Source organism: Euleptes europaea, chromosome 4 (assembly GCF_029931775.1).
Source record: "Euleptes europaea isolate rEulEur1 chromosome 4, rEulEur1.hap1, whole genome shotgun sequence".
NCBI classification, from domain to species: domain Eukaryota; kingdom Metazoa; phylum Chordata; class Lepidosauria; order Squamata; family Sphaerodactylidae; genus Euleptes; species Euleptes europaea.
In genome coordinates this window covers 84,049,706-84,121,794 of record NC_079315.1, presented here as the reverse complement: position 1 = coordinate 84,121,794, position 72,089 = coordinate 84,049,706, and the positions used below count along the sequence as shown (strand labels likewise).

The window sequence follows — 72,089 nt, the reverse complement described above, 5'->3', positions numbered from 1 at the left end:
TTTCATATATATATGAATATATATATATTTAATATATATATATTAAAAAGGTTATTCATTCAACAAACTTCATTGAACAATTTATAGACACAACTGCCAAATACAGAGCTCAGGGATTATCTATATATCTAATAATGAAGTGTGGCCCTCATCAGCGGATATCTAAATCCATGGATTGACACTAAACAGGTTTTTCTATAAACTTGCCCCTCCCAGGTTGTAAAAATCTGAAATCTTAAAAAAAAAAAATGAAACCCCCCTGCCAAATAAAAGAGCATTTACCTTGGTTCTGCACAGCTGACGGGGGCAGACTCTAGAAATCCCTCCAGACCCAGCTGCGGTGGACTTTGGGAGCCACTCTGAGCTTGGACTGCCTCCCAGACACTGCTGCAGCTGCAGCTGGACTCAGAGGTGGGTGGTGAGGCCTGGAGCCACACCAGACATGGGGATGGACATAAGACACCCCCCCATGAGTCTTGCAGGCCCCCCACTTGTACCTATCATAATTTTGACTGCCCAACTGCATAGTTTATTGATTTTAAAATTTGGTGGCTTCCATTTTGAATTGCTAGACAGAAATACTGTACTCATATCTCATATTGGATAACATGACGGTGCTTCAGAGGCCTCCATGCATGAGCAGCTAGAGAATAAAGCAGACTGAACTGGACTATGTAAGCCACCCTCAAGGTTTTGGTGGAAATTAGAAAAAAATGGATATGCTCCATAATTTCTGGAACTGTGTGATTCCACCATCCATTGCAGCAAAACAAAGGGAAGCTGACAAATTTCTGGTGTGTGTATAAAGTTCCATCAAGTCTGAACTGAGTTATGATGATCCCAGCAACAGGGTTTCAATGCATGTGAGAAGCAGAGGTGGATTGCCATTGCCTTCCTTTGCAGAGTCTTCCATTGTGGTTTCCCATCCAAGTACCGATCCTGCTTGGCTTCTGAGATCTGACGAGATTGGGCTGTACAATGCTGCCTTCCCTCCCTCAAATTCCTGGTGTACTTTTTAAAACCAGTAGAAGTAACCCAAAAGCCCTAGAGTTGCATTCTTTTATCTACTGCCCATCAGGTATTCTGAGTAGGGAGGCCCCATGAATTTCAATTAAAGAAGCATTAGCAAACGAAAGAATCTGCTGAGTTAAGTCATTTGAATTTTTGTTATCATACAAATGATTGTATAAATGTCTGGATTAGTCTTAATATGAGATTAGCAGAATCACAGATTTGCCCTTTGTGTTTCTTACTGTGTTTTATGTAAGTTTTTAGCATATGTATGATGGAGAGAAATTAAACAGCTAACATGAAGATGCAGTGATGGGGCTAGATGTGCCTACTGAATAGATTCATCTGGGCCCAGGGTATGTGCACCAATGATCCAGCAGCTTGGCTCCAGCTATACAGGTTAGTGCCTGGCTGGAAGACCTCTTGGGAACATTGTGTGTGTCCCGTTGAATTCTATCATGAACAAAAGGTAGGGTTTTAAAAATGCTCTCTATTATGTAATTGGCAGTCCTAGGTTAAGAGCAACTTAATTAATGCTATTAAATATGAACAAGTGACAATGGTAATGGAAACAGCCAAATTCTGAAACATAAAAGTAAGAAAAGGGGCCTTTGAAGAGTTATTCCAATTCACCTAAACTCAGCTTTGCAGTTAATTTAAAAAATACTGTGATGCATCAGTGGACAAAGCCCAGATCTTTCCTAGAAACTAATGTACAGGAATACCATTTTCTAAAGTGTAATTGCATAAAGCATTTCAAAACAGAAGAGGAAGACTTTGAGATTATCTATCAAAGGAGATTTAGTGAGAAATAAACATTATCTCATCGCAAAAAAAAAAAAACCTACGAGGCTGTATCCCATTAGACACCACTGCCCTCTTCAGGATGTTTTCTACCATGCTGAATTTTCATTGGTAATATTTTATCAGCAAATTCCATCTAATGTTTTAGCAGCATATATAGGTTTCATTCACAGATTTAGGATTAAATAATGAATCTTCCTGAACACGTGGTTTGTGATGAGCAGTAATTACATTAAAACATTTTATTCATTTTATTACAGTGAACTGATCGGGGGGGGGGGGGAGAGAGAGAAGAATATTCTGCTAAGAATTAGGATTAAAGCCAAGGATAAGTGCTACTGGATCACAGGTAACCTTACAATCAAGGACACTTGGAGACAGCTATTAAAAGTAGTTAGACTAGATTGTCTGACTAGATCATCCAGCCAGAAGAAGAGCCAACACGATTGCCTTTGAATTAGCAGTGGTAAAAAGAAAAGAAGAAGAAGATCTGTCTGCAGGGTTAGGAACAGCTACTGAAACAAGGAGTTGAGGCAGTTTGTAACCATGTACATCATTGAGGTCACGTGGAACAAGTTAAAGAAAGAAAGCAAGAAAACACTGCTTGGTTTGCCTATGTGACATGGAAGTTATACCCCTTTTCCTTAAAAAAAGAAAAGAAAAAAGATTAAGGACTTTTGATTACTTAAGAGAAAGAAAAAGGCATTATATCTGAAGTAGGGGCCCAGCCTATGGTGGGGAGAGGGGAAGGAGAAGGATGACACAGAAACACTATTCTGGAAAGAATCCAGTTGCAACTTTATTGATTACAGGTTCTCAGGTCTTGGCACAGCATAGGCTGGAGGCAATGGGTGAGGTTGATAGTCCAACTGCTGTCAGCATCTTCCCCAACCTGCCTGTTGGAGTAACAGATGGAAGAGGGCTGATATTAGGGCTGGAAGTGGCAGAAACTGATATGCCTACCCATCACTGTCCTCCGGGGGGATGGTCAATCTGTCAGCCCTGAGGTTGGCTGTCTTGCATTCTGCCACCCCAGAGCCTCTTAAAAGGACCCTCCTTTTTGGTTGTGTAGGACGCCCACCCTGCACAACCTGCAGTATGTTCCGTGGCCATTGCCTAAACCAGGGGTTGGCAAACTGCGGCTCGCGAGCCGCATGCGGCTCTTTGGCCCATTGAGTGCGGCTCTCCGAACTTGGTTCGAAGCCCCTGCTCTTGCACCCGCTCGCGCCGGCAGCTGGGCTGCAGAGCCGGCGCACCTGAGAGAGAGAGAGAAAGAGAGAGTGAACGCGAGAGAGCAGGCAAGCGGGCGCGCTTTCTCTTCGTCTCTCCCCCCCTCCCCACCGTGGGGCTGGGGGAAATGTGCATCTAGAGAGCGGCCCATCCAAAGCAAAACCTCCCTGGCATAAAGGGCCCCAACGGCGAAGGGAAACTTTCAACAGGCGCCTGGGAGAGCGGGAGGGCGGCTGCCACCCCTTTCCCTCTGCCAGGCCTTCCCTGCACCATGATCCTCCCTCTGGCCGCTGCCCCTTCCCGGCCTCTCGCCGCCCCACCCTCCCTTCCCCCGCCCCGAGCCCACTCTCTCCTGGGCAGCCTCCCTTCCGATGGCGGCGGCACTCCCCTCCGCGCTCCTCCGCCGGTGCGCCCTGGACGGGGAGCGCCGAGAGGGACGGCTGGCACACAGTGCTCCAGAGCTGCACCCTGCCTGCCGCCCGGGGGCTGGCCAGGTCCCCAGAGCCCTGGAGGGGGCCACGATTGGCTCACGTGGGGCAGCTAGAGGGCACCGCCAGCAAGGCGAGGTGAGGCACGGTTGTTTTCCCTCCCTGCAGCCGGCCTCGCGTCTCTCGCGGAGAGGAAGCCACCGCTGCCATCCCAACTGCACTTTCTCTCCAGCGAAGGAGTGGCTGGAGGGACAAGAAAGGGACCCGCACCGGGGCAGAAGCTTCGGGTGGGGCAGTGTTGGAAAAGTCCACCTGCGGGCCAGGGGGGCAAGTAAGTGCTTTTCTCTGGCTCTTGTGGGGGGGGGGGAAATAGTTTGCAGCGAGATGCTTGCTTGTGCCTCTGGAGAAGACACTTTAAACTCAACCGCCTGCTCAGTGGTAGAGCATCTACTTGGCATGCAGAAGGTCCCAGGTTCAATCTCCGGCGTCTCCAGTTCAAGGGACTGGGCAAGGAGGTGATGGGAAAGTCCTCTGTCTGAGACCCTGGAGAGCCACTGCCAATCTGAGCAGACAATACTGACTTGGATGGACCAAAGGTCTGATTCAGTATGAGGCCACTTGATGTGTTCATGGGAAGCATTTGGGGAGGGGCTGGGGCTCAGTGGTAGAGCACCTGCTTGGCACGCAGAAGGTCCCAGTTCAACCCCCGGCGTCTCCAGTTCAAGGGACTGAATGGCCGGGTCCCCCTTTCCTTTGCCCTCAATGGTTGGGAGGCTAAAGCCTCCCCTCCCCTCTAGCCGCGCGATTGCTGGGTGGGCGGCTCTGCGGTTCCTGGCCCACCCCATCCGCCTATCAGCTGTTGGGCGGGGCGGGCTTTCTTTGGCAGCGTGTCCCCGGCAGCGGCGCTGGGCCGCAGTGCCCCGTCTTCTGCGGTGCCAACTCCATTCCCCCGTCGTCTTCTGGGCCTGCAGGTCCCTGTAGGAAAGAGGCACACATTGGAGCCAGCAGGGGCTTGTCTGGTAAGTGGAGGGTGGCAGGAAAGCCCTAGGGCGCGGGGATACCTTACTTACTTTTTTCCCTCCTCAGAGGCCATGTCTACCCACTGGCTTTCTTGGCAGTAGACCTGGACTCCGAGGAGGGGAAAAAGTCCCCCTTCAGAGGCCAGGTCTACCAATCGGCTTCTATGGGCCTCCGAAGGCCAGGTCTACTGCCAAGAAAGCCAATGGGTAGACCTGGCCTCCCAATGGGACTCAGCCGGAGGCCAGGTCTACCAATAGGCTTTTATGGTGGTAGACCAGGCCTCCAGACGAGGACTCCGGATGGGGAGGGGGAAATGGCAGGGACTTACAATTGAATTTTTATCGATAAATAAGTATGGTATCTATTAAGTATGGTATCAAGTTTTATTCAGTGTACCTATAGTTTAATTAAGACTTAAAACTTTAATTAAAGTTTATTAAGTTAATAAACTGTACCTACCTATATAGTTTAAGTTTCAGAAATTTGGCTCTCAAAAGAAATCTCAGTCGTTGTACTGTTGATATTTGGCTCTTTTGACTAATGAGTTTGCCGACCCCTGGCCTAAACACCCCAGGAGACAGTCTGTATATGCTTATAAAACCTTTGATTATCACTAATTCACATTTCTACAGCTCGGAGTCTTGACATGAAAAACAAGCGCTGGAGCTAACCTCTGGCTCAAATTAAATCCAGTTCTCAAGGAGGAAGTGTGGGAAAACTAAGATCACAGAGCCTTGAATCTTACAGAGAACTCATGTAACGATGTACAGAGAAGCAGTGCTTTGCCAGCCTCCCCCCAACTCTAGAGCTCACTGAGAATTCTTAAACACTGGTGCTGGAGTGTTCAGGGAAGAGGCGTAGGAACCAAGCTGCCAACACTCCTGCAGCAATGGAATTGCCGGTGATGAAGAGGAAGATGATTTCACCTGCTTCCTCCTCCATGCAACAGCCCATAGGGCTGTTTGGCTTTGTACCCCATGAGTTTTACAACTTCCAACATCCGTATTTTGGAGGTCTCCAGGAGCAGCTGAGGGAAGAGGAGGAAGACAGAAAAGAGCCGCATCATTATCTAAAGTCCTCATAGCAGCCAAGCTAGGGTTTCCCAAAGAACTGTCTGTGACCCAAGCATGTACTTATCCTTAGGTCCATGGGATATGTCGTGTCATTTTGTTTCATGCGTACAAATATACTGATATTTTCTATAATTTTTTAACCTGTTGTGTAACTGGCTGTTTACATAAGAAAACACAACACACCCCGTGGGAGGGTTGTGGGTGGGGATGTGGGGGGCGTGATACAGGCTGCAGCGCTGTTTCACTTCCAGTGAAAAACCATTAAGTGGTGTTGGGTAGCTTCAGTAATTTCCAATAATATCTAGAGCTACCTTATATCATGTCCAGGTCTTTCCCAGAAGTGACATACTGTAACACATGATGCTGCTGGTTTTTACATTTTTCTTCTCCCGCCACTCAGATCAGTGGCAAGCAACAGTAGGGGATCACCTGTCCCCAATAGGGGGATGGGAACTCTACCAACCCAACCAGGAGTGCAACTAGTCACCTGAGAAACTCCGGGCCAAAAATCTTCTATCACCCGCATATCAATCTCATTACTTTTCTTCCTCACCATCTGACTAGATCCCAGGAATGAGGAAAGCAGAGGGTCAAATCTACATGTCTGGCCGCTCAAGGACTCTTGTATTCCAGTCTTGCTCAGGAGAAGAGCACAACACTCTCAAGTTTGGCAGGATCAGGCTCCCGATTCTCCCTACATTTGGGATCTAACCTTTGCAGGTTTAACAGCTTCTAAAAATCAGCTTCCTTTGACAGATAATTCCAGATTGGCTCATTCATGGTCTGTGATCATTGTGCCTTCCTATCTGGGTAGCCAGGTCAGAGCCAGATCTACATTTCTGAAAGGGGCAAAAGTACAAAATGATGCCCTTCATATATTATTTAGATATTTTTCTTTATATATACATATATAATCAATAACTCTTTTAAATGATAGAATAAATTATGTTGAATAGTCCCTCCCCTGCACACATAAAAACCCAACCCAAGGAGAACATTTTTTCAGCCTAGTCTTTTCCCTGACATTAAAAAAAAAATACAGCACACATAATTTTGACATGGGAAATACCAAACACACCTCACGCTTCTTCGCAGCCTGATAAAGTACAGCCCCAAAAAAGCTTTACCTGGTAATTATAATGCTAGAAGCTAAAACAACTAAACTGAAGCTACTGTAGTTTTGTCACTGATAAAGACTCACTAGAAAAGACAATAATGCTAGGAAACGTTGAAGACAGTAGGAAAAGAGGAAGACCTACCATGAGATAGATTGACTCAATATAGGGAGCCATGACCTGACCAAGGCTGTTAATGAGAGGATGTTTGGGAGATAATTGATTCATAAGTCAGAAGTGACTTGATGACAAGTAACATACGTGAATAGGCTCTCCGTTCTTGTCCCCCCTCCTTTCCCAAGGCCGAGGGAAGTAGGGAGATTAACAAGGCCAAGGAAGGTTACCTGGGGGGTCTATGTCTCCCACCGCATAGAAGTTGACATATTTGAACAGCTCCTCCGGAAACTTTAGCTCCGCCTCCTCTTCGCTCATCATAGTCTCGCCCAACTAACATCTGCAGCTTCTGCCTTACCAAGGGCTGAGACTCCCCTCTGAGGACCAAAGTCTCCCTCTCCCTTCCCCCCACCTCCTAGCAGCACCCTAATTGGGGGAATGGGGCGCACATGCTGCAGATCAAGCCATCTCTTTGGGGCAATTGAGCCTCCCCCATCTCCTGCAGCCGCCCCTTCTTTGCCTGCTGCCTGGGGCACCTGCCCCCCTCGCCCCCTAGATCTGGCCCTGAGCAGCGTACAGAATGGCACACTATTACAGTAATATGCAGGCCTAGTCTGAGGGGTTCTAGTACATTTATCCAACTTTACTCTGCTAGTACACGGGACTGTCCTACCAACTAGTACACAGGACTGTCCTAGCAACTAAGACACACCCTCAAACACCTTACTGCCAAAAACCTGTCAAATGGAGTTGTAATAGCGCACCTGAAAAACCATCAGTGGGAACTGAACACTTTTGCCCACTGTTTTTCTTGCTGCAACTCCTTCTCTGCAGCCTTTCCTTTTCTTCTAGTCAGGTCCTAAGGCTGAATATAAACCCAGAGAGAAGAAAATCAGCTGGGAGGAGGGTCATGAGAGGGGAAGTAGGGGAAGAGTCCAGCACCCCTTCCCTCCTGTCATTTCTTCCCGCTTGAAATGGCTCCATATTCATCGTCTGGTCTGTTACATCCAATTCTGCCCTGAGTCTGATGACCAAAGTAACTTAAGTGTCTCTGCTTGGCTCCAAGAAGCAAACTAAAGGAAAAACAAAACAAGAAAACGGAGAAGTCAGGAGCTTGGACAAGCCTGTCAAGCTTCAGCCTTTTCATTCTTTCTTGGAAGTCTCTAGCACCGCTCCTTGTCAAATCCCCAAAAAGAACTCTGGCTATTAGCAAGAAGAACGCTGAAAAAGAAAAGAAAATAACAGTCTATATAGCTTAACATCTCAAGGTTAAATTGCCTGCTGTCTGTGTAAAATGGTATGATCAGTGAAAATGCTGCACAACATATAAAAAAGTTCCGCATCTTTCTCAACTGATTGCTTGATGTCCCAGCAGGACTGCAGTAACATTGCCACATGTTTATAGAGGGGAAAAAAGGCTGCCAGGAAAACCTTCTATGTCTAGTATCAAATGCCCTGAAGTTAGTTTAAAAAAAAAAAACACCAAAAATTAGGTAGCTATTAGGGGTGTGCACTTGGATATTAGTTGATCAAAATCTGAAGTATAGTTCTGTTCTTTAACATACCAAATGTTAGACGCATATCAGTCCAAATGGTCCAAGGAGGTGCAATCAAACCTAAGAAAACTAGGGCTTTCACCCCAGGATCTACTGACACTGTGCGAAGATCAGTTCAAAGAAGTAGTAAGGCAGAGAGTGGAAGACACTGAGAGTCAGTATGATTTCGCAAGGTCGTCTGGTTTCATAGCCTCAAAGAAGTTCAGATACCTGATGACGGCAGCCCCATATCTGATGACCCTGGAGGTGAACAAATTGAGAAGGCCCTTTACGTTAGCCAGATGTGGAGCTTTGCCATCGGCCATCCTAGAAGGCAGATATATATATATTTTTAAATCTCTCTGTTTACAACCCAACAGGAGAAATTCATCCCTGTTCATATGTTTACATCTGTTAATGGCCTTCAACCCAGAGGATTACTTCATTCTTATCCACTCGTTAGGATATGGAGTATGTGTTAGAGGAGGAGCTTTATCAGAGTCTTTTCTGTCTGAGTGGAGACAGATATTTTCTACCAGAGGGAAAGAGTCAGCTGTTAGGGGCCTGACACATGATGTAACCACAAGGGTCAATTTTGTCTTCAACGCTCTTTAACATTTATGGCTAGCTTCTGAATGATCCTTTGGAGCTTTGGGGTTTGGGTATCATCAACAGGCTGATCACATGTAGCTCTATTTTTTTGTATCAAATGTCATGCCTAAATGAGGGGAGTAAAATGCTTAGGTGGTAGAATGAATTCTGCCCCTTCAGGCTGCAGGGGTAGGGGATCATATTCCTCAAGGGTCCTTCATGTAAAAATGTTTGTGTATGTTAAGTTCTGTCAAGTTGCCTCTGACTCATGGTGACCCTGTGAATTAGTGTCCTCCAAAATGTCCTATCATTAGCAGCCTTGCTCAGGACTTGCAAACTGAGGGCCATGACTTCCTTTATAGAGCCAATCCGTCTCATGTTGGGTCTTCCTCTTTTCCTACTACCTTCAACTTTTCCTAGCATTACTGTCTTTTCCTGTGACTCTCACCTTCTCATAATGTGACCTAAGTATGACAGCCTCAGTTTAGTCATCTTAGCTTCTAGTGACAGTTTGGGCTTGATTTGATCTAGAACCCACATATTTGTCTTTTTGGTTGTTTGGGTATCTGTAGAACTCTTCTCCACCACCACATTTCAAAGTATGGGGCATTGGTAATAGTGAAGTTCAGGTGTATCCATGTGTACTGAGAATAGATCTAATTATTGCTCAGTGTGTGGATATAATAGTTATGTGTTATTACAGAATATGGCTATAAATTCGGAACCAGTCTGAGAGAAGCAGATATGTGCTATGAGTCTGCTGTTGATGGCCTGCTCACAGTATTTTGTTGCATGAAGCAGGTATACCATATGCTGCCTCCTTCCACGGGAGCAAGTGAAAACCAGTACTGCTATAGCAGTACTGTTGGGCTTCAGCTTGACCTGGCTGGTGGCAACATGGATCTGGAAGGCTATTATCTTCCTTACCACTGGTGGATTCAAGAAAGCTGAGTGCTAGTAGCACTACCAGCACTAGAGTGATTCTGCTCAGACCTGGGCAATGGTATGGGGCTGGAAGGTAATGATGGACATCTATATATCTATCATCTCCTCCTACACAGCGTGGTGTAGTGGTTAAGACCGGTGGTTAGGAGCAGTGGACTCTACTCTGGAGAACTGGGTTTGATTCCCCACTCCTCCACATGAGCGGCGGACTCTAATCTGGTGAACCAGGTTGGTTTCCCCACTCCTACACACGAAGCCATCTGGGTGACCGTGGGCTAGTCACAGTTCTCTTCGAGGTCTCTCAGCCCCACCTACCTCACAAGGTGTCTGTTGGGGGGGAGGAGAAGGGAAGGCAGTTGTAAGCCAGTTTGTGACTTCATAAAGGTAGAGAAAGTTGGCGTATAAAAACCAGCTCTTCTCCTTCTCCTTCTTCACCACTAGTAGTCAGGAACGATGAGAGCCACATCAATATGTCTGTGCCTTCTTCATAGTATTTCCGCAAGCAGAAAACTAGTTTGTAACTAGTTTTAATTTTTTTTGTTCTATTTTTGTTACCTTTAAAATACATGAATGCTCTCTCAGTTGTTTATTTCTTGTATGGAATTTCTTCAACAGGTGGTATATGTAGACCAGAACAGCATTTTGCATAATATCACGTTGACTCAAGGAAGTGAGGCATGTCATTGCACAAATTAAAATGATTTGGGTATGAAACCTCCACAGCTGTGTGATTTTCCCAGCCAGCTTCAGCACAATGACAATAGCAGTTTATGACATTCTGTGTCTGAAGTGAAATTCTGGCTAGCCAGTTCTCTAATGCTATCCATTTATAAGCATGTTACAAGGGATAATATGATTACAATAAGAAGGATGTTAGTTGTGTACCTGTGAATACTGAAAAAAAGACAACTTCAAAGCCAATACTACTGTTGTAAATCTTGACACAGTTTCTTGTTTCATGAACTTTGAGAAGTAACTACCTATTTTACCAGATTCATAGAGTGAATCAAGAAGGAATGTGTGTGCATATAACCGCGAAGAAGAGATGTTTTTTATATGCTGACTTTCTCTACCACTTAAAAATCAGACCAGCTTACAATCACCTTCCCTTCCCCTCCCCACAAACACCCTGTGAGATAGGTAGGAATGAGAGAGCTCTAAGAGAGCTGTGACAAGCCCAAAGTCGCCCAGCTGGCTTCATGTGTAGGAGTGGGGAAACTAACCTGGTTCACCAGATTAGAGTCCGCCGCTCATCTGGAGGAGTGGGGAATAAACCGGTTCTCCAGATCAGAATCCATCACTCTCAACCACTGCTCTTAATCACTGCCCCATGCTGCGTTTTGGGTGACAATTTGGGTGTCTCATATTTTTGATGTAAACAAAGTGAAAAGTGTATGAATTAATAAACCTGAAATGTTTTCTTAGAGCAGCAGCCATTTAGGATTGCACTGCCTGAGAGCACTGCAAAGCAGGTCTGCTCAGAAGTGAGTCCCATGTTATTCAGTGGGTCTCGCTCCCAGCTAAATGTGCTTAGGACTGCAACCTTCAAATATGTCTGTGAAGTAATTCAAGGAATCTTTCAACAGTTAGCCAAGTTTAAGTTTATGCTGTAGACATATCTCTCACACACTGTAAAAGGAAAGAAACAAAATCAAGAATGATTGTCTTTCTCTGCTTTCCTTTTGAAGAATTTTTCTTGAGAATTTCCAATGGAGGAAAATTCTGTAAACATTCAAAGCCCTTGTTAAGAAAATGTCCCTGGCAGATTTTATTAACTTAATTTTAAGTGCACTGTGTTTTGCATTTTTATAAATCTAATGGGTATTGTTTGCTAATTCATTGGAATGAAACTGCATTCTAGCCTTACACATTTTAAAGCTTTTATTTATTGTCCACTTTTCCAACACTGGGGCCATTTGTTCTTTTATGTCTCTGTATTTATGGGTTGCTGTGCTTACTCTGGTGTCTGTTAACATAACATCAATAATGTGCAGTCCAGTTGACTTTCTGTTTCTGGAAGTGATTCAAATAAAAACAACCCAAGGAGTGGAACTTGAGAATAGGTGGGGGGGGGGGCGGGGGAGAGAAAGAAAGATAACTTGCTAAAAGAAGTCCACATAAGCAAATAAAAAGCCAGATTCATTAGGCAAATTTTGCAAGTTCAAGCCGGTTTGTATAAAAACTTAATCGGCCTCATAAAAGTTTTTCATGTATTTAATCACTTAAAACTAAACCGTGCATTGTGTTGCACAATAATCCCACTGGCCTTTTTCTTTGTAGTTAATTGGACACAATTTACCAGAAACATTACTGCATGATACAATTTCCTCTGAAACCAAAGGGACGTTGTGTAAGACCAGGCTGTGGCTTGGATCCTAAGCAGCGTGAATTGAGTCACGCTGGAAGAAGGCAACTTCCCCACCTCTCACTGTGGTCTCCATTTTCTCCCAGAATTGAAAACTGGCATGGAGGGGAAAGGTTAAACCAGGGGTGTCAAACATAAGGCCCATGGTCTGGCTCCGGCTCCTTGAGAGCTCTTATCTGGCCCGTGAGCCAGCTCAGGTAGCCACCCCCCCACACACACACACTTTCAATATAGGCCGTCGAGGCTAGGTTGGCCCGACAAAGTGACATTTATGTCATATCCATCCATCATAACAATTGAGTTTGACACCCCTGAGTTATACTCTTCCACCATGACTGCAACCCCCTCTCCCATCCCATGACTGTAGTTTATTCTTTAAAAAAACCATCGGAGACCCATTAGTTGATCTATGGATATCAGATCAAGTTTCACTAACAAATGACGGCGCCACAAAATGCAGCGTGAATCTGTTTCTCTGCAGTTTACAACTGCCCACTCATAAATAATCCATGTAAGCCTATACCTCATTTTGTGGGCAACGTGAAAATATGGGAAGAGTTATGCAGTAAGGCCCCGTGGGCCCAATTGGTGCCACTTTTCTTGTGAAAGCCTATACCATAGGAAGAAAAATATTCCAGAATTATTACCTTCGGTGGCAAGTAATGCATGTCCGTAAACAGTGATCTTCTTGTATTACTGGTGGTAAAGGAAAACGTAATGCTCTGTGGTGAATATTTCACCAGTGGTAGTAATGTGATAAATTGGTAGTTCAATCCTATGCAGTTACACTAGTGAAATCAATGGACTTAGACCGGAAGAATACGGCATAGTGCTGCACTGCTGGTTTAGTTACTGCTAGAAGAAAGTTCAGTGTCAAACATTTCATGGAATTTTGCTCTAAATGTACAGTGTAAGTTATTCCAGCATTTCAGTTTTTAGCTACTGCCATCTTGAAGAGGTGGAATTGCTAGAGTGTCTTACGAAATACACTGGGAAGAAGAATGGGAAAGCCCCTTGCAGCATAACAAATATGAATGGGGAAGTATTACAAATGGGAAAGAATTTTCTTGGGAGTAATTACTGGGACTGTTCCAAATATTCTCCTATTTCAATTGTTATAAACTAGCACTTTTGGCAGGGTTGACATCCTTCCCAAACCCACTTTCCCCATTTATCTGAAAGGTAAGACTTAGGTTTTGTTGTTTTTTGATGACTAGTTTTTCCCCCCACATGCACTGTTAACAAAAAGAGGAAGCCTTTTAAATTAACACACAAGTTACAGTTATGTTTAATATTTAAAAATATTTTTGTCTGTAGTCCTTTAGGGGGGTCCTCTTGCATTCAGGGTTGTCTTCCTTTCAAGCAAGTGTGGGAGTATTCACTGTTTAATAAATGCCCAGTGTTATTCCTTTCCAATCCTCTGGTTACTCAGTCGTCCTCACTTCTGGATTTATACCACCTAATTTGGATGTCACAATGAACATGATGGCATCACTGTATTATATTTACACAGTATAGACAATGCAAATGAATAAGCAAATGTTTTTACAAGGATTGCTGAAAAATCATTAGATTGAGAAGAAGTTTTTCTGGAATGCCAGAAGTGTTTGTAAAAACCTGAGTCATTTTGGCTGAGCTCTAGTTACCTTGGACACTAAAACATAACTAGATTCAAATATAATTAATGAGGGTGGTGTATAAATGCACCATGCAAATTATTTTTTGCTGCAGACTAGATATTAGTTTAATCATAATCCTACTTGCAACTGGGAAATCCATTATTCAACTCCAATTAAAGTGCCCTTTCCCCTCTGAAACTCATTTTCAGTGATCAAACTGAATATGAAACCCCTCTTTGTGAGACAATGGAAAATTCTTTGAAAGGAGTCTTACGAGTCTTATAATGACAACACAAATTGAAATATAAGTGACACACCACATCTCTGACAATATGAGAATGACCTGGCCGCCAATCAGCTCCTGTATAGCTCTATATATAATTTAGAAGTATGAGGTGATTTTTTTCATTCTGTCCTTTTAATATTAGTTCACCAGTTTCTCTTTCTTTCCCTTTTGGTTCTGCTCTGTGACAATCCCAATGAAATACCTGCAAGTTACAAATTGGTTTAGTTATCCACAGTCACTCTGGACCTGAAGTGCCAGTTTAGAGTAATTGACACATTCTGTTGAAGGACTGAGGGCCAAATGGGTAGACAAAAACCCACCATCACCTAATTTTGAGAAGGAGCAGTAATTCCATAATTTCTGGAATGTTTTGATCATTCCCTTTTGAGAGGAAATGACATTGTACTTCTGGGGAAACAAACTAGGTTCTATTAAGTTAACAGAGATGGATAAGTAGAGTGAGGGGAGGTTAAAAGGTAAAGGTCTCCTGTGCAAGCACCAGGTCATTCCTGACCCATGGGGTGATGTCACATCCTGATGTTTACTAGGTAGACTTTGTTTGCGGGGTGGTTTGCCAGTGCCTTCCCCAGTCATCTTCTCTTTACCCCCAGCAAGCTGGGTACTCATTTTACCGACCTCGGAAGGATGGAAGGCTAAGTCAACCTTGAGCCGGCTACCTGAAACCAACTTGCATTGGGATCGAACTCAGGTCGTGAGCAGAGCTTGGACTGCAGTACTGCAGCTTACCACTCTGCGCCATGGGGCTCCTGAGGTGAGGTTAGGAGGAATAAATTTCTGTTGACATGACAGTGGTGATATAGATGCAGCAGTAGCTTGTTCTCACACTGTTGAAATAATGTTTCTCAAACATCATTATCTATGATCGACTTCATTTGGATTCAGGGCTAGATTTGGCATTTAAATGGCTTTGGTCACCAGTGGGATTGTGTCCCTGTTGATTCTCCTGGACCTCTCGGTGGTCTTTAATACGATCAACCATGGTATCATTTTGGATGGGTGAGTTGGGTTATGAGTGGTGCCTACCATGCTTTGGTGGTTCTGCTCTTACTTGACTGGCTCTTTCTCAAAGGTGTTGCTCGGGGACTGTAGCATTTATGCTATTGCACCCACTGGGTTCAACCTTGCCCTTTCCCCAAGCTGTTTGACATTTTTATGAAACCACTAGGAGAGGTCACTTGGTGATTTGGATTGAGGAGTCAACAATATGTGGATAGCATCCAGTTCTATTTTGCCTTAACAGATGGGTCTGTAGAAATCCTGCCTGGAGAAGGTTATGGGAGGATGTGGGCTCAGTCTAGACAAGACTAAGTCAGCTCATCCTGGAAGGGGTTATATTCCCTTTGAAGGAGCCAGCTCATAGCTTGGGGTGGTACTGGGACCTGGCCTACAGTTGGAGGCTCAGGTTTCCTACAAGGGACATAACATATTTTGTCAGCTTCAACTGATATGTCAGTTATGGTCATTCCTCAAAAAGTGTTATCTCACCATGGTGACCCATGCTCTGATCACATTCAAGTTAAATTAATCTAGTGTGCTCTCCATGGTGATGCTTTTGAAAATGGTCCAGAAACTTCAATGGATCCAAAAATGTGGTGGCCCAGATTTTGTTAGGGGTTGGTTACAGGGATCGTACACCCCTGTGGGTTTTATCTTTCCAGCTGTTTCATGGTCTGCTTCTGCTCTGAGGTCTCTTTTATGGATGGTTTTATGCTGTTTTTATGTACCTAGGCCAAACTAAGGTAGAAGGCTTACTTGGAGTAACAATACTTGCTCTCTCTTCAAGTACTTGAAAAGCTGTCATATAGAGGATGGTGCTGAGTTGTTTTCTGTTGCCCCAGAATGTCGGACCAATGGGTTGAAATTAAATCAAAAGAGTTTCCGTCTAGGCATTAGGAAGAATTTTCTAACAGTCAGAGCGGTTCCTCAGTGGAACAGGCTTCCTCAGGAGGTGGTGAGCTCTCCTTCCCTGGAGGTTTTTAAGCAGAAACTAGATGGCCATCTGCCAGCAATGCTGATTCTATGACTTTAGGCAGATCATGAGAGGGAGGGCACCTTGGCCATCTTCTGGGCATAGAGTAGGGGTCACTGGGGGTGTGAGGGGGAGGTAGTTTGGAATTTCCTGCATTGCGCAGGGGGTTGGACTAGATGACCCTGGTGGTCCCTTCCAACTCTATGATTCTATGATTCCAGACTACAGAGTTCCCCTGGAGGAAATGACAGCTTCAGAGGGAAGACTCCCAACCCTGTTGCGCTTCTTCCCCTCCCCAAACTCTGCCCTCCCCAGTCTTTGCCCCCAAATGTCCAGAACTTTCCAAACCCACCGTTGGCAATCCCATCGATCATCTAAAAGAGTGTCACTACCTCTCTATTTGTTAAGTGCATGAAGCAATTATTGCCCCTTAGACATAACTACCGGAGGAGCATAGGATCCCATCTGCCTCTCGGAGTTGGCCTGCATATGGTCACAGCCGCATACTTGAAGGGAGCTCTTCCTCAATAAATTATTTTCATTGGAACCAAATTGCACGGCAAAGGTGAATCGCGAGAAGCTCTGATTGTTCGCTGAGGCCCGGCTGTTTATTTCAGGTATGTTCTCAGAGCCCTTTGTCTGCAGCCTTTAGCCAATCACCCTTGCTGCAAGAATTGGCCCTGAGACAGCTATACCTTCATTGTCTTGGCTGGAGCAGCCTATGATTTTCTCTTCCCCCTGGGCTAAAAGTTGACTTCACCATTGTCCCTGGTGTTCTAATACTGTGAAGCTTTCAGCCCTTGACAGCTGCCTTCTTTACAGACCTTCTACTAGCAAATTGGCCTATTCTTCTTACCTCTGCTTTTTAAACCACTTCCCCACTTACAAGGCCCTGACCTGGATGGCCCAGGCTAGCCTGATCTCGTCAGATCTCAAAAGCTAAGCAGGGTCAGCCCTGGTTAGTATTTGGATGGGAGACCACCAAGGAATACCAGGGTTGCTGTGCAGAGGAAGGCACTGGCAAACCACCTCTGTTAGTCTCTTGCCTTGAAAACCCCATAAAGGGGTCGCCATAAGTCGGCTGCGACTTGAAGGCACTTTACACACACACACCACTTACAAGTTTCCACACTCAAGCAGGCTGTTATTCCTATGTAGAGTAATAGAGTTGTCAGCCTCCAGGTGGGGGGCTGGAGATCTCCCAGAATTTCAACTGACTTCCGGACTACAGAGATCAGTTCCACTGGAGAAAGTGGCGTTTGGAGGATGGACTCCATGACATTATACCCTGCTGAGGTCCCTCCCCTCCCCAAACCCTGCCATTTACCAGATTCATTCCAGGTCTCCAGGAACTCCCCCAACCAGAGTTGGCAACCTTACCTCTCAGCTTCCTGGTGACTACTGTGGGCCTATTTTGACTCTTTTCCCTGTTTATTGCTGAGTTAGGGTTGCCAACCTCTAGATAGTGGCTGGAGATCTCCCGCTATTACAACTGTTGCTTTTTCTAATGTTGCTCCTTTGCTCCCCTTCATCTCTCCTGGACCTATCTCTGAAACATACAAACTCAAAGCAGTTTACACAGACATCAAACTACAAAATCACCTCACTAAAACATACAATAAACCACCACCACTTAATAACAGCTCACCAGTCAAACGTAATTTCCCTCATGGTAGCCTGAATCCAGCATCCAAGTATCCCATGAGAACTGTCTTTCTAGGGCTTCTCAAAACATAATAATCAACTTGAAGACTCTATGCACTGATAGGGATGAACAGCCCAACTTCCTATGGCAGCCCATTCCAAAGCATCAGGGCCACAGCCAAGCAAGTCCTTTGAACCCTTCTAAGGGAGAGGAGTGAGAGGAAGAACTGGCCTGATGGGGGAAAAAAGCTATTGCACAGATTCATATAGGCAACAGCCAGGGATTAATCAGTGTTTGGAAAGCAGTTGTTCAAAAACAGAACTTCCCCCTCTCACAATATCTGTTTTCTCTTGAGTTGAGTTCCCTACTGATTCACAGTGATGATCTGTTTGCCATTTAAAATGTTGGATTGTGAGGATCAGCACCATTGGTGCCAGTCAGCATGGTAGATGGCAAGGGTGCTGCTGCTGCCTGTCACTCACAGTGTATTGACTTGCTTGGATCACTGTATGCTTCAGGGCCATCCTGAGCAGGTCATGCATCACTTCAAATCATCATTGGACCCCATTCACTGGTTTCGAACCTGTGCAGTTTGGTATTGGCATGAAGCAGTTGGTGGCATTCAGGTGCGCAAATAATTTATGCTCTAATTTAAACCACACAGTGAATACGAACATGCTTGGCTTTGGGAGTAAATGGAGTAAAACTCTATATGAGCATTCCAAACAGCTTCCAGTTGCCTCCGTAATACTGAAATAAACAGGGAAAACTCTTTTGTCAGGTATTTTTTTTTCTATCCAGGTGCATTGGCTGTCAGAGAGGGAAGGGGACATCCATTACAAAACAATGCCAGACTATGAATGAACTACGTGATCCAGTCAGAAATTGTCTCATAAATCTTCACTGTCTCAGCCACACAAAATGGGCATGGCTTGAATGGAAAGACAAGCCATACAGTTTTCTCCTCTTCCTTGCCAGAAACGAGACCCTTTTTTTTTAAGTCATTAACAACAATGTATATTTGGTGCCTGAGGTACAGGGACACATACACACAAAACATCTTGAAATATAATATAGAATAGCTTCAAGTGTTTAATATAAGGGGAGGGACTGTAGATATTGCAATAAAATATAGCTGCACTTATCCAAACAGAATTCAGGTGAGACGACCAACAAGCAGAAGTTGGGTATCAGTACATGAAATCGTTTTGGCGCAAACCTTACAAAATGAAAACAGGAGGGTTCTATATGTAGAACAAGGTATTGAGGTCTATTGAGGTCTATTGAGTTTAGCCCTGAAGTAGAACTCTTTTCCCATGTGTACTGCTTAAAAGCTTTTAAAATGATGGCACCAAGGCTTGAATCAGGAGCTATGGATTTTCCCAGGAAACTGAGAATTCATTTGGCTAACAGAGGTTAAGATACTAAGGCAGTGCTCCAGAACTTCTTATGCAGCTTTTTGTGCTTTGAAGCCATTTAAACTGGTAGCACAAGACTTCAATCACTATATGTCTCAACTAGAATGAAAGTAACTTGAGCCTGAAAAGAGTCTTTAGATTTTCATCCCTTCCACCATTGCAGACATTAATTTATATTAAAGCTCTTTTGCACCAGTTTTGGAGAAGTATAAGAATATGCATTTGTATATACAATTATTTTATTTATTAAAATATGCATATCCCACCTTTGCCATGAAGGCTCAAGGTGACATGTTAGAAAGCACAATTAAATCACTAAAAACCCACAAAATTTTACAAAAAGAGAGCCAGCGTGGTATAGTGGTTAAGAGCAGTGGACTTTGATCTGGAGAACCGGGTTTGATTCCCCACTCCTCCACATGAGCGGTGGACTCTAATCTGGTGAACTGGGTTGGTTTCCCCACCCCTACACACGAAGCCAGCTGGGTGGCCTTGGGCTAGTCACAGTTCTCTCTAAACTCTCTCAGCCTCACCTACCTCACAAGGTGTCTGTTATAGGGAGAGGAAGGGAAGGAGACTGGACACTGGTTTGATTCTCCTTAAAAGGTAGAGAAATTTGGCATATAAAAACCAGCTCTTCTTCTTCTCTCTGAAATCCTCACATTTCCTTAAGTGCCCTGGTGAAAAATAACATGATACTATATCCAGTGAAGGGTCTTTCTGTTTCTGTCCAAGGAGCCTGTTCTATAAACTAGAGATGCCAGCTTCCAGGTGGTACATGAGGATCCCCTGGAATTACAGATCATCTCCAGACTACAGAGATCAGTTCCCTTGGATAAAATGGATTCTTTGGAGGGCGGGCTCTATGGCATTTTTCCCCCCCACACAAAGCTACTTCATCTCTGGATTTAAATAAAGTCTAATACTCTTGCTCATGCAACATTCATAATGAATGCAAGTGTTCCTCATAAACACAACATCTTAAACTGTCTTATACCGAGGCTGGCCATTGGTCTATCAAGCTCAGTACTGCCTACTCTGATTGGCAGCAGCTCCTCATGCTTCCTGTTGGAGATTTTTTGCATCAGGTAATACTTAATACGCTGTGGATTGTACCTGGGTATGTGCTCTACCACTGAGCCATGACCCCTTCCCAGAAGTTACACCGAAGACTAGTGAAATTTCAAGAGGGATGCATGTTCCTATACTACACTCTGTTTATTACAAGAACTCTTGAAACAGAGTCATTCCTTGTAAGTGGAGAAGGGGATGCTTGCATGGAGAAAAGGTTATTTTTTTAAGCCAGTTCTCAATGTTAGTCAAAAGACAAGTTTACTGGTACAAGCATTCAAATGAAACAGAATGCACAAATAAGTAATAGCCAGTGTTTCTGTCCTGTGAAAGGTGGTATCCCAAAGATCACACATGCCTTCATTATTCCCTTTAGTGCTAGTCCATTATGCCCCAGGATGGGGTGGGCAAATGTTTCTTAGGCTTGTGCTTTGCCTAAAGGACAACTGAAAAGGCTGGCTACGATTCTTACACCACTGCAAGGCTAAGATCCTCAATTCAATCATCTCCATTCAGTCCCTTCCTTTTCAATAAAGAGCCTGCATCATCGGTCTTGGATGCCTGCCTCCTAACTGCTCCTCATTAAGAGTCTCTCTTCACGTGTTTGTGCCATCTGGTTTTCTGTGCTAGAATTGTTCCTTGGATTGTGCTTAGGTGCCTGTGTTGCAATACATACAAATCTTGATGATGTGAGTTGATCTGCCAAGAGTAAATGTACTAGTTGGGCGCACAAGGTAATCAAGAGTTTCCTTGAAAGACTTTGCCTCCGTTGCCTGTCTTTATACCGTTGTTCTTTAGCCAGTGTAATCTGGAAGGTAAGCGCAGCAGACAGGAATAGGACAACCCGAATTTACAATAGATGCCCCCCACATCTGATGTTTCAGCACCAGTCTGGCCAATTATGTTTTGTGTTGCCTGTTTTATATCCTTTCAGCATGTAGAAAGATCACATTCAATATCAGAGATCTGCAGTCAGAACTTTACTAATCAAGATCCAACATAAACCATGATGCCAATTTGTAAATTAGGTGTTCTTCCCAATTCAAACAGAATTTATGACATTTGAGAGCAGATGGAAACCTTTTTTTCTGGTGCTGCGCTGTTTGGTTTTTATTTTCATTGGCATCGGAAGGCAGTGGAAACAGAAAAGGGAGAAGTCACACATCACAAATATAGGGACATCATCCAATCAAAAGAGTTAGCTGCTCTTCCCATCAGATAGAATGTCTTGATTAGTGTTTCTGGACACAACAATTCTACTTTCTACCAATCTGCACCATCCCAGGCTTTGGTTAAGCCTTTTCATTCCCTATAAGCAATGGCCCTTCTGTGTTTGAATGAGTTATTGCATTCTCAAGAGCTACACAGACATTTAAGAGACTACCTTGCTCAAGCAAGGATTGTTATTTCCTACCAATTGCAAATAGCAGTGTAAATACTACGAAACAGTAATTTACTAACAGTGACAGAACTTGCTGGGGCAATGGCAACTGAGTAAATTAGAGACAGATGTGCTGTCAACATGTTCAGGAAAACCCCTACTGTACCCAACTGGGAGTATGGGAACTACCATATCAATATGTGCACATTCTCAGCTTTAAGATCACCTGTGAATATTTGACTGTGGGGCCAAAACACCATGTATCTCTCTTTTGCCTAGAGCACATTTGGATCCTCTGACATGCAATATCCTTACTGGGGGGAAGGGAACGACTCATATTACTTTATTGAGAGTAGAAGGAAACTGAGCACAACTTCAGTTTAAACAAACTACTTTTCATATATACCACCCACTAGGAGCCAGCGTGGTATAGTGGTTAAGAGCGGTGGTTTGGAGCAGTGGAGTCTGATCTAGAGAACTGGGTTTGATTCCCCACTCCTCCACATGAGCAGCGGAGGCTAATCTGGTGAACTGGATTCGTTTCCCCACTCCTACACACGAAGCCAGCTGGGTGACCTTGGGCTAGTCACAGCTCTATTAGAGCTCTCCTAGCCCAACCTACCTCACAGGGTGTCTGTTATGGGGAGGGGAAGGGAAGGTGATTGTAAGTTGGTTTGAGTCTCCCTTAAGTGGTGGAGAAAGTCGGCATGTAAAAACCTACTCTTTTTCTTCTTCTAGGAGGATATTTTGCAGTGTGTCTCATGGTTATCCATCAAATAAAATGTATACTTGTTTTCTGAACCATTGATTTGGATGTGGGTTTATTTTCTTGGTCTAGAAAAATCAGCTTACATACTCCTAGAAACCACAGTCAAACTGGCATCTCATTCTTTTTTTCAAAAGGGGGTCAGCATTCAAAAATAATAAGAGAGGCAAACAATGCAGAGTAATTTATTTTTATGAATGTCCAGGATGACAGGGAACTTGAATTTTACATCTTGTACAAGTGATATTTCAATCAGATACTTCATTTTGAGAGACCTGTTAAATCTTTTCGAAGCCTTCTCTATGTGACCACAAAATGGTATATTGTTTTCTGGCTTCCCCAAGTACTGTAATAATTATAAATCTTGTAAATTAGGATGGGGAATGCCAAGAAGACACTCTATTAAAATCCTATATTGTTATTGGAATATTTATTAACCAGTAAAATATTTATAAAGGCATCTGCAATTCCTTTAAACCCGCCTTACTAGTTTCCCTCAAGACCTGCAAGAAACAACTCAAATAGTCACATACTGCAAGAACGAAATGCATGTTTTAATGCTTCTTCCACATACACAATTACTATATCAGAGAAGACAACTGGCCCATATTAAAGAAAGGTTTCTTTAAAGTGGAGCAGCGTGCAGAGTCAGACCCATTCCGCTATCTGAAATGGTACAGCTCAGGAAAAAAAAAATGTTTACACTATGTGAGTTTTGATTGTGTTTTTCAGCTGCACATTTTCAAACTGAAATAAAGCTGGATTGCCCCTTAAATTGGTCTGCGGTTCCTCATCCCTGGAAGCAGATCCAGTTAAAATGTTCAAAGAGCATATCTCGGATTGCCGCATTTGTTTAGACAGCAAAACAAAAACAATTGTACTCCTTCTCTCTGATGCAGCTCACAAAAGTTACCATTTCCATTATTTGGCAGCGGAGTGTGCAAAATAAAGAAAACAAATTTTCAATCTGGCATGTAGTAAAAAGGTTTAGTACCATTTAATTGGTTCTCTCAGTTTTTTCATGATTTCCAGAATTGAGCTAGCATATTGCAACAAAGTAATAGCTTTGTTGGCTGCTCATCAATCTGAAATTAAAGGGATCTCATAATCTCCACAGTAAAAGGTTGCAGAGGGAGCATTTAAAAGGCTGGAATACAGCATGTAAAAAAAAATGGTGATTTCCAGTTCGGTGCAACAATAAGCCACTGGATGAGTTCTGAAATTATCCAGAGTCAATATTATCTATCAGGTCCTGCAGAATGGCCAAGCTAGCTCAGGTACAGCTCCTTAAGTGCAAAGAGGCTATGTGTGTTGAAGACCTGGTAGGGCTATACTGTTCAGGCCAGATGTGCTTTGACTATGCATGAAAAATCATCCCCACCTAGGGTTGCCAACCTTCAGTGGGGGCTGGAGATCTCCTGGAATTACAACAGCTCTCCAGACTACAGAGATCACTTATTTATTATTTCTTTACATTGAACATTTACTCCCCTTCTCTTGAAGAAAATGGCTGCTTCAGAAGGTGGACTGCATAGCATTATACCCTACCAAGGCCCTTCCCCTCCCTTAACTCCACCCTCAAATCTCCAGGTATTTCCAGGCCTGGAGTGGGCAACCCTATCCCTACTCCCACCCACAAAAGTATTGATGCAGCTGCAGCCGAGAATCAGGATGCCAGATTTCCTCTCCCCATAGTTCTTCATATACCTCCACCCAACCGAATCCCACAAACTATATGACAGTCTTAAAGGTGGTCTGATATCATTTTCTTAAGATAACTCTGCCTTTGAGCTGGATTTGTGCCTGAAAGAGGGGGGAGGGCCAGAATCCTCACAGTGCAATCCTAAACAGAGTTATGCAATTCAATGCCCATTCATTGCAATGGATGGATTAATTACACAAGGTGAAATTTTGCTTAGGACCCTGCTTAGCTTCTGCTCTGGGCCTATTTAAAGGAAGCAATCCATTTTACCAACCGAATGCCTCTTGTCTTCATAGAGGAGAATGAACTTCACCAAAGGAATGGAACAGATTATCATCTGTCAAGCCATATAAAAATAACAGTTTGTACAACCAGCATTTCCTGGGCATGCAAATGATCTGGTCCGAGCTCTATGGCTCATGAGGTGTGGGGTTAAGTGTCTGCTGAAATTTGGTTGGTAAAGCTCTTCCTTGCTTGTGTGTGTGTGTAAAGTGCCTTCAAGTCGCAGCCGACTTATGGCCTAAATAGATACAGCTGCACAGTAAATTTGTGTACTAAACTTGGGAGTAGGTCCCATTTACCTCTAAAGTGCAGACGCAGAACTGTTTAATGATGCAAAGTGAATGCACATTTGAGGACACCATTTTACACTAATTTTATAGGACACCTAGTCCAGGACAGGGAAAATCTAGAAACTTAAATATATAAAACATTCTATTTGATTCCTGAGATCTAACAGTTAGGGTTGCCAGGTCCCTGTTCACCACCAGCGGGAGGTTTTTGGGGCAGAACCTGAGGAGGGCATGGTTTGGGGAGGGGAGGGACTTCAATGCTATAGAGTCTAATGGCCAAAGTGGCCATTTTCTCCAGGTGAACTGATCTCTATCGGTTGGAGATCAGTTGTAATAGCAGATCTCCAGCTACTACCTGGAGGTTGGCAACCCTACTAACAGTGCAATCCTATGCCGTTATTCCATTCTGAACCCATTGATGAGCTTAGAGTGGAGTAAACCTGCATGGGACTGTGTAACTGGTTACCCAGAAAAGCCGCCTTTTTTATTTTTGATCTCTGATTTGGGAGTAGGTGTTTTCTGGATTCTTACTCCCCCCCGCCCCTAACAACACAGCAATTTTTCTGGCAAACCAGGATCCAAGTTTACTTAACATAACTTATTTTATACCCCACCTTTCTCGCCTGTGGAGACCCAAAGTGGCTTACACTGTTCTCCTCTCCTCCACTTTATCCTCACAACAATCTTGTGATGAGAGTGATAGTCTGAGAGTGTATGACTGGCCCAAAGTCGCCCAGCAGTCTTCCATGACAGAGTGGGGAATCAAATGTGGGACTTCCAGCTCCTTCCTGGTTCTCCTCCAGTTTAAGTGTCCACCTGAACAAGATCATAGAAGCTGATTTACCATTTAGCTCCAGCATGCAATTGCATTTGCTTTTTATTGCATATCTTTTCCCCCACTTACCTTATTTACAGCTTATCTTTATCTGTATGTTTTTAGACTTGTATAAGGCCCACTAACCACAACATTTAATACATATTAGTGTAATAGAAGTGGAATTAAATCCAAAGATGATACAGCAATTAAAGTTTCTTCTTTGGTTGTTAAGCTAACTCACCCAGATTTTTTTTCCCTGCTTGATGCCTATCCATAACAAACACTGTCTTACAAGAACAGGTCTCTTTCAGCCTTTGAGGCTTATATATAATGGTCTACCCTGTCCAGTTCTCTAAGAAATTTTTCCTGACTCGCTGTAAACTTTGGATCATTAATCCTTATCATTTAGGAATAGTGTATCTTTACTATTTCCCACTATAAAATCACCATAAAACCAAATGTTCCAGCCTACATCCTCCATGATGCCTTTACATACAGTCTGGCTCTACTTAAGTTAACATAGCTACAGTTGGAAGCCTCTCTTTTCTTCAGGCTGACAAAGTTCTATTGGAAGAATAAGGTCATCCCTAAAAATGGCTTTGATTAAAAGTACAAGATATTGTGGACATCATACCACACTTACGGACCCTAAAGCCCAAAGCATTCCTTCAAAGCCATTTGTCCATGTTAAAACCAGTAGAATTTACTGAATTGCACCAGTTTTATAGGCAACATTTTTTCATACAGTTATTTATAAAATTATAATATTTGAAACAAATAGAATTACTTTGTCCACCCCTGTCCAAAGGCAGGGTCCTGAACCCGTGGTGCCTGCACCCTACCACTACAAAAAGGTACCTGCAGAGCAAATAGCTCAATATGACTGTTCAACATAGAGCATAAATACGGTAGTATGGAAATTGGTGTCCACCCACGATGGATGGGGAGATTTGAGCTATAGACCAATCTGATATCCTGATCTCCATTTTCAATGAAAAAAAGGACAGGAAGAAATCAGAAATTGATTGTTAGTATAAATATGCACTCCAGTATGCAAAATTTATGGCTATACATTAATAGGATGAAATTTTTATAACAAAATAGCAAATATTGCATTACCTGTAAGGAGGCAGAGCTAGACCATATACAATGACATTTCTAATTCTGCTATCCTTATTTCAACTCATGAAATTAAAAACAGAAGCACTGAATATGATTCCCCCATCATTTTTTCCAATGACACAAGCAACCATGCTATTTTCAGTAATCGGAGTATTCAAATCAGCGATCCTTTGAACAAGAGTACAGGCAAATTATATATGATGTGCCCAATACAACTGCAGACTCAATGAGTGAAACATTCAGCTTTGTAGGGGGTGGATTTACTTCAAATACTACCAAAATTGTATTTTGATAAAAACAAAATTATCATAATCACATACATCACTGAGGCAACTATCTCACCATGCATCACGGAGAACACTGGGATTATTAATGAGATGCTCTTCTAAAATCAGTGTGACAGAGATGACAAAAAATATTTTCACTGTCCACAAACCCATCACGTTCAATGGAAGGCAACAGAATAAACATACAAAGCCCCAGGCTAACCTGATCTCGTCAGATCTCAGAAGCTAAGCAGGGTTGGCCCTGGCAAGTATTTGGATAGGAGACCTCCGAGGAATACCAGGGCCGTGACATGGACGTAGTCAATGGCAAACCACCTCCAAACATCTCTTGAAAATTGGTTCTTGTAGGTTATCCGGGCTGTGTGACCATGGTCTTGGTATTTTCTTTCCTGACGTTTCGCCCGCAGCTGTGGCAGGCATCTTCAGAGGAGTAACACTGAAGGACAGTGTCAAGTGTGTAGGAAGAGTAATACATAGTCAGAAGGGGGTTGGGTTTGAGCTGAGTCATTGTCCTGCAAAAAGTATCAAAGGTAATGTGCTAAGCATTGTCCTGTAAGTATCAAGATAATGTGCTAATGAGGGTGTGGTATGTTAATATGGAACCATTGTATCCTGAAGTGATCTGTTAACTTGTGAAATCCAAAGCTAATCCGCATGGCTATTGTGGACTGTAGTCTTTGTTAGTCTGCAGGTTTTCAGGCCAGGAAGCCAAGGCTTATTCATTCTTAAACTCTCTTCTTTTCTGTTAACGTTGTGCTGATGTTTATGAATTTCAATGGCTTCTCTGTGCAATCTGACAAAATAGTTGGTAGAATTGTCCAGTCTTTCAGTGTCTTGGAATAAGACCTTGTGTCCTGTTTGGGTCAGTCCATGTTCAGCCACTGCTGATTTCTCAGGTTGGCCACATCTGCAGTATCTTTCATGTTCTTTTATCCTTGTTTGTTCGACAATATCTCTTGAAAACCCTACGGGGTTGCCATAAGTCAGCTGCAATTTGACAGCAAAAAAAAGAAGCAACTGCTGTCTCCTCTTGTCAATACAGCTCTTCTTTTCCTGTTCTTGGATCAGGCTTGGACCAGGGATACCCAGGGGTATAACTTCATAAAACTCACCTAGAAAAACATACTATTTACACAGGCATTTGGCTGATTTTACTAGATTCACAGCATCAGTCCATTTAATATACTCTCGTTTTTGCTTGCTTGTTTTGCCTTTTACAGCAGTAAAAGTTGTCTCATTAAAAGAGATAGAAGCTAATGGAAACTGAGGTGTTCTGCTTGAGACAGATTTCAAACTTGTCAGATCTGGCTAATTCAGCAGGCAAAAACTCTGTTTCCTCCCTATGTGATATACTCAGGCTGGATCGCACATGTGGTTAACGCACGCTTGCAAAACTACCCATTTTTGCATTCAGATGCTCAGAGCAAAAAATTGGCAGTTTCACACAGCTCTGGAGGGTGTCCAACTGTGAAATGAAATTCTGTGTAGCACTTCAGCTTGTGCAGGAAGAAAAATCTTTTGCAACCCCAGTGGTTACCACATACGACTACCAGCATACAAAATGCAATGAGCTATCGTTTACAATGTTGCTCATTTTTATGGAGCAGAAAACTGACCTGGATGATTAGCTGCTGAAATTGTCAGCCCTTCAGGTCTTCTTAACAAATATTTTGTTTTTTTGAAAGACTAAAGGGATTATTTCTAGAATCATAAGAGTTGGAAGGGACCACCAGGGTCATCTAGTCAACCCCCCTGTACAATGCAGGAAATTCACAACTGCCTCCCCCCAACACCCCCAGTGACCCCTACTCCACAGCCAGAAGATGGCAAAAAACATGTATGGGGGTATTTGCATTTTTAAATCAATCCAGCCCAACTGTGTGAGTCTAAGGCTGCAATCCTGAAATCCCTGGGAGCCAACATGTCCCCGTGCTGGTGTATGTACCCATTTAATTCATGATAAGGAGCACTTACGCCATCAGGGGTGGCACCCACGTTGGTGCTGGGACGCCACGCTGCGGCTAGAGGCTCAGGCGCTGCCTCTTGGCAGAAGAAAAAGGGTTGGTTTTTATATGCCGACTTTCTCTGCCAGTTAAGGGAGACTCAAACCGGCTTACAATCACCTTCCCTTCTCCTCCCCACAATAACCCTGTGAGGTAGGTGAGGCTGAGAGAGTGAGACTAGCCCAAGGTCACCCAGCTGGCTTCGTTTGTAGGAGTGGGGAAACAAATCTAGTTCACCAGATTAGCCTCCGCCGCTCATGTGGAGGAGCAGAGAATCGAACCCGGTTCTCCAGATCAGACTCCACCGCTCCACTGCTGGCAGTGTTCCAGTGGCACACGTCCCCACGCCAGAGTCCTGGGAGGTGTTCCCGGGGCATACCTGGGGGCAGAGCTGCCTTTAGGCAGATTCCTAACCCCTTTTGCCCTGGGAACACTCCTTCCTGCAGGGGCTTTTTTTGGTGTCTTAGCCCCGTTGAAGTCTATGGGGCCATTTTCCTTTTTTTTTCTTCTCTCTTTTTTTTTTGACAGAAGTTAAAGTTCTTTTCAGCAGCTAAGAAACCTCATTATGGTGAGGTAAAGGAATGGGCCAAACCACCTGGACTCAACTTTTCCAGCAAGGGAGAGGACAGGGTTGCCTATCCCATGCTACAGCAAGGGACAGGCCTGCCTAACCCCGAAGAGGGACAGGGCCACCCCACCAGGCCTCTCCTCTCCCGGAAGATCAGGGCTCCTCCTGGTAAGGGACAGGAAGGGGTCGCCCTTCCCAACCTCACCTAGCCTGATGGGAAGGGTTGCCAACCTCCAGGCACTAGCTGGAGAGCTTGTAGGAGTGGCTTGTAGGATCTCCAGCCGATAGAGATCAGTTCACCTGGAGGAAATGGCGGCTTTGGCAATTGGACTCTATGCATTGAAGTCCCTCCCCTCTTTTTTTAAAAAAAATTATTATTATTTTTCAAACTTATTCACATTCAATTGTATCATTCCAATCATAGTATATAATACGAACAATTTCTATCTTATCCCTAAAAAAAAATTTATAATTAACTTCCCCTCTCCCCTCCTCTATCCATTTAATATCTTTATTTCTCTCTTTGTGATTAAAGTCTAATTCATTATAATAACCTACATTTATCATTATCTTAAAATCTAATCTTTAACTTTGGGATCTTAGTTACTTCAAACAATTGGAATTAGATCAAAGCATATCCCTTAATATTTCCCAAGTGAAGTCCCTCCCCTCTTAAACCCTGCTCTCCTCAGGCTCCTCCCCCAAAAATCTCCCACTAGGGGTGAAGAGGGACCTGGCAACCCTACTGACGGGAGACGTGGCCCCCCCTGTCTGGGCAAGGGTCAGGACAGGTGTTGACCTGGGCTAGTGAGTCAAGTGCGGCCTCCCTTTTCCAAGGCTGTGTCTCCCCCACATCTACCCCTGCCCCCAATCCACTCCCAGCCAGATTTGCCAACCTTCAGGGGGAGGGCATCACTTGCAATTACAAGTGATCTCTAGGCTTCAGAGATCAGTTTACCTGGACAAAAAGGCTGCTTTGGAGGGTGGACTCTATGGCATGATATACCCCGGTGAGATATCTCTCCTCTAGGGTTGCCAACCTAGAGGCCAAAGTGGCCGTGTTGTCCAGGTTAACCGATCTCTGTCACCTGCAGATCAGCTGTAATCCTGGAGTATCTCCAGCCACCACCTGGAAATACCCCAGGATTACAGCTGATCTGCAGGTGACAGAGATCAGTTAACCTGGACAACATGGCCACTTTGGGAGGTGATCTCTCTGACATTATATCCCTTTCTCCAACCTCGCCCTCCTCAGGCTGCACCCCCCTCCAAAAAAAAAAAAAAAACTCCAGGTATTTCCCAACCCAGAGCAGGTAACCCTACTCTCCTCCCACCCATTGCTTCACCTCCAAATCTCCAGGAATTTCCTAACCTGGAGTTGGCAACAGTACTCCCAGTGTTTATGGGCCATAGAAGATCTCTGAAACACGGTAAAATACTTTACATGCAAGTGATATATAGTTAACAATCTAAAAACGGCTTACATCCGGGCTCCTCCGTTCTCCCAGAACTACCTACAGAGCAGCATGAGCACCAAGCGGCTCATTCAGCCGCTGCTTCTCAAGCTTGACCTATCCCCGCCATTCCGGCTTAGCAACGCAGCCAGAAACTACAACTCCCATGACGCCCGCTCGGCCACGTGCCTTCGGCCACCATCGTTTCTCGCCTCATCTCGCGGGGCTGGGCGGTTGCCTCCTTCGCTGAAGGTCGTGCGGAAGGCTTCGTCTCAGCGTGACGTTCGTGCTCGCCGGGACATGTTGGGTGTCGCCGTCCGCCGGTTCGCCACCTCGGCCGCGCGCCGCGCGCATTATGAAGAGGGCCCGGGAAAGGTATGGAAGAGGAGGAAGAGGAGGAGAGGAAAAAATTGTATTCCCCCCCCCCCGGTCCCCGTGAACAACACGGCGCATACTGAAGCGGTTGCTTCCGGGGCCGTGCAGGCCGTGTCGCGGGCCAGTGGGGCCTCGTTTTCCCAACGCACGGCCGCTCTCTAGATGCACATTCTCCCCCCCCCCCCAAATTCTCAGAATTCAACCGTAAGCCCCCCATGCAGAGTTTGGGGAATTGAGATGGGGGGAAATGTGCATCTAGAGAGCGGCGAATCCAAGGCCAAACCCTCCCTTGCGTTTACTGCTGTTGCAGTAAAACAAGGGTTCGCGGGGGAGAGGGAGACCCAAGGTCGTTATCAAGAAAACAGTTTATTTGCAGCTGCTGACTCAGAGGCCCTAATGGGCAGAAGTCTCTTGAGTCCCGATTATACTGGGGAAGAGGGATTTATCCAAATTCGAGTTATGGCGATACACTAACAGGTTATGCATCTCTGATTGCACGGCAGACAGAAAGGCCACTCAGGGCAGTTGCAGTTTCATCCCGTTTCTCTTGTCATTGTTGATCGTTCACCCTGACACTCCAGGACTCCTAGCCCGGTGACCCAGTGCACAGAGCAGGCTTGTAGCTAGGCAGAAATTCCTTCCCTGGCAGCCTGGAAGCCCATTATTACCGGGAGACCTCTGGGGTGCTGTCACAGTGTTCTGTCGCACCTCTCCCTTTCGCCCAGGACGGTAAGAAATGAGAAACAAAAAAGCTCCCAAGTGGCAAGCTTTTGAAGAACAAGAAGAGAGCTTGGTTCTTGGGCTGTGTACAGCGAGAAGGCTTTTTTTTTGTTGAGCTTGTTTGGGCTGCAGCCGGGTTCTGAGTGCCGGGGGCCTGCCGGCACGTGAAATAGCCTGCACACGTCCTAAACAAAGCAGGCACAATTGACGTCTGGACTGGGGAATCTGGTGTCCGGCGGCAGGAGCCCCGCCGGAGATCTCTCTGCGTAGGTTGGGCCTTGTCTGCGGAGCCTACCATCTTTGTGAGCCCGCTAGCCTGATCTCGTCAGATCTCAGAAGCTAAGCAGGGTCAGCCCTGGTTAGTCTTTGGATGGGAGACCACCAAGGAAGACCAGGGTTGCTGTGCAGAGGAAGGCACTGGCAAACCACCTCTGTTAGTCTCTTGCCATGAAAACCCCAAAAAGGGGTCGCGATAAGTCAGCTGCGACTTGACGGCACTTTACACACACACATCTGCATCCTACATTTTATGCACATAGGGCTCGAGGGAGGGAGGGGGTGACCTGTGTAAAAAAATTTGATGGGTGAGAGTCAGTGGTGGGGCCTGGCTGTGTAATCACGGTAATAAGGGATGTATTAAGGGACTAAGACTGGCCTTATTCCTAAGCGCCTCAGCTAACCACAGTATAGCCGCAGGAATAAAGTGGAGGTTTTAACGTATGGCGCTATAGCGTTGCAATGCAGCTTGTGGTCTAGGGGCTACAGAACTATTTTATATATATATAATTATTTTTCAATAATTACTATACATCTCATTTGACAATACATCCTATATACCAATCTTTGACTCGGTAAAAAAAATTAACAAAAATTATTAGGTGCATGTCTTCAGTATTAAATATAATTAATTATAATTGACTTCCCCACCGACTTCCTCCCTCCCTACAAATATCTGGTATCTCCTTTGTATTAATATTTTCTAATCCTTATAAGTCATTATTTTAATGTTATACTTTCCCCTTATTTAATATATTTTGATAAGCAATAATATCATATTAATAATAAAGAATAAAAGGGAAAAATCATTTTTAAAATAAAAACAGACATAACAAAACACATTTACATAATTTTCTCCAGTCACTAGGGGCTACAGAACTATTGAAAGGATGTGTGTGTGTGAGAGAGAAGTGTCGCCTAGTCACAGCCGACTTATGGCGACCCCTTTTTGGGGTTTTCAAGGCAAGAGACTAATAGGTGGTTTGCCAGTGCCTTCCTCTGCACAGCAACCCTGGTATTCCTTGGTGGTCTCCCATCCAAATACTAAGCAGGGCTGACCCTGCTTAGCTTCTGAGATCTGACGAGATCAGGCTAGCCGGTGAATAAAATGGACCTCCTGCCCTGTTTTTGACACTGACACACACGCACGCGTGTACGTTTCAAAACACACACTCCGTTTCATAACCAGATTGCTTTGTGATATAAGAGACAGTGCTATAATTGGAGAAACACAAAGATTTACTGGGTGCGTGGATTGAACCAATGATGCAGGTCTCTGGAGCCTAGCTGTAGCTCTTGAGAACACACCCCTGTTTCAGAACAGATGTATTTAGGGGAGGAGCTGTGGCTCAGTGGCAGAGCATCTGCTTTGCAAGTAGAAGGTCCCAGGTTCAATCCCCAGCATCTCCAGTTAAAAGGAGTATATGACCTGGATTGCTGCTTCAAGACAGAATACACAATATTGACTGACTTTAATGGAGCCGTGGTCCGATTAAGTGTAAGGAAGTTTTGTGTGTTTGTACATTGCTCAGTACAACTTCCCATTCCTTGGCATCTTAGCTTCTAATGGTACAAATGATGAGAACATAACAGTATGAATAATGATGATACTGTAAACGCTTTCTGATGTACCTTTTTCACTTTATGAATCTGTAATTAGAAAACAAGTCTCCAACAAGTTTTGCAGTATCTTTTAGATCAAGGCCGTATTCTCACCCAGGATCAGTCACTACTTGTGTCTTCATGCTGTAGAGGCTGCCCAATAAATCTGAACCACAAGTGTTTCAAATACTTAAGTGTTTGTGCACAAAGTCTGAGATTATTTTAAAATGTTTGGGGGCATAAAGCCGCTGTATAATGACAAGAAATAGGACTTCCACATTTAACAGCTTGGATATTGCCTACTGTCTGCATGTATGGAAGGAGGCTCCCCTGCCTCCTGCTGCAGTCTGAAATGTCTCCTGACATCCTCCTTCTGGAGAGTGAGGCGACACCCAGAAATAGCTTGTGCGGGAATCAGACATCCGTGTGGTGGGGGGAATGGGGGAAATGTCCCTTCACCTTTTGTGCATGGAATTTTAGACAGAATCCAACCAAAAATATGCATTCAAGTTTCATTTCTTTCATTTGAATTTGTCTAGACTAATTTGGCAGACTAATTTGTCCTGTGGTGCAGTGGTAAGCTGCAGTCCAAGCTCTGCTCACGACCTGAGTTTGATCCCAACGGAAGTCGGTTTCAGGTAGCCGGCTCAAGGCTGACTCAGCCTTCCATCCTTCCGAGGTTGGTAAAATGAGTACCCAGCTCGCTGGGGGTAAAGGGAAGATGACTGGGGAAGGCACTGGCAAACCACCCCGTAAACAAAGTCTGCCTAGTAAACGTCGGGATGTGATGTCACCCCATGGGTCAGGAATGACCCTGTGTTTGCACAGGGGACCTTTACCTTTTTTAAAAAATTTGTCTAATAACAGCTGTAACAGATAACTTCAAAATTCTTGTTCCTCCAGAACCTTCCTTTTTCGGTGGAAAATAAATGGCGATTATTGGCAATGATGTCAGTCTTCTTTGGAAGTGGGTTTGCTTTTCCCTTTCTTGTAGTAAGACATCAGCTGTTGAAGAAGTAAACAGGTAATTATTAGGTATTGTTTTTAGTAGTCTGAATTTGGCCTTTATTTTGCTCAAACTCAGCAGAGTAAGGGGAAGTTAGGGGTAAGTGGTTAGAGTAAGGGGAATATTTCTTTTGGTTTTGCTTTTAGAGTCAGGGGAAGGCAGGGAAGATCTGTTTGTTTCCATGAGCTCCTTTGGGATGTTGTCTCATTGGATCCAGTCCTATCACTCCAAACTACTGGACAGGTTAGAAATGTTTATGTAACCAGATATTCCATAGATGTTCCAATTCTTTGTCATGGCTTTTTCAGTATGTAATAACCAAAACTGACTGGTTTCCTCAGAGATCTTGTTTCATATTCTTTAGTGGCAATGTTATGACATGGTCTGTAACAAAATGCTTTTGGACATCCTTTGCCAATATCTTGTTTTCATGTTAATCTTCTTGTATCTTGTGTTGCCATCCCTTGCTCTTCCAGGTCTCTTCTTTTTGTATGTGCTCCTCTTTGGTCCTTTCAGCAAAAACCAAATATTATCCTCCGTTTACCACCTACATATCCATTCCCTTGTAGTTCCTTACAGCTGGAAGGCCCATTTTTGTATGATTTAATTCTCCCTCCTGTTTCTACGTTCAAGAACCTTATTAAGACTTGTATCTTTTCTTTGGCTTTTCCTTACTTATCTGCCTTCTATTTGAGTTGTCCTCCTTCCTAATGTCTCATTTTATACTTAGGATGTAAGCCTGCTGCCAAGTGTGGTCTTATTTCCAAATTTGTATAGTGCCTGGCAATTTTAGGCCCTTTGTAAATAATGACTCTCCTAGATCAAATTGCAAGATTTAAAATGGCACGGTTTGATGTTGTGCATATAAAAGGATTGTGTCTGTTTCCCTGACATATATTTTTTTTTCCCAGATTGGCAGTGGAAATTATCCTGCAAACAGCTTTCCTTTCATTTGGAAGAAAAGGAGCAACCAATATCTACTGGATATGTCTGTAAATAAAAGTTAAATATGAAATGCACTTGTAATGAACTTTATTTTGATTACAGACCGCCCTGAGTGCAAACCAGCAACTAGAAACAATGGGTTGGATCCAGACTAAATTTTCCATCAATGGAAAGGAATTTTCTGGCCTTCTCCCTCCCGCTGGCCCACTGACCTCTGTGAAATGCTGTTCTTTGGGGTAGTCTGAGGCAGGAACATGGAATTGCTGGGTATCGCCTGTTTAGGATGGATGCAACCCAACAAGTCCATCCATACTCTGATGAGCTGGAGATTGGGCTGCTTCCTATTTGGAGGAATAACTGGTGGCACTGATGGTCAGACTAGTTCTAATTGTCTGCAGCTGGTTGATACATGCAGGAGGAATTTGCACAGGTACAGATGGAGACTGGTTAACATTTAGTGCTTGCTTGGTACTTGGTACTAGTGTAGTGGGAAAGGGAATAGTTCAGAGCTGTGGCTTAAAAGATGATGAGTCTGTCTCTGGGAAGAAGTCAGTTTGTCCCATAGAAAATTTAGTCATACTCAGTTATTATAATTTTTTTTGTTAGTCTTTGAGGTGCTACTAGACTTTTGCTCTTTTCTATTAAAAATAATGTATTTACTGAAAGGGAGACAACCCTGAATGTAGCCCCCCCCCCCCGAAACATTGGCTGATTGTGACAGAATCCTATGTAGGAAGATAGCAGTCATGCTGCTACAACAGATACTCGTAAGTAAACCACCTCACATTTCCTAGATGGTCTCCAGATGGGTGTTCACTGAAACTGATGCTGGATGGAGTGATTTGAATATGTTTGTAATGGCAGTAGTTAGTTGTACCATTCTTACATGTAATGAAATGCCTTGTGTTCGCTGTACCATTCTACATCAAAATATCTAATTTGTGACATGGCCCCATCTGTGGTGATTAAAGCAAGAGATTGAAGCCATGAACAGAAAAGACACAAACCTGAGAAAAGCCCTAGGTAAAAAGAAGAAGAGTTAGTTTTTATATGCTGACTTTCTTTACCACATAAGGAAGAATCAAACCTGCTTACAATCTCTTTCCCTGCCCCTCCCCACAACAGACACCCTGTGAAGTAGATGAGGCTGAGAGAGCTCTAAAGAGTTGTGACTAGCCCAAGGTCACCCAGCTGGCTTCATGTGCAGGAGTGGGGAAACCAACACGGTTCACCAGATTAGCATCTGCTGCGCTTGTGGAGGAGTGGGGAATCAAACTTGGTTCTCCAGATTAGAGTCCACAGCTCTTAACCACCACACCATGCTGGTTAGTGAGTAGAAGAAAATGGCAGAAATATGGGCACTGTCAGGAAGAGGAAATAGTGTGGGGAAGTGGATACAAGTAAAAAGGAACCTCACCCCTGACCATGGCTTGGGTGGCAGGTAACTGGTGGGATGGATAGTGCAAGAGGAGCAGGCCCTTCAGATCCTACCCAGCCCCAAGCCCTTTGGGAACCAGCACTTGGAATTGTGCCTTGAAAAAGATGGTCTTAGATGATGTTAGGTACATCACACTTTGAGTTGAAGCTGAGCAGGCATATCGAGTTCAGCAGGGCCTTTTTGTGTCTTATTTAGACTACTATTGTTTGTTTGAACATGGACTCCATGCTGTTGGCAAGGCTTCAAGTTTGCTTCAAACAGCAAACAAATGTATCCAAGAAATGAAACACTCTTATCTAAACCACTCGTTTTCTATTAAAACAGGAAGATCTTGGGCTGCTTTTAAAATTGGTTGTGAGTCTCAAGACGAGTAGTTCATGAATGCCTGCAGCTGCCAAGAACACCTCCATATTTTAATGCTACACTGATGATTATAATCTCAATATGCTCTCTCTAGCCCCCCTCGTGTATAATTCTATGAAGTCTATCCTTATCCTTCCCCTTAGTTGTCTTTTTTCTAAACTGAAAAGCCCCAGACTCCTTAGCCTTTCCTCATAGAGAAGGCGCTCTGACACATTAATCACTTGCTATCTTCTATGCTTTTTTTTCCAGCTCACAGCAACCAGAAACAGACAAGGTGTTCTAAATGAATGTCACAATTTGTACTTTGATGGTTGGGAAGTCAATGTATGCTACAGTCTTCACATGAACACATGAAGTTGCCTTATACTGAATCAGACCCTGGGTCCATCAAAGTCAGTATTGTCTAGTCAGACCGGCAGCGGGTCTCTGGCAGAGGTCTTTCCCATCGTCTACTTGCCTAGTCCCTTTAACTGGAGATGCCGGGGATTGAACCTGGGACCTTCTGCATGCCAAGCAGATGCTCTACCACTGAGCCACGGCCCCTCCCCTTCCAGGCTATCTCAAATTAATTTTCTTCCCCTGGCCTCTCTGTCATTCCACATTGATGGTTTACTGCCCTCATCTTTTAGTAAACCCACACCTGCCCACCCCTTCACTAACAATCCTTTTTCAGATGTTACATTTCTCAAAGATGTACAGAACAAAAGCATTACTTGGGAAACTCTCAATGTGTGCAATTGCCATTTCTTTTGGAAGAGGCAACATTTGGATTTTCTGCATGGTACAAGCATACCGGGTGCCAGATTAATATGGAATCACGTTCTGAAGCTGGAATGTGTGCACGTTTCAGAAGAAATTGTAATATCACATCTTAGGAGGATCACATGTAGCGTGTTTGTCCCGTATGTACAGTCTAATGTTAATAACTGAACAGGGCTACGGTCCTTCTTCCTAGACCCCTTAGGTCCTGTGTGAGGTTTTCCTACAAGCCTTCAGCCTTGTTCACCTATCTAGAAAACCCTGTTTGTCCAAATAAATATGGGTTAGAAATAAAAATGAGTGAACGAATGGGACTGGGCAAGGTTCTCTCCTGTGTCGACTGGCAAAAAGCCAGTTTGTGGACAATAAATGACCTGTACAAGCACCCGAAGCTAAACAAATCAGTCCAGCCCTGCTGCAGCACATAGCTAAAATTCTTATTATTTTTGTGGCTTGCAGTGGATGTTGATTTTGAAAAGCGCCTTAAATCATCCTGATGGAACAGTAGCATAACAAGTAGAGAAGGAACGACCTTTTCCCAGAACAGCATTTCCCTGCTTACGGCTTCCCAAGTATTGATAAAGTTATGTGGGAGCAACAGGAACATTTAGATTCATCTTGCTGAAATGATGGTTAATGTGCGCTGTAAGGTAGCTGCTTTACTCTTGACAAATAACCTGTGCTAGTCATAATTGTTTGTCCATTCCTGCAAATGCCAAGAAAATCAAACATCTGTCACACCAGATGAGGGAACACAACTCATTTGCCATACTTTGCACTCCATTCATCCTTTGAAAGGTCAGACAGGAATAAGCTATACATGGTTAACCATCTGGTAAGTGACAGTGTACATCTCCCAAAGCATATAGACCAAATTGGATGTCCTGAAGGTATTAAAAATGTCACCTTCAGGAGAAGATCTACATTTGTTTTAATTTTTACCGATACCTATATTTCTTACCGTATATACTCGTGTATAAGCCGAGTTTTTCAGCCCAAAAAAAGGGCTGAAAAAGCCGAACTCGGCTTATACACAGGTCAATACAGTAGGAATGGGGAGGAGGGAGGAACTTACCGCTGCCATCGCCGCCTCGCCCGGGAGCCTTTCTCCTGCCGGCAGGGGCCTGGAGGGGCCGGCAGAAGGTCCCTGCCGGCCGCTCTGCCGGCGCCTGGCAGGGTCCTTCCTTGGCCGGCAGGAGGCCCCTGCCGGCTGTGCCGCCGCCACCCACGCGCCCAAGCGCCTTCCTCCGGCCGGCAGGGGCCTGGAAAGGCCTCCTGCCGGCCCAGGAAGGCCACGCCGCCGATTCGCCGCGTCTCCCGGTAAGTAGGGGGTTCAGGGGCTCTTCCCCCTCCCCCCCTTGGATGGCACTGGGGGTGGGGTGGGGTGGGGCGGGAGGGCCTGGGAGGCATTGGGAGGGCGACCTGGGGCAGGGGCTCTGCGCTCTAAAATGGCAGCCGCCATTTTAGAGCGCAGCATTGCCAGTAAAGGGAATTTCTTATTGACCCTCGGCTTATACGCGGGTCAATAAGAAATTCCCTTTTCTGGCCTCAAATTTGGGGGGTCGGCTTATACTCGGGTCGGCTTATACCCGAGTATATACGGTATTCTATAAACAAGCATTAAATATCTTTAAAATGTGAAGAATTTTAAGGAAGTTACCAAAAGAAGTCAGAGAAAAAATATTTGCTGATTTCCCCTTCTCATTGCAGCCCAGGGTATATCTCGCATTATTGATCTGCAGCCCTTAGATGCAAGTTTTTCAAGGTCTGAAACCAGAAGGGAGAGTCAAGAAAGCATTTTTTCATGAGCAAAACACCACCCAACAGAACTTATTATCCAAGCCCATTTATTTGTTTGGAAAATGTATAGGCTGCCTTTCCTTATAACAAATCTCAAGGCAGAGGTCAAATAAAGTCAAGATATGATTAAAACATCAAAAATACTATTGGAACGAGATATGAGGTAGACAAATACAGCAACCGATAAAACCAAATTGTGTATTAACCATGAATATATAAAGAAGTTTTCAAGGCCTAAATTTAAAGTTTGAACTTGATATTATGAACTGTATTGAATTAAAAGAACTTGGGTGCTTAAACTATAACTCCTTGTTTGTAATGAATTGTTTCTTACCACCATCTACAAATGTTAGTGGCTGTAAAATATCTGTGTATCAATATTTACAATGGGGAATGTTTTGACATATGAGACAGGAAGGAAGATTACTTTTTTAAAAAAACTAGCTGTGAGATATTACCAGAAGGAGTAAGAAATTGCTATCCAACATATTATTTGTTAAATCAACATAATAAACCAACTAAAAACATGTGGGAAATAGTTCAGCTGTTACGGAACATGAAATCAATACAATAGTATGAAAATTTCTCTTTAACCATGGTCCAGCTTCTTAAAATTAATTTAATGAACCATGAAAATTCACTAAAAATAGCAAATCAGTGGCATTTATGTATATATATATATATATATATTTATATATATATATATATATATATATATATATATATATGAGTTGATGGTAAATGTTGGCACTGCAAAATGGAAAAAACAATTTTATCCAATATGCGGTGGAAAAACCCTCGAGCATCTCTTTTTCTGAAAAAAAGATGGGCGATTCTATTTCAGGTGGCATTGGATTTTAAATACCTGTTCTTCATGAGCTGTGTTTACTTAATTATGTGGTAGAAATTCCAAACAAATTTCAAGATTTTGTATTGAATGCAGTAATTGTTGCTCATCTGGTCTCCCTCTCTTCTGACTGCTACCGCTCTCTACCCTGTAGCCTGGGGAGTGTCCTGGCCCTTTTTCCTCAGTTCCTCCCAGACCTCTTAAATGGCTCCTTTGGGGAGGAACGTCTCTGGGCTCCCCCACTCCCCCCATGTCAGGGGCAGAGCCCAACCGACTTACCAGGACTATGCCCAATGGGTCTTCTAATAGGGTGCCCACCCCTTCTTCCCCACCTTCCCATCTGTTCCCAAAGGGCCTTGTTTCTGGCCCGTGCAGGCCTAAGGAGGCTGAGATGCCCTTCTCCTTACCCCCTCCCCTGGAGTTGGGACCTGGATTGGGCTGCCTTTGGTGGGACAGTTTGCCATTAGGCCTAGCCTCTCTGTCTCACCCCAGTTGCAGCTAGGACTCTCATCCCCTGGGAGTCTGCCTGGGGCTGCCAAGCTCTGGGATCTTGCTCCGCATTCCCAGCAGTCTTCTAAAGAGGTGCCAGGCTCTTCCTTTCCCCAACCTTCTGCAGCTGCTCCTTCATCTGAGCAGCTTCTGGTGGGTCTGGCTACTGTCACACTGGGCTTGTCTTTACCACCTCTGCTGCAGCATCCTCCAGCTTCCAAGCCAGGCTTGCCTTCATCACCTCAGTGGCTGGCACTGCAGCAGCGTCTTCCAGCCGCCTTGCAGCTGTGACGGACGTCTGCCTCTTCCTCATTGGTGGCTCCAGCTGCTGGCTCCCCTAGGGTCATGCTTGGGGCAGCCAGGTTGGGTGTGATCCCAATACCCACGGTAAGTGCTGGGCATCGACCCGAGACAAGTAGATTCTCCCCAATTCTTGGTGATGCATTTGTCAATTAACAGTTCTTTGTTTTTTCTTTATCATCTGTGTAAATTATGTGGAAATAAAAATAAAGAGGGGCCCAATAAAGAGGACCAAAGCTTGGTGTAGTGGTTCAGAACAGTGGTTCGGAGTGGTGGACTCTAAATCTGGAGAACTGGGCTTGATTCCCCACTCCTCCACATGCGTGGCGAACTGTAATCTGGCAAACTGGGTTGGTTTCCCCACTCCCACACACGAAGCCAGCTGGGCTAGTCACAGCTCTCTTAGAGCTCTCTCAGCTCCACCTACCTCACAGGGAGTCTGTTGTGGGGAGGGAAAGGGAAGGTGATTGTAAGCTGGTGGGATTCTTCCTTAAGTGGTAGAGAAAGTTGGCATATAAAAACCAACTCTTCTTCAAAGCCTGACTCTGATAAAATACTCAACTCGTACCATAATTTGGTGGCCGCTGCTGGAAAAGCCTTTTTTTATAATGGTTCCTAGCTCAACAAAACTACAGCTTAGTTTATTTAGAGAGATTACCTGAAAGTCAAAGTATTTTGTTAAGTCATAGATATGCCATGCATAGAACATTAAAGTCACACAAAGGCAATTTTCTGCTAAAGTTTAGTATATATAAAAGGACAATTTAGATGTCGGTTTGGCTGGATATTTTATAACGTGGCAATTCCTTAAATGTTTATACAAAATCTGTTGAGACATTTCCGGTATGCACATGAAGCAGCTTCACAGTTGCAAGTGAGAATAAGAATACCTGATTGTACTGAGCTCTTATCATCCCTGCAGGCTTCCAAAACACTTTGCGTGCTGTGAATATGATTCATTAGCTGCTAGGGCCAGACTGTGTAATTTGAACCTTTCTTAAGATGCTTTGGAGCTTCAATAGTTTGACATAACATTCATCCGTTAAATTTTACAGAGCTGTGATGGTCTAGAGAGGAGGAAGGAAAGGAGAATTAGTTTAAAAAATTGATGTGAACCGAAGCTCAGCTCTAGCTTGACAATAAAGCAGGTCATGGGCAATTTGTCTTGGGTGACATATGGTAGCCTTGGATGTGAATGAATATCCCCATTTATATCAAAAGGCACATCTAGGCAGTTCAAAAGGGTCCAGCTGAGCCTCACAATGCAGATGGAGCCATGCATCCAGATGCTTACCTTCGAGGCAATGTGCACAGGGGGCTTCACACGTCTGTAGGTATCTTTTGATAAATTCAGTCATGTATTGGGGTCCCAACAGTTGCAAATGAGCCCTAAAGTAGAAGAATAGTCCAGAACCTCAAAGGATAAATCAAACACGCATCTTTAGATCAAGTCAACACTTTTTCCTCACCCACTTCCTGTTCTTGCACAAAATAGGAAGTTTATCAAGCCCCTGGTGGGCAGTGATACAGAACTACAGGGAATGTGTTTAGCTTCAAGAATCATGTTGTGCAGGTCTAATAAGGTTTTCTGTTTGAGAAGCCCGGGGAGAAAATGCCTGCTGGGTTTTTTCTTCTCCGTCTCCCCTCAGTATTCCTCACGGTGGGGGAGTTAATTACTTTTGAACAAAGTTGCTTGCAATGCTCACAAAAAGCTCAAATGAGTTCAGGAACGTAAAAGCCAGAGATGGCATGCAAACAAGCAAGACAGACCTCAAAGCATCTTCTCAGAAACCCTGCCTTCATGCTGGTAACGTAACTGAGCAGTCCTGGGTTAGGCCAGTAAACTCACAATTATAGCTTAGAAAGCTTTATGGATAGAAAAGTATTCAAAAATGATATAAAATGACAAGTTACATAGTCCGAGGCAATTGCAAGATAAAACAAAGAAGTCTGGCTATCTGCATACTTACTAGGCTGATACATCATAATGCTGGATGTTAAAGCTATAGGTCTTGTTCAGCTAAGCATTATTCAGAGTGACAAAGGGACATGCTGACAAGCGAGAATGAAGAAGGAATGGGGGCACTTTGGCCTACTCAAACTTATGCAAAAGTGACCTAGGAACAGGTGACTCTAAGCTCCCAATCAGGATGACATTTGGGGAGAATTCAGGGGGAAAGAGCGATCTCACCCCTCCCATCTCACACAGATGTTTTTACTGAGTTAAGAGTGGTGTGAGCGAGTGACCTTGATAAGCTAGGCCCTGTTGACGGTACAAGCTGCACCTGGTGTTATGAGAGAATCTGTGTGTATGAATGGAAAGTTACTGAATGCTGCATCTGGGGGAAACCAAATGGATGTATCAGAGGTAGCAATGGTTCAAAATGGTTCTTCTATCTTGACAGTCACTTAGAGGAACGCTGAAATAAAATGCATTGCCCTTACACAGCGACAAAGGAAGACATCCCTACAGTGCAGAACTGTTGCAGAAATAGGTAGCATCAGCATCAAGGTTTACTAGAGGCCAATAACCAACAGTTGGTTAGTAAACTCCAGCGCCTCTCAGCTCTAATCCATCAACTGGAGGATAATTGCTTCTTTGTAGCTCCTCCTCCCTTTCAATGCATCCTTCCAGCCATTGATCTTTGGTGGCTGGTCAGCTAGAGAGTACAACATACTTACATATGTAAGGCAGCACTGCTAAATTGACTAAGGATTATGTCCCATTGTATCTAGTAGTAAGTATGCATAGACTTGTACAATTAGAGACTGCCTGTTCCCTCATATCTTCCATCACACTCGCACATGAGTCTGTTATGGCCATCTTCAGGAGAAGTGCCAAAGAGAAAGTTCATGATTGATTTGTGCACCTTCTTCCCATGATTCAGATGATGCACTGCTCTGTGAGAATTTCGTAGCCAAGTACACATTTTGAATGTGTGAATTCTCCCACAGGGATGTTTCTGAAGGTGCGGCCTCTCCTCTTTCCTGTTTGCACACCTCTGCCCCAGGTAGAAACTTATATCCAGAGGCATTCCCTGAACATGTGGCAGTGGATTCCATAAATTAGTTATGTATTGAACATTTTCTTTGGAGTCTGAACCTGCTGCTCATCAAGTACATTGGCTGACAATGAATTCTAGTTCCTAAGGGTAAAACTAGACGTTACATTGTTCTACGACTCGAGTCAGGTCTGGGTTCCCATGCCCTTACTGTCATATTCTTACAGTCAAATGGCAGCCGCTGGGAACTAAGTTCCCAAGCTCTGTGTGTGCCCAATTCAGATTGTGACCAAGGTGCAGGGAAAGGAGAGACTTCAGCCTCTACCCTATGCCATTTTCCATCCCGAAACAGCCTTAGGGCGCATTATTTGCCCTGTTTGGGGACTGCATGTGCATTGAATACTGGGGAACCAAGAACTGACTCTTGGAAAAACATCCCATCTAGTTTAACCCTGTGAAAAGTAGAAAACTGTATCCACTGTCTCTACCTCTGTTATTATTCTCTTTAGTTGTCATCCCTGATTCCTTAGGGCGCATTATTTGCCCTGTTTGGGGACTGCACGTGCATTAATACTGGGGAACCAAGAACTGACTCTTGGAAAAACATCCCATCTAGTTTAACCCTGTGAAAGGTAGAAAATTGTAACCACTGTCTCTACCTTTGTTATTATTCTCTTTAGTTGTCATCCCTGATTCCAGATAATTTATCTTCGATAACACTATGCAAAATAGACTGGGAAGGGGTGCTGCTTGCTTTGTTCTGTAGTGGAAAGCTGTCTCTTTATTCTGGCTAAGCCTGGACCAAAATACCAATGAAGCAGAAGTGTTCTGGGTCTGCAATGACTATCCTTCCACTCTGGGTGCTCTACTTCCAGTCTAGAACAATCTATCTGTACCCAGAGTCCGTCAGTCTAAATCCATTCTGCACTCATTGTAACTTTTGTGTGCATTGATGTATTTCAATGGAGCCCATGCAAGTCAACTGGCACTCCTGGCTCCCAGAGTGGCTTTCCTGTATTCTTATCCCACTTTTTCCTCCAATTGGGACCCAAAGTGGCTTTCATCATTTTCCTTTTCTCCATTTTATCCTTACACTAACCCTGTGAGGGGGGCTAGGCTGAGTCTGTGCAACTGGCCCGAAGCCACCCAGCTAGCTCCTGTGGCACAAGTGGGGATTTGAATCCAGGGCCCCAGATGCTAGTCTGGCACTCTGACCTCCACACTACAGTGGCTCATTCACACAGTCCACCCACTGCCCATCCCCCTTTCATACGGCAGCCACCAAGGTGAATGGGGGGGGGGAAGCGAGCTATGAGGTCAGCCTTGGAGGTGCTGCTGGGACCCTGATGACCATGACAAAAGACCAGTGGCATCTGCAGAACCACCCACAGACATCTCATCAGGCAGCCCTCAGGGGAGTCACAGATGGGGTGGGAAGAGAGTGGGCACGGAGGGGCGTGGAGCTCCTGTCATGCAGTTGGACCCAGACAGAGACACAATTGCACAAGTGAAAACATTATTTATCTCTTCCGATGCCCCTGTGGGCTTTTGTACATGGGCAAAACACATAGACAAATTAAACTACGGGTAGGTGAACATAGATCACTTATCAGGAATCACGTGGTCAAAGCGCCATTAGTGTCACACTACCATGAATTGCACCATTTAGATACAGAAATACAATTTTTTGTAATTTGGCAATATAAATTCAGACCATTTATTAAACAAAACATAGATAAAATCCTTTCCCAACAGGAATCACGCTTCATCTTTCTTTTTAATACTATATTTCCTCATGGTTTGAATTCTGCTGCTGATTATACCTGTTTCTTGTAAAATTGTAAAACAGTATAATTTTCATGTGTGTACCGTAATATGTTATCTTTAATGAAGACAGGCTAGTTATTTTGTAATTATTATTTTTGTGTAGTTTTCACATAGTCTTCTTTTTCCTTTTTTATGCTTATATGATGCTAACAAAAATGTTATAGATACTGGTACAGATGCTCCTTTAAGATCAGTTCTTGTAATTGCACCTGCACTGCAGCTGCAGGCAATTAGTACTCTTAAAAGTTAGGAATTGTTCTACTGTTGTAAGATTGCTAGAAGCCATCTTCTTATCTGTAAGCTACATGCTCTTCAGCGTCTGGTATGTAATATACTTTCCTTTGTTTTGTTCTTCACATTAATTTAGGTTAGAGAAATATTGTTTATGAAAATCCCATGTATGTTGTTGTTCTAGAGATAGATAGTCATCTCTCGCTACATTTCACTTCCCCGATGGACAAAGCCACGGTGAAATGGGGCTTACCGGTCTCCCATCTTGGGATGAAGTAATTTACTATACAACTGCGGCTCATATTGATGAACATTGATTCATGTTTTGGCGTTGACACACAGCACGGTGTCTCGTGCCACGGAAATCCCTTCCTGGTTTTCCTTCTGTCCTTGGAGCTCGCCTTCTCTTCGTCTCTACTGGAGCCACATCGCCAATTGGTGTTACATTGTATATTCTGTTTATATCTTACAGACCTTTCGGGACTTATTGTACTCCATTATATTTTTGAATGGGATTGTATTTATATAAGTTGTGTGCCATCAGTGCTTGCTGTTATTTGTTTAAACTTCCTACTTAAGCACGAGGTTTTTGCTTTAACCTCCAGGTAGTAGCAGGAGTTCTCCTGCTATTTCAACTGATCTCCAGCCGATAGAGATCAGTTCACCTGGAGAAAATGGCTGCCTTGGCAATTGGACTCTATGGCATTGAAGTCCCTCCCCACCCCAAACCCCGCCCTCCTCAGGCTCCGCCCCCAAAATCTCCCGCTGGTGGTGAAGAGGGACCTGGCAACCCTACATACACCCCCTAACAAAGCGCCCTGTCCAGGGGGAGACCACCAAAGGAATGAGCGTACAACGCAGTGTTAAGCCGAAAACCTGGGGCCCCTCCCCGCAGCATCTCTCTCGGAGCACTTACGATGCATCCATCCCCCTTGTGCACGAGGGACCGTGGTGCCAGGAGGCTGTGGCTTATGGTTCCCCACATGAGCGCAATGCAGCTGGGCCTGGGTGTGTGGAGGCAGCATGGCCGCAGTGGTTCCCAGCCACAAGCAAGGGGAATAGGGAAGGAGGTTGGGGACCCAGGGCCATGTTTACCCGATTGTATGCAGGCGTGCCTTTGGATTGAGCCTCTGGAGATGAAATACCTGTTAGGGTTCTGAAAAAAGAGAGGTTGACCACAGAGTGTGAACTTGGCTCTCCCCATTTGATGTTAGGGCAAAGTGCTCACTCGCCCAGAAGTGCTAAGGGCTATAGTCACTGGCAATGAACAAAATGGGTGAGCAGGGATTTGATCCCAAGTTTCCCCATTCATTGATTAATACAGCCTGGCATCATTTTGAAAAAAAAGACACTTTACTGATGATATTAATACAACTGCCGCCACCACCACCACTACTACAGTTGCTGTTACTAGAGGATTTTCTTGCTAGATATTAGAAATTTCCAGTTGCCAACCATACTGCAACCATATTTGTGGATCATCAGATGTAGCAAATAGGTAGACATAAATACAGATATATCAAATCAGTAAAATATCTGCACAGTTTTACAAGGTCAGTGTAAATCAATTCATGTTTATGAAATCCCAGCTCAAAAGCACAAGGGCAAAGGTTTCCATGTGCATGGTAAACATTTTCCAAAGCCACAAGCAAAAGTCTATTATTGATATAAAGAAGGTTCTTTTTAATTGCACAGTTCCTTCATTACTTTCTTATTTTTGATTATTTAAAAGGGGGAACAATTATTGCCTCATTCCCTTTGATTTATTTAGCCCCGTGCCTCCTTACCAACCTATTGTAGAATACACTATACTACATGGGTCATTTATGATGTGATTTACTAAGAAGCTTTTTATGCCTACCCTGTAGGGAAACGTGCAGTTTGCAGGCACCTGGTGAAAAGCAGTTTTTGGTTGGTTCTTTATTTTTGTTCCTGGGATTCTGCATAAGAAGCAATTTACAGCTACAGTGCACATGCTGTTATTAAAGGACAATCGACTCAGAAAGAGCTTCGAAACCCAGGAGAGAAAATGATGATCACATCTACAAATGAGGGGCGGTCATGACTGCAAGCTCAACTGGTTCCTAACTCCCTGTGAATATTACCATGCAAATTGTACCTTGTTCATTTTTCAGTTTCTCAAATGGTAAATATTTAGTTCATCACCACAAAGACTATGAATCTACAAAGTAGCATAAATCTGAGGGAAAAGTTATGAATAAGCCATAAAAAGTGCCTAGAAGCTGGTGTTCTGGTACTTTGTGTTCCCAGGATCTGTGGACACTTTCAGAATAAGGAATTGTGCAAGGATTATTTACATTGTACTTCAATGCCACAGACCTTTGTCACTGCGTATGACATGAGCAAAGCAAGCGTTTTATGGTAATTCTTGTAATGCTTTATTTTAAATGCAATTTTTTAAAAATGGCTGTGATAGAAGAAAATAGAGTAGAACATTGATATATTCTAGGGTTTGACTTATACCATAAAGAAACATGTACTACTCTACAACAATGAAATTTATTTATACCCCGCCTTCCCCCGTTTCATACATATTATCTATAGATGGCACCTTAAACATTATTCCACCTTGGGTTCAACAGGCACCAAGAATAACAACAGCCGACATTGATGTAGTTCCTTCAGAGAGATGGGGACAGAAGAACACAGTGAAAGAGAAAATACAAGGGAAAAGAGGAAGATGAAGGGAAGGGAAGAGGAAATTAAAGGAAGGGAAAGAGAAGGGGGAGGGAGGCCAAGCTTAAGATGTATTTCCGTTGCTGTCCTCAACCATAAGCCTGGCAGAACATCTCCATCTTGCAGGCCCATCAGAACTGGACCAAGTCCTGCAGGGCACAGGTCTCACTAGACAGAGTGTATCTCCAGGCTCTATATTACTAGAGGGTAATATAAGAGCTGTGCCCTGACCTGGATGGCCCAGGCTAGCCTGTCTCATCAGATCTCAGAAGCTAAGCAGGGTCAGCCCTGGTTAGTGTTTGGATGGGAGACCACCAAGGAATACCAGGGTTGCTGTGCAGAGGAAGGCACTAGCAAACCACCTCTGTTAGTCTCTTGCCATGAAAACCCCAAAAGGGGTCGCCATAAGTCAGCTGCGACTTGACGGCACTTTACACACACACACACACAATATGTAAGAGCTGTACATGACTCAACCAGACTGTTTGAAGGTTATCCCCCGGTATCATGGCCACTGAGTACAGCAAGGGGGTCAACAATTTATTATTTATTTACAACATTTTTTATGCCTTTTCATCCAACCAGGGTCTTCAAGATGGCAATAATTCAATAAAAATACATTCCAGAACCAGGGAGGAGGGTCAATAATGACTATTGGGGATATACCAAATGAAACAAAAAAGGCTTCACCTGCTGGTGGACAACAATGATAGAGGGAAACACATGAATCTCCCTGGGGAGGGAGTTTTGGTGCCATGACCAAGAGAGCCCTTTGATGGGTCACCACCCATCTAGCCTCACATGCCAGGCCAACCGAAGCAGGACTTTCAAAGATGACCGGAGTGAAACAGGAAATTCATATGGGAGAAGTGACCCAAATCCATCCAGACAGAAACAATGACCTATCACTTATTTGCAACTTACACCTAACGCAGAAGCAGAAGAATTGGATCTAGCTCATGAGCAGGAAGATGGGAACAGGAAGAACTGCTGTAGAAGTCCTAAGGTGGAAGTATCATTTGAGCTGCTCTTAGAGGAGAAAGAGTCTGGGTCTTTGTAAACTCTCTTATGTCCTTCTGAGAATGGAGGAGGGTCAAAAGGAGAGGCCAACAAGGGTCACATCAGGGGTACTGTCTATAGTCTTCACAACATGTTTTTAAAACATGACGAGATGAGGCTGACAGCACTTTCGAGTGCCAGGTCTGTGGACTGTGGGGCTTGTCCACCATTCCCAAAAATAGGCCTTTCCTTTCTGAACATCTAGTATGAGAAGATTTATGAGAAACTAGCTTGCTGGCTTCTCTTACTTTGATTAGCATTCACTAAAATGTGTGTTATCCTACTTCCACTTTTGGCTCTCACTTGTGTTCCAAGAGCAAAATATAAACGAAGCTTTCTGTCTATTAATAATTTTTTCATTAGATCTAAATAGCCAAAGAATATATACAGGTGGTGTGAGAAATATGACTAGTTTTTGCATTTCTGCAGAGATTCCATTATGTCAGTCACTAGAGTTACACCCTTCTAAGCACATTGACTTCAATGGATTTGGAAGAATGTAACTCTGCTTAGAATTGTATTGTAAAACCACCCCATCTGTTGCATTGTTTTAAATCAGTGCATAAATAAGAAAGGACTGCCCTCTACCATGGATTGTTTTGTTAAACCAAACTTAATAAACAACCCGATAACAGATCTAAGGGGACACTAAGGCAAAAATTAGCCCTTAAACGTTGTACAAGATATGATTTATAGGAGTGGATTTAACTGTAATAAAGCCCTAAACCATAATCACAGTTTCTTGCTTTATAGGTAGGATTTCATCTTTCATTTACAGAAGAACTCATTTCCTTCTGAGTTCTATTAACTGATAACATTTCTCCACCATTTTCTTTCATTCTTTCTTTTTTAAAATAATGCCCTCGGGTGGCATACAGCTCACTGATCCAATGAAGTATTCAGGGGTGAAGTGCTTTTGGCTTTATGTTTACAAAGCACATTTGGGCAAAATGGTTTGCTTTTTTAAAGCATAGCACCAAAAGCTCATAATTAAGCAAGACATTTCTTGTCAAGAGTGCCTCCAGAAAACATAATGAAATGCTCATATACATGCTAATGCTGATTTTTCTAGTGATTTCACAAGGAAAACAGATGCTCAGATTGCTAGTCAAGATATGTGTCTGGACATAATCAATATGCTTTCTCAATATTAAATTAGTATTGTTGAGACTTGAATGAAGATACCGTTATTTTGGTTGAATCCCATGGATGATTTCTACTGATGTACAATCATGTTTTTTGCTGATTCCCACCTGCAGTCTCCTTGATGCTCCCTTCAGGCTGTTCTTGGAGCTCTTCTGTTTCTCAAAAATACCATTTCTAATGGCAGTGAGAGAGGAGAGGGGAGGAAGTTGCACTCGGCTGATGGAAATCCCTTCCATCCACAGAAATGAGCAACAGCTTCAAGCCTTATGTTTAACATGTAGTCCTCGAGCATCAAGTTATCAAGGCAAAAGTTCCATTCTGTTGAAGTCCTTTTATTCTGGTTAATTTTCTTAGATGCTATCCAAAACAGAGATATAAAAGGAGAACTTGGGACTGATTGAATGAATTGGATGGATGCTTTGGATGGATGGAAAATACTTAAAATATTCTTTATAACCTGGCCAGTGCTTGCTATAAGTCTGGCTTGGGAAAGATGTGTAACCAATGAAAAGTAACTGTTGGTTTGCATTTTTAAAAAGGCCAGGAAGGCTTACTGCTAGATCTCTCTAGTATTGTGTCATATCAGACCAATAGACTGGGAGGGCAGTAAGGGAGAATAAATATTGTGTACTTGCAATAAGCAAATGGACTATTGACAGATTATGACCACAGGAAGTTGCCTTATCCTGAATCATACTACTGGTCCACGTAGTTCAACATTGTTTACTGTAGCTGGCAGTGGCTTCTTCAAGGCCTCAGACAGAAAAAGATCTTTCTGAACACAAGCTACTTGATATCCTGGATATGTCAGAGACTCATTTTGAGTCCTTCTGTAGCCAAAGCATGTCCCCTACCATTGAACCATGATCTTTCTCCAACAATGGTGAAAACATTAGTTGGATGTAGGCTGTCTGAACAGACTTGGCAATGGGGAATGAAGTGATCAGTTGAAGTGGTGAGTTGAATTAGGACAATACTGTGTACATGGTATGTGCCCTAATAACACAGAACAGTAGCGTTCTGAAATAAAAATCAAGCCCAAGCTGACAATGGTGAGATCCAGCCCACCTAATGGTAGGTGCAGCACTATTTTACATGTGTGGTTCCCAATCCAGCAGGGAATGTGTGTGCAGAAGCCTGTCTCCATATACACACAGTCATCTCTGAATATACTTGTTGTCAGTGGATAGGTAGAAAAAAAGAGAGTCCTGTGTTCTTTCTTCATAGGCAGTGCCAGAGGAGGGGGCAAGCACTGTCCAGAGAAACCACTTACTCCCAGCTGTCCAACATTGCTGGATGACCCCCATGCATAGAGGAAGGAAAAATACCTTTAGCATGTTCAGCATGTTATTTTGTGTTACAGGAGGGGAAATAATTGATAGGTTCTTTCCCAAGCTACAACAGTTCAGCAGCTATTCCTGTAGACACCACACCCTTCCTTGGGGGAAGGATCCGCAGTACTCATTCTCCGTTATTTGGTTTTGGTTGTCACCTTCTCCCATCTCTCTTTTGGAAAAAGATCTGTTGCAGGTAAATGAGGCTTCCATTATCACCTGCATTCCTATTGCAGCAATTACCTCTGTATCCCTTCCTATAATTAAGGCAGCCTGGCCCACACAAGCAGTAGAATGAAATGGTAAAATGGACTACACCACTTCAGATGACAGGGGAAGGATTAATTTTTTTTTCAAAATTCCTTTACATTAATAATTCCTTGTAAGTGAAAACCAGCATGAGTTGATACAAAATAAGCCAGAACCTTTCTCCCTGTTGCCTAAATAGTACGGCCCATTCTAGCACATCAGGATTCTACCATCTTTTTCTGCAGTGGAATAGTAGAGGCATTCAGGGGAAAGGTGGCAGTCGGTACCTCCCATGAACTTGCTAAATTGCTACAAAGACAAACAGGACTGACTGAACTTGACAGCCTGAGCAGCTTTGCGACACTGCCTGGAAGCACAGGAGGGGGTATTGCCTGCGGCAAGAAATCTCAGAAGGGGCTTGTTCCTTGCTGCCCCCTCCCCCTGAAGTTTATGCCCCTGCATAAGCCCACTCCAGCTCCTTGCAGACAATGAAATTCTCCAGTGACCCAAACATGTATTCTCCCCAGGTATTTGTAGATGCAGTTTAGAGAACTGGCAGACTCCTTTCACAAAGTTGCCTTTCTGACCCTGAGCATGTATACCCAAACACTTGTGCACAATGGGCAACGCAGTTGATTCATCTGGTTAAAGCACAAAGTACATTCTTGTTTTCCTTTCTGCAACTACTTGGTTCAAAACGTCTTCCCTCAGCTTCTCAGGGTGTTGTTTGAAAGTGAGATCAGATTCATCTTCCTCTCTTGTTGCTGTCCAAGAGCTTCTAATAAATATGGCTTGACAAGTTCTGTTCTGATTGCATGAGACTTCTTACATTCAGCACCATGGACAGAGGGAGAGAGAGAGAGTTAGGGGGTTTCAGCTCAAATGAAGAACATCTTCATTTGTCTGCGCAAAGTTTTTAGTTGAATACACATGGGGAGATTTCAGAATGTGCTCTCTTTTTAAAAAAAAACTCAGTATCTTTTCTTGTGAACTCTATGTGACTTTGCTCAAAGTGGTCTTTTCATTTGCTAGGTATCATGCTCTCTGCTCTAAAGACTTCACTGCAAAGAATGCACTGAGACTTGTCAATGGGCTTGTCAACATTGCTGGTGAAGCCTCATTGTAAAAAATGCTTCTTTGTATGACCGTTTCTTTCTTAAAGCTGTGATTGTCCTGAAAGGGTGCTTATACCTGTGACAGTTTAATCCCTTTTTTTCAAAGCCCACCCCCGCCTCCTTAGTCTAGGGCTGCATCCTGTACACCTGTACACAGGGATAAAATTCAGGAAGCCTGGGCCTGTCCAGAGCTCACAAAAGGAAGAGACAAAGGAATCAACAAGTAGCAAATGCATATTGTGGTGTACTGTGACAATGACGAAATCTGCCACCTCTTAAATGCATTAGTTTGGGTTATAAAACTTCCCTTTGCCCTATAAATAATAACAAACTGTGGGATCCTATGACCACACTGACTGGTAGGGAAATGCCTTCTTCCCCAATATGAAAAAAACATCCTGATAATAATAACAACAGTAATAATTGCATGTGCAATGAATAACTTAATTATGTTATTAGAACCATTAGTCAGTCTGCTGTCTCCCCAAAGTCCTAATTACTTCCCAGCGGTAATTACCCCATGTTAAGAACCCAGGGTTTATGCAAACCAGCATCTCTCACCTCCCTTGTGTGTAGTATCGGGATGACAGTGCTCGCCAGTCCTATAGGATTGCGGTAAGATTCACTGAGAAACTGTATGCAAAGTGCTTTTGTCTCTCATGAGGAAAAACGCTAATATATACTAACTGTTATCATTCCACCAGAGAGGCTATTCCACCAGACAGGGGCCAGGGCAGAAAAAGCCTTGGCCCTGGTCAAGGCCAGCTGGACATTCCTCGGGCCGGGAGTGACAGGTTGGTATTAGCTGAATGGAGAGTCCTCCAAGAAACAAACCAGGAGAGGCGGTCCCACAGATATGAAGGTCCCAGACCTTGTAGAAGAATCATAGTGGGGAGCAAGTCTCCAGGTATTGGCCCTCTGTTCCCTGCCACTGCTTCACAGTCTGGCAGGGGAGAATGGGGGACCCACCAGCATCGCACCAATGTGCAATATGATTCAAGTAGGTCTCTGTACATGTGCAGATGATCGATAGAAGTCAAATTTTCCAATATTTATGTAATCCAGCAAAAATTTTAACAGCCTCAATTTTGAATTTCATAACGGCATAATGGCTACTCAAGACTCAAGCTTCTCTATAAACAACCATTACATTCAAAAGGCCTGGGCAGCACAAAGGGGAAGTGATGGCTACCATGGCTGGCTACAGTGCAGCTATGTCACCACTAGGCTGCTCCCAATGGGGAGACTTATGCGGCAGCCAGAGGGTAAATGAAGGTTTTGTTTTCCCCCCCAAAAAATCTAGATATAAACAATGGCAACACACTGGCATTGAGCAGCGGTGCAACAGCAGTCTGCTGTAGCATGGGTGATGGTGGTGGCGGGGCTCTGACCGACAGGGCATCTGCAGCTAATCAGGGGGCCAGAAGAACTGGGGAGAAGCCAAAGAGCAGAACCAGCCCAGAGGAAGAGAGAGGTGGGAGGAGGCAGATGAGCTGCCAGTCAGTGTTCCCCCCCTCTCTCTTTTTTTTAATTTTTATTGTGATTTTTATTAAACAGAAAATAAAACATTTTAAACAATAACAGAAAGTTACAGAAAAGAAAGATTATACAATTGAGATTAGAAAGAAAAAAAAGTCCCCTATCCCCCTTTGTGCTATGTGTCTACCCCCCCCCCCATTGTGACTTCCGGAGAAGCACCTCTTAGCTTTATATCATCCGCAATATAATTGAATTTTTCTTTAATACAATATCTTGATTTCATTTACAGCTCTTCCACAATCTTCATAAAGTCAATCTTTGCCGTGTCAGCCCAGTGCACAAAGGCCTTATGCCAGTCTCTTTTAAAGTCTTCTACATCATATCCATGTAGACTATTAGTTAATTTGGTCATTTGTACAAAATATAACATTTTGTCTCTCCAGTGTTCCACCCTCTCCTTAAAGGGACCATGGGAGGAATGGGAGTGAGATCTGGAGATCCCCTGGGATGGCAGTTCATCTGCAGTTCATAGACTGCAGAGAACCTTTTCCCCAGAGAATCAGAGGATGGACTCTATGGCAACCCCTCCCCCCACACCACTGAGGTTCTTCCCCAGGCTCCTTCCCCAAAACTCCAGGAGTTCCCCAGCCTGAAGCTGTTAACCTTTCCCCTCACAACCCCCCCTCACCTGTGGCCAGGGGGACCTGGCAACCCAATGTAGTCCCAAGACCCTGGGCACTTGCCAATCTTGGTATGGTCCCCAACTTCCCCAAGCCAGCCAGCCAGCCTGCCAAAATGGCACCCCAGCACATAAAGGGCGAGCAGGAATGGGAGCACATCTGGTGTTGGAGGCTCCCTTCCATGCAGGCTCCCTTTCACCTTCCAGCACCTTCAGGAGCCATTGAGGAGGGATGATCCAGCAGCCTCTGGATGCCCCAATGAGACGCGATAAAGGACCCCCCCCCAGTGCCAATCCCCTCTTACCACACCTGGACAAGTGTTGCGCCCAGGACACTCTACCTCCCAGATAGAGTCAAACAACACAGTTGTGATCTTTCAGTACACTTCATTGGAGGAGCTTCAAGGGCAGAGCTTGGAGCCTCTGTGTCCACCTCTGCATCTCCTGAGAGTAGGCAGGTGTGAATCTCCTAGTGCTGCTTTCTATTAAGGCTGATGACCAACAGGGTCAGGCTTCTGCATACCCTGGATGTGTTCCAAGGGCGGGCTTGGTCTGCAGGAAAGGGTCTGGGTAAAATGTCAGGTTAGTGGTTGGAGCTTTCCCAATTGGATCATGACCTGAAGTAGAAAAGAACACATACCAGCACACCCACAAGAAGGAGCCAAGGGCTTCTTGTTGAGTGCAGAAGGCTCCTTCTTTGGTCTCCAAACAGTCCAGCTGGCAGCCCTTGGGGCGGGGGGGGGGGGTCAGCCACAGGCCCACCACATAAAGCACAGTGGGTGACAGAGGGCTTCCTGCACTCATTCCCTTGCAGGAAAACATCGCTCCCCATGGAGCACATTCTGAAGAGGATCCATCAGTTACTGCTGGCGTTGACAAGAGCTACAGGCTGACACTTGGATGTCGCAAGTCTGAAGATGAAGGGGGGCTGGCCTTGATAGACTAATGGTCTGATTCAATATAAGGCAACTTCGTGTGTTCAGGGGCATAAAAACAGCATAAAATATCATTCAGCAACCCAAAATGATATTCATAGAATTAAAATGTTCCTATTTTTTTCTGTTTCTGAAATTTAACCTGTACATTAGAGCCACATCCTATTTTTCACCTGTGCCTCTTCTCTCTGTTTTTCTTCCTCATGGTGTGTGTGTCTGTATATACTTAATCATTTCATGACAGAATTGAAACTGGAACTGCATTACATATCCAGAGTGAATTCTACATCCTTACTGCCTAATCCAACCTTTACAAATCAGGACTCTTAGTAATTTCATGTAAAGTCTTAATTAACAAGCTGGATTTACATTCCTCTGCCAATAACATATTAATATGATAATTCCCACTGTGGAATCTGTCTCTTACCATATTCCCCTTATTTTATAATTCAGCTAAGCAATAAACATGTACCTATTGCACAAATGATACCTGGATTTCACCTCTGGTCTCATTGTTTATTTAAAAATATTAGCCACCTTTTTTTCCTTACGAAGCTCAAGGTGGCTTACAATATAAAGGCATGGGTGAGAAGTAATAAATAAATCTGCAGATTGAGGGGTGGCATGTTTTCCATACTACATCACTCCTACTCTAGGCCTTAAAGACTAGGATGTGGGAGACCCAGATTCAAATCCCGCTTATGCCATGAAGTGCCAATCACTATATTTCAAGCTGTCTGGGTCAGGGTCCTTGGCCCCACACTTACTCCCGAAGCAAGAGCTTTAAGAAGGCTTTAAGAGGGAAGTGGACATATTCACGGAGGAAAGGGGTATTCATGACTATTAGTTAGAATGGATACTAGTCATGCTGCATACCTATTCTCTCTAGTATCAGAGGAGCATGCCTATTATTTTGGGTGCGGTGGAACACAGGCAGGATGGTGCTGCTGCAGTCGTTTTGTTTGTGACTTCCTAGAGGCACCTGGTTGGCCACTGTGTGAACAGACTGCTGGACTTGATGGGCCTTGGTCTGATCCAGTAGGGCCTTTCTTATGTTCACACACAGAACTGAGCCAGGACCAGTGGCAAATATGGTGCAACTCAGCCATAGTTTTCCCATGCAGAGGCTGCCAAGGAGAGTGAAGGAGGGATAAATGAAGATAGGGGGCAGATAAAGGTAGGTTGGGAAGGAGAGAAGGAAGCGGGAAAAGGGGAACTACAGGAGCTTATGGGGTAGAGAAAATGAGATGCCCCTACAGGTTCTTGTGGGTCCCTTGCTTGTACATTTTCTGTAATCAATAACAAGTAAATCATTTGCTATTGTACAGAAATCAGGCCTTTTCTCTATTTGTAACTCAACAGTATGTTGTGCCTCAAGTGACCAAACAGATAGACGTTTTAGAAAGCATCAGACCAGCTATTTACAGAAGTTTAGTAGGACCTACTGCATATTTCTTGGAATAAGACTACGATTGAAGACTTGGGTCAAGAACAGCAGTGCCATCAAAAGGCTGATCACTGAATTACTAAAATAATACCGAGTCATTAATTTATATGATGAAGTGGGAAGTTAAGGTGCATCGGGGAGCCTGCTTTTAAATTCCAAATGCAAAATAGTTGAAACTATGGAAACTCTATGTTGTGGTTTTATCCTTTAAAGAACAGTCTTGTGGAATGGCCAGAACTCTCTCATCCACAAGGAGTGATCCTCCCAGGGGTAATGGTGCATTGATGTTACCAACTGCCTTTGCTAATTAGAAATCCTGGTCAGGTTTCTTTGAAAACTACTCTGACTTTAATCCTGAAACTTTAATGTACCCCAGAACTGGTTTTCTGATGGAAGTGTGCCGCTCAATCAATCTCTCGACTTACGCGTTATTTAATCAGATTTCTTTCTTCTCATTTTAAGACCAAATTTTCCACCTGTTCAGCCATGTATCCGCTAATTTCACGATTATGAAAACAATGAACATTATATGTGGGTTATTAATTAGTAAAAAGGTTTTTTTAAAAAAAATGGGGGGGAGGGGAGATTTCTGACTCAGGAACTATCCTTTTGGGAAAGGGACTGGTATTCTGGTTATGAAATGGAGGAAATCTCTCTCAATCTCTTGGGAGTCCCACTGCTCAACCAGGATATAATTTGCATTTCTTTTATACACTGTAATAGAAGATTTAGTAAAACAGGCCAGCAACACAATGCTAAACAATTGGTCTGGTGTATTTGTAAGAAGCAGCAATGTACTTCTGCTGCCATGCTGATGTATTATCAAAGCTTGTGCTGTCATGACACTGATGCAGTTAGTACTTTCTTTTACATCAGCTACATTTGCTGCATAGGGTGTGATCACACAGTATTCTTCCATCTTAATCAGAGAAAGGCTACTTCTTGATCCAATCAACTCATTTCACATAATTTGACAAGTAATTTGTATAGTGATCAGCCACCCCAGCAGGACTGATACAGCTTGAAGAACCAAAAATATCATATTCAGTAGAACACAGACTTGTTTATTCAGCACTAAACTTTAGAGATGTGCATAGAGGTTTTGTGTGGGTTTGTCTTCACCTTGTTTTGTTTGTGAAAATGTTGCTTGGGTTCTTGAACATTGGCAAATATCTGGTTTAAGTAGGGTTGCCAGGTCCCTCTTCACTATCGGCGGGAGATTTTTGGGGCAGAGCCTGAGGAGGGCGAGTTTTGGGAGGGGAGGAACTTAAATGCCATAGAGTCCAATGGCCAAAGCGGCCATTTTCTCCAGGTGAACTGATCTCTATTGTCTGGAGATCAGTTGTAATAGCAGGAGATCTTCTGCTATTACCTGGAGGTTGAGAGAAAGTATAGTAAGGGCTCTATAATTGTTCTATATTGTTCTGAGGGAACAATAAGCATATGAACAGTACAAAATTCTAAGAGACTAATAAGTCATTGAATGAGATAAGCCAAAAAAATATATTTTTGTATTTTTGTATTGTATTGTGCCCTGACCTGGATGGCCCAGGCTAGCCTGATCTCGTCAGATCTCAGAAGCTAAGCAGGGTCAGCCCTGGTTAGTATTTGGATGGGAGACCACCAAGGAATACCAGGGTTGCTGTGCAGAGGAAGGCACTGGCAAACCACCTCTCTTAGTCTCTTGCCATGAAAACCCCAAAAAGGGGTCGCCATAAGTCGGCTGCGACTTGACGGCACTTTACACACACACACACATTGTATTGTATTGCCTCACATGTACTCATAGTTATTTTCATAAGTTTCCTTTATTAGATTGTATGTAATTTTTTCACTTTTGTCACTAAATTCACTGGCTTATAGAATAAGAGTTTGTATGTCATTTATAGAGCCCTTACTATACTTTCTCTCAGCTTGACTTTTATAGTAAACGTGCCTTTTTTGCTCCAGCCATTACCTGGAGGTTGGCAACCCTAGGTTTAATGGCCAAGTGACATGTTACAAAGACTTTGCATTTGATGGGTGATGATACAAGGGCTTTGAAGCAGATGTTCAGTGGGAGTTTGTGCCTCCCAGGCTCACATGTGCCGCTTTCCCCTTGCAACCCTGATGAATGGGCAGAAGCAGCTCCAGCCTTCCCCCCTCTGCTGTTTTTGCTTCTTCAAACTAGGGCTGTTGAAAAAATTCAATAAAATTCAGATTTGGCAAAGTTTGGCCCGTTTTTATTCGGGAAATGCCGAAGTCCGAACTCCCCCGATTCGGATCCGTGGAATTCAGCACTAAGTTTGGAGTTCGCAAATAAATTTGGCCATTTAAAGCCATTAACACATTTGCGCCTTTCTGTGGCTCCGGGGGGGGGGCATTTTTGGAGGTAGAGGTCCCAAACTTTCAGTGTAGCTTGAGAGGACCCTTCTTGCAAGAACCCCCAAGTTTTGTGAAGATTGGGTCAGGGGCCCCCGAATTATGGGGCCCGGAAGGGGTTCCCCCAATCTTCCCATTGGAATAAAGCCATTAAAAACACATTCACGGCTTTCCGCAACTCCAGGTGGGGGGCATTTTTGGAGGTAGAGGTCCCAAACTTTCAGTGTAGCTTGAGGGGACCCTTCTTGCAAGAACCCCCAAGTTTTGTTAAGATTGGGTCAGGGGTCCCAAATTATGGGGCCCGGAAGCCCCCCCTCCTTGATCAGGCCATTGGAATGAATAGAATAGACCTTTCGGTGTTTGCAGACCATTGCAATTGCAACACACAACCTTGGGAGTTTGCAAGCCATGGAAAGGAACTGAGGCGCACTGGCTATGCATAAGCTATTAGCTCAGCAAACAGGAAGAAAGGTGCAGGCGAGTGGGGGAGTGGAATTTCTCCTTATGCAACATTTCTTGTAATAAGCAATGAGGCTTGCAAAATGGTTGCAAAAGTAAGGCTGGCTTATTGTACGAATCAGTAGGAGCTGGATGGTTTATGGGAGAAAGGGGGAGAGATAAGCACCGGCTCAGTGTGATTTTTTGCCTTCCATACAAACAAACAAACCCCAAAGCACAACACATTACTGAGAATGACCAGTAAAAGTTTTGCAGACACAGGTCAAGGAGGTTTTCCAAAGCGCGAAGAAGAAGGTGGAGGGAGGCACCCCCTCTTATGCAATGACCCCCAAACAGAAGCAAACCAAGGAGGAGGAGGCACGCGGGTGCCGAGCGGAGGGAGACTCGCGCCGCACCACCACACTCAACTCTGGGCGAGGGTGGCAACGGGCAAAAAACAAAAGCAGAATGCACACTCCCGCAGAGGAGAGCGGGCACCCCTCCCTGGCAGAAAAGGCAAAAGCCCCCCTTTGGCTTCCCCCCCACCCACAGAATCTGCCCCCCACACACAGAGAATCTGCTTTCCCACACACACACACACAGAAGAAAAGGTATAGAGAAAAAAAATCAAAATAAAACTGTGTAGATGTCTTCCAGCAGGAGCACGGAGAAGTAAATCCAATCCTATTCCAGTAAGCTGCAGCAGCTCGGCCCAGTCAGGATCTCTCAGCAGCAGCACCACCAAAATGGAAGGAAATGAATACAGTCGGGACGGGAGTTTTTATACTCTTCTCCTGGCCATTTCAGAAGTGAGAATCCCTGCTCTGATTAGCCAGGAGAAGACCCAGCTTGGCCACCATTGGCCGTGGGAGAACGCTGCTAACTAATTGACGGTTATGCTGCTGATTCGGGGCCGCCAAATTTACCCGAATTTATTTGGCGTCTGCCTGAACTCGCCGAATTTGGCTGGCCGTTTTCCCGCCTTTTTTGAATTTGGCTCCATCCGAACTAGAAACTGCCGAATCTGGGAAAATTCGGCTGTTTTTCTTATCGGATGGAACCGAATCGACAGCCCTACCTCAAACTGCCCCGTGAAGTTGCTATCGGCTTTATTTGTGAAATCTAGGGCTGCCAGCTTTAGGTAGGGAAATATCTGGAGATTTTGGGAATGGAGCCTGAGGAGGGTGGGGTTGGGAGAGGGGAGGGACTTCAATGCCATGGAGTAAAGCAGTGGGTAAGCTTTGGCATTCCACTTGGTCATCATTGTTTTTTAAGTTAGTATAGTGATTTCTTTACTACAAGCTTCTGTTTATTATATTTAGATTCATTGCAACTTCAGTGAATGAATGGTGGTTCCTTTAATCCATTATGTGGTCGGCAAGCTGATGAAGGATTTCGAAACGCGTCCTTGCTTTGTACCCACCTGTTCATCCACCGGCTCAGGTTTTCTTTGTGTTGAATTATGGACTATGACTTTGAGCTTTTGCACCAATTATTTCATTTGTTCTTTATAATAACAGCCTGGTGAGGCTTCTGCCCGGTGAGGCTTTTGTTTTCACCTTTAAATACATTGTATATAAGCCTAGTGAGTCTTGTTCCAACTTTTCTTTACTGTATCCATTTTTTTTCAGTTTGTTTGAGGCTTATACATTGTAACATTGTATACATTGTATCCTTATTCGCCTTGTTTGTAGTTTGAGGTTTCCGTGTGCATTCCAACACAGATTATATGACCTCCCTCAAGCTCCTGTGCATTATTTGATGTATGCTAATTATTTGATGTTGGTGTATTAATATTGTTTTGGTATAGAATTAATCACCCTTACAGTTCTTTTCATACATATATCCCAATTTGGGTTTACTTTAGTTTTACTATTGAGCCACGTGCTGCCTTCTCCAACAGTCTCCACTAGTTCCAGCATAGGTTATCCTCTTTGTTTCTAGTACCTGGAAGTTGCCAACCCTAATCAGGGGGCAATGATATGGAGTGGCAGGTGGGCTTAGTGTTTTGTCTGATCAACATGCCTGTCAGGCAAATATATACAAAGTCATTCTATCTCCCCACTGCCCCTCAAATGTGCACTTAAAGATGGTTTGAAGAAATAGAAAAGGGAAGCAGAATGCAGCCATAGATACTTTGGCACTGCCAGACAAAATGTCAGGTCTGGCCCGATTGGTTGAAATTTGAAAGCTGAAGAAAATTACACTTAGATTAATGAGTTAACCTTTTGAGGGTAATGAACAGGGTGTATTCCAATTGTATTTTAATTAACTCCTTTCTGAATCCAACACTCATTTTCCATTGGTGGTAGGGTACTTCCACTGGTGGAGGCTTATCCCCCATTCCCTTCTTTCCCCTCATCCCTGTTCATGTGGGTAGTTTTCAGAAATACTGTTGGCAGCATCAGGAAACAACCATTCCAAGAGCAGAGCTCTACTCACCATACCTTGATTACCGCCATAGTCTGATTTTTATTTCGTTATTTGTATTGAAATAACTTTCATGACCCTATCTTCCTTTCTCTCATTCTTTCAGAAAACAGCCGTTTCTTTATCACTTTCAATCCACCAGAAAGCCTTAACGTACAGATTCGATCATCAGCAAAAATGCCCTGTATTTAAATGTACATGCGAGTTATAGCGTGTGATGCAGATTGAAACACTCATCTGCTGTTGGTGCATTAACACCGTCGACTTTGTCACCTTATCTTGCTTAGTTATTTTAATAAAAATTCTTTGTGGAACTGTATTGTATGTTTTAGCTGCCTGTAAGATTATATCTTGACTTTGCTTCATTTTCCAGTGATTTATTACACAACAGAAAAAATTCTCAGTCTAAAACCTGCCTTTCTAAGAGATAATGTTCTGTCAGATAATATGTGTTTTATAAATGCTCCTTTCAGAGGAGTTTAAAGGTTTCTGAATATCATTTTGAAAGGCATTTGCAATCTGCAGGCAGTGTGTGAAAGGTTATCTGGCTGGCATCCTCTACCATAGATCAACAAGCTGGGACTATCAGTGCAATACGAAGAACACTCTCCTAGAAGTAAGCCCCATTCAATAGACCTAAGTAGGATTCTGCTAAGGATTGGTCTCAAATGGGCTATCAACAGCATTTAGCCATGGTGACTAAACTGAACCTCTATGTTCAGAGACCCCATGCCCTTTGCTGCCAGTGGGGGGGGGGGGGGGCAAATGGCAGGAAAGTGATTCTGCCCTGCTTGAGCTTACAATCTCCTTCCCTTCCTCTCCCCACAACAGAAATCTCGTGAGGTAGGTGGGGCTAACAGCCCATTCCTGAGCTTTCGGCATGGACGGTGGGGAGGAGGTGCCAGATGGCACCTCCTAAGAAGTTCCCCACCTGCCGAAAGCACAAAGAAAGCCTTTAACTGGCTTTTTTTGTGTAAAATGGGGCAAAAAACCCCATAGAGAATAGCAAGGCTGCGCCTGCAAAAAAGCAGCGACACCATTCTTGGCACCGGAGTCGGGGCTGAAAGGGGACAGGAGGCTGCCTAACAGCAGCTCCTTCCCCTGAAACACCCCGGGGATGCCTCCCAGAATGCCAGAACGCCCCCCGGAATGTCGGCACAGGCCTTTACGTCTGTGGGGTGCTGACGGAAGGCCCTGCCATGTTCCAGGGTGGCGCTGCCATGGCGGCATCTGGAAACCAGCACCCGGGCCTCCATGCCAGTGCTGGGGCCACTAACGCCAGTTTAAGTAGCCTGGGTGCCGGCGCAGGGGGCCCAAATGCTGGCGCAGCCCCTTCCTGGCCTCCTAAGGACTTTTGCCCTTGAAGGTTAGAAATGCCCTGTGAGAGAGTTCAGAAAGAACTGTAACTAGCCCAACGTCACCCAGCTGGCTTCATGTGTAGGAGTGGGGAAACCAACCCGGTTCACCAGGTTAGAGATTGCCGCTCATGTGGAGGAGTGGGGAATCAAACCCAGTTCTCCAGATTAGAGTCCACCACTCCTAACCACTACACCCTGCTGGCTCTCATTGAGGAAAATGGGATGCTAGACTCAATTTACTTATTTATATTGCAACATAAAAAAGTTTACTTATTTAAATTGCTACATAAAAAAGTGTCTGAAGCAGCTAAAAATAATAATTGGAATGAAACAGTTCCTTAAGCAAAACCACTGAAATCTTTAACACTGATGAGTCTTCAAGACTTCAAGAACATGCATATGAGAGAGAAAAACAATTTAAAGATCAACTAAAACCTTGGTGTACAGAGACATTTTGACATGGTGCCTATTTGTTCTACATGAACTCGAGGAAAGGCATTCCATACCTGAGGTGCTGCTACTGGAAGGGCCTGTCTTCAGTGGCCATCCGTTTTACTTTAAGATAGGAGTAGGCAACCCCTGGCATGTATGCCGAACAGCAACACACTAGATCATTTTCCTCAGGAATGGTGCTAAGTCCTAGCTGCTGAGATGCAGTGCCGCCGGAGCTGGTGACATGGGAGAAGGCTAGGAGCATCGCTTATATTGGTCATTGCCTCTTTGATTTGTATAGGCACTGGCTAGGTCCCAAGCGATCAGCACTCTGGGGTTGGCTTGTTCACAATGTGCCTGGCCGCTCCAACCCTCCTGATTCCTCCGCCTCTCTCTTTTCCTGTTGGCAGACAGATGTTGCTTTTCCCCCCAGCACTTGAGCCAAAAATATTACCTACGTGTGCTTTGGGAGCACACAGAGCAAACCTCTGAAACTTCTATGGAACAAAGTAGTCCTTTAAGTTCACACGCTCCAGACCTTTTAGGGCTTTCAGTGCAATAACCAACAGGTTGCATTTTTCTCGGGGGCAGGCTGGCAGCCAATACAGTTCTTTTTAATTAGTACCTATCAACAATCTGTCCATGACTGATTGAAAGAACTTTTGGTCTGATCCTGCTAAGGTCTTACTGAATATGGGCCCTTTCTCTATTGCATCATGTGTAGCTTCATTCCCTCGAGTTCTGGTATAAAAGAGCCAAGAGCACAGGAAGCAGAGGCTGATGCCCAATACTGGTGCAAATGACTGAATCTGGGAGCTTGTAGCTAGGACCTACTGTGCAATAGAGGGCTTTTTCTGCACTGGGTCTTTATGCCAGCTTGGCTTCTTAACTGCACCCCCACACCCACACACAATATTTGCTGGTCATAGCTCTTCCATTTGTTCTTTAAAAAAAAAAAAACAGGAGAGCAACAATGGGCAAACAACATTGTGTGTAAGGGAGAGGAAAAATAAATGCAGTTAAGAAGCCAAGCTGGAGCAGAGTGCAGAGAAGCCCAGATAATGTATTGGGCTACAAAGCATATAACACATTTTATGCTACAGAACCTTAAAATATTCTCACATACTTGAGTTCTTCATTCCCTGCACCTTCATACCACCACTCTGATCCTTTGACTTGCTCTGAGACCAAATTATATATATATATATATATATATTTAAAATCCAGCTTATGTAAATAATAGGACTATTTCATTAATACATTAATCCATTTTTATTTACATGTTCATTTGCAAAGCTGCAAATGGGGATTAGTACCAAAAATGCTCAGAGTAAACATGTAAAACTCTCTTCTGACATGAACTCCTAGATTTCTTTGCCAAAGGATATTTGTGTGTGCTTGAAACAAAAGGTTTGGAATACGGATGTTTTAATTTTTATTGAATGTAATCTTTCTACAAACCTGAAAAACACCCGAAGTTTGAAAAAAAATCTGAAATCTAACAAAAAACATTGGAGGGGGGGAGAGAAAACCCCAAAATGACAAAAGGAACACCTGTAGCTTTAAGAAACAGAGTCCCTCAGTGGCTATTGCTAGGCAACCACCAAATTCTAGGCTTGGCTTCTCTAAGTAAAAGGCAGGGGAAGAGGACAGGATCCTTTCCAGGGCTGTTTTGGTCTTTGAACTCATTGGGGCCATGACTGCCTGGCAACAACTTCTGGGTGACTTGACACCACCCAGCTTCCATGACTCAACTAGGCCTGGCTGCTTGCTACAGTTCAACAGCAGCCACACTTTGAGAGCCATTGTGGTATAGCTTCATATTAGAGTCTGGGAGACCCAGGCTCAAATCCCCATCTTGCTGTCGCATCTCAGTGGGTGATTTTGTGCCAGTCACATACTTTCAGCCTAACCTAGCTCACAGGGTTGTTGTGAGGATAAAAAGGAGGAGAGGAGAATGATGCAAGCTGCTCTGGTCCCCACTGTGGAGAAAGGTGGGGTATAAATGAAGTAAATAAATAAAAATAGAGCTGAAGATCCCCCTCTGCTTAATCACTTGCCTTGAGAACCCTATGAGGTCACCATATGTCAGCTGTAACTTAACAGCACTTTACATACACACAAAGCTGAAGATGGGAGGCAGATGAAAGATGGGTTGGTGAATGGCTGAGGAGAATGATGCAGGGAAAAGGGAGATGATATTGGGGTTGCCAAGAGCAGAGAAAGGAAATAGTGTGGGAAGGGGGATAAAGGGGAAAGTGAGGTGCCACTGAGGGTTGACAGCCTCCAGGTTACTAGCTGAAGATCTCCTGCTATTACAACTGATCTCCAGCTGATAGAGATCAGTTCACCTGGAGAAAATGGCTGCTTTGGCAATTGGACTCTATGGCATTGAAGTCCCTCCCCTCCCCAAACCCCACCCTCCTCAGGCTGTGCCCCAAAAGCCTCCCACCGGTGGTGAAGAGGGACCTGGCAACCCTAGTGCCACCCCACACACCCAACCCCTTGATGGTCCCTTTCTATCAAGTGGGCCTGACCCAGCAACCGGCACCGTGTAACTGGGCCATCGTTTTCCTAGGGTGGGGAGGTTAAAGCTGAAGACAGAGGCTAGATAAATGTAGGTTGTCTGTTGAGTGGGAAGGAGGCATGAAAAGGGGAGAAGCTATGGCGGCTTTCAGAAAAAGGAAAGAGGAAATAGTGGGGAAGGAGGAAATGAGATGCCCCCTGCATAGGGTTGCCACCTGCCAGGTAGTAGCAGGAGATCTCCTGCTAATTCAACTGATCTCCAGCCGATAGAGATCAGATCACCTGGAGAAAAATGGCCGCTTTGGCAACTGAACTCTATGGCATTGAAGTCCCTCCCCTCCTCAAACCCCACCCTCCTCAGGCTCCACCCCTAAAATCTCCTGCCGGTTGAGAAGAGGGACCTGGCAACCCTACTCCCGCAAGTCCTTGCACGTTCCTGCCTGCCTGTTTATCATGCTGATAAATATTTACTTGGCAGCATACTCAGCCCCAGGCCTCTTTAAGAGTAGGAAAGATGGACACTTACTGTGTCTGGCCAAGGTCTAAATGAGGGAAGCATTCATTCCTAGGCAGGTGCCCTTCCCATGCTGGTTAAAGATTTATTCAAATAATCAGCTTACCATCACAGGCCAGCTATGAGATATATAACCTAATTTGAGTCCAGTAGCATCTTAAAGACCAACAGGATTTCCAGGGTATAAGCTCTCAAGAGTCAAAGCTCCCTTCATCAGATAAGATGACGGTGCTATTGAACTTGCCTGTTGCTTTTCGACTGCAAACCAACATGGCTACCCACCTGAACATACTTAATTTAGTGGGCTCTTCTATTTTGCCCTTAGTAAATGACCTCTAGCCTGTGGGGAGGGCATATTTTATTTGCTGTGCAGTTGATGTGCAGGTTATTTGGACTCATCTACTGTTCTTACTTGCCGAGTGTTAATTTTGACAGTAGAGGCAATAAAACAAAATGGACAGCTTGGCTGTGAAAATAATAAAAGGCTGTTTAAAAGTGAAAGCCAGATGCATATATGGAAAAAATGCTTGTGTTTCTTTAAAGTATACGGAAAGCCTCTTTCGATCAAGAGGATCAGACAGCATAGAAGATCCAGATTGACCTGGGTGTTTAGAAGAGTGGTCAATAATGGCTAAATAACAACTAAATGTCACTCACAGCCCCTTTCCCTTCAGATATAAGGTGTGTCTACCAGTCTTTTAAACCAGTGTCTTGTCTGAGGAACTCCTTCCCAGTATCTATTTGACTGCTGTCTACACAGATGGCTTTTAAGTACTTAGATGAACAGAGTTTTTAATGCGTTTTTAATGGTTTTGTACAGCAGCCATTGCATGTTTAATACTGGGGGGGTTAGATGTATTTTAAAATATGGTGGAAATATGGAGTAAGCCGAAAGGCAGGATATAAACATTTTAAATCACTAATAAGGAAGAGGGATTTGCAATCCTATCAATTCGTAACCTGAGGAACACTTTGGCTTGGTCCATTTGTTTACTGAATAAATTCTACTTGTTCAGTTCCTTTGATAAATTGCAGTTAGTGAATGACAACTTCTAATAATTTTGTCTTCAAAACTTCATTTATTCTCTGGTAAATGGTAATGCAGAGTCATCTGCACTGACCACTGGATAGTCTAAATGAACCAAAATTTGTGTTTGCATTATGCTTCACCCATTGTTTTTTGCTCAGTTGCTCTTTTTTTTTTGGTTATGTTATTAGAGTTGCCTACTTTTTTAGTTAGTATGCAAGAAATGCACACTTGCCAAGCAAAACAAATCAGAAGAGAAAGAGTCATAAATGGATTTGTGGTGTTCACATTGTCCAGCTCACTTCAGTTCTTGGGTTTTTCTTTTCTTTTTTGGTTTATTTTAGTCTGCAATGTACACAGAGAAATTCTGTAAATGAATACCTAGTGCTGATCTTGCTGTAAAAACCTGTGCCTTTTATTATTCTGTCAAGTGTTATTATTTTATATATATCAACTACTCACGCCTTCCAAGGCCTTGAAGAAATGGCAAACTGGATTTTTAGTCAACAGAGAATCTGGTTCTAATATGTCAGCAGCCAACAAAGAAGCCGCTCACACAAGCACACTTACACGAGCAATGTAATGTTGGGGTTACAAACTGCCACCATTGTGCCTGCAGATAACCCTCCAGCTGAGCTGTTTTGAGTACTTGAGGGGCTTCTAAACATTAACCCTGATGATTTCTCCTCAGAAACTCCAATTTAACTCACTGTGGCAGGTCTTGCAGACTAAATTGCTCACATTTGTCCAGATGTAGAAAGTTTTAACCAGCTTTGGCTGTTTCACCCGCTGAGACCCTGGCTTGAGAAGCATGCAGCTGTTGTCACCTCCAAGACTGACTGCGGTTATGTGGCACTGCTCTTGAAGACGCTTTTCAGAAGCTTCCGTTGGTTCAGAATATAGAAGCAAGATTACTAGCTGATCTGGTCTGCAGGCAGTATACCAGTGCTTGAAAATCTTCTCTGGCTGCTTGTTGGTTACAGAGCCAAATCACCTATAAAGCCCTACATGGTCAGGGACCTGGGTACTTAAAGAACTACCTACCCAGACATTGCACTCTTCACCCCAGTCTCTCCATGTTCCCCTGCCTTCTGAGGTGAAGCAGGCAGCCATGAGGGGACGGAGACTTCCCAGTGGTTGTCACCCTCACTTTGGAATGCCCTCTCCCTTCCTCACTATTATTAACTTTTTATCAGGGCAACCAAGGTGTGTTTATTTCAGCTTGCTTTTAATTAAGTGATGGCTGTTTGGTTTCTTCTCTGCTTAGCTTTAGTTGGCTCCTATGTGTTGTTTTAAGGGTTTCTGAATTTGGGGGGATGCAAGATGACTATTATCCTGTGAACCACCTCAAACACATTGATAGAGAGGTGGTATTTTAAAATACATATATATTGCTGTTGGAATTTTCTTGAATTTAAGTCGTTTCCCTCATTTTGGAAGCTAATATGCATGGACATTATGCTATGTGCCCCAGATATGAAGGGAGCCCCCAGACTTTGAGGCACCAGCCTGGCAATCATCGCTTTCTGCCAGTCCTTGGCAACACTGAACTTCTGAACCTGAAAACAGATGGACAGCTCAGCTTGCAAATGCCCAGAGGATGGGGGGTGACCCCTCTGTGGGCCCAAAAAAATGGACCTAACATTCACCAAACTTCAATGTCCGTCTAAGGTGAGTCCCTTGCAGCTACACTGCAAATTTGGTGACTCTACCTCCAAAAATGCCCCCACAGGAGCTTCGAAAAAAATCCCCATAGACTATAATGGACCCAATTTTTTTGGTAAACCCAGAAATAAAGCCGAAATACCCCTTTACTGATATGGGTATTCAGCTTATTCTGGGTTTACCAAAAAAAATCAGGCCCAATAAACCCAAACCCGAAATTTACCGATTTTTTTTTCATAACCCTACTTAGGGCAAACCAGCTATTTTTCTACAAACACAATCAACA

The 72,089-nt window shown here is 43.9% G+C and overlaps 1 protein-coding gene and 1 non-coding gene across 2 annotated transcripts; both read left to right on the top strand.

The window, feature by feature from the left end:
- Positions 1 to 31,220: 31,220 nt before the first annotated feature.
- LOC130476805 (cytochrome c oxidase subunit 7C, mitochondrial) lies at positions 31,221 to 34,933 on the top strand. Its single transcript, XM_056848805.1, has 2 exons — positions 31,221 to 31,307; positions 34,809 to 34,933. Exons 1-2 carry the CDS (start codon positions 31,233 to 31,235, stop codon positions 34,923 to 34,925), a joined length of 192 nt encoding a protein of 63 aa, XP_056704783.1. The 5' UTR covers positions 31,221 to 31,232; the 3' UTR covers positions 34,926 to 34,933.
- LOC130477227 (small nucleolar RNA Z39) lies at positions 33,873 to 33,934 on the top strand. The gene has a single exon (XR_008933314.1). It is a non-coding gene; the product is annotated as a small nucleolar RNA Z39 (small nucleolar RNA).
- Positions 34,934 to 72,089: the final 37,156 nt, after the last annotated feature.

Bases quoted from the DNA above. Each gene is read 5' to 3' on its own strand.
- LOC130476805 (XM_056848805.1), top strand. From the start codon at position 31,233: ATGTTGGGTGTCGCCGTCCGCCGGTTCGCCACCTCGGCCGCGCGCCGC. The intron at 31,308-34,808 runs GTATGGAAGAGG...TTGTTCCTCCAG, and splicing joins ATGAAGAGGGCCCGGGAAAG to AACCTTCCTTTTTCGGTGGA.